This window comes from Mya arenaria, chromosome 7 (assembly GCF_026914265.1).
Source record: "Mya arenaria isolate MELC-2E11 chromosome 7, ASM2691426v1".
In the NCBI taxonomy this organism is placed as follows: Eukaryota; Metazoa; Mollusca; class Bivalvia; order Myida; family Myidae; genus Mya; species Mya arenaria.
The window spans coordinates 17,173,929-17,246,017 of NC_069128.1; the positions used below are offsets into that span (position 1 = coordinate 17,173,929).

The 72,089-nt window shown below is 35.4% G+C and overlaps 3 protein-coding genes across 3 annotated transcripts; 1 reads left to right on the forward strand and 2 right to left on the reverse strand.

Annotated features, from left to right (window-relative positions):
* Nucleotides 1-2,810: 2,810 nt before the first annotated feature.
* On the reverse strand, nucleotides 2,811-8,422 carry LOC128240893 (coiled-coil domain-containing protein 103-like). Its single transcript, XM_052957881.1, has 4 exons — nucleotides 8,299-8,422; nucleotides 6,055-6,241; nucleotides 5,480-5,621; nucleotides 2,811-4,751 (listed from the first exon to the last, which is right to left on the reverse strand). The coding sequence occupies exons 2-4, from the start codon at nucleotides 6,234-6,236 to the stop codon at nucleotides 4,359-4,361; spliced, it is 717 nt and encodes a 238-aa protein (XP_052813841.1). The 5' UTR covers nucleotides 6,237-6,241; nucleotides 8,299-8,422; the 3' UTR covers nucleotides 2,811-4,358.
* An 8,159-nt stretch (nucleotides 8,423-16,581) lies between these two features.
* LOC128240544 (uncharacterized) lies at nucleotides 16,582-60,298 on the forward strand. Its single transcript, XM_052957211.1, has 13 exons — nucleotides 16,582-16,715; nucleotides 16,931-17,152; nucleotides 26,917-27,005; nucleotides 35,992-36,136; nucleotides 37,465-37,700; nucleotides 41,332-41,496; nucleotides 43,537-43,644; nucleotides 48,247-48,367; nucleotides 49,007-49,183; nucleotides 49,904-49,958; nucleotides 51,177-52,065; nucleotides 53,372-54,603; nucleotides 54,905-60,298. Exons 2-13 carry the CDS (start codon nucleotides 17,110-17,112, stop codon nucleotides 55,014-55,016), a joined length of 3,372 nt encoding a protein of 1,123 aa, XP_052813171.1. The 5' UTR covers nucleotides 16,582-16,715; nucleotides 16,931-17,109; the 3' UTR covers nucleotides 55,017-60,298.
* A 3,855-nt stretch (nucleotides 60,299-64,153) lies between these two features.
* On the reverse strand, nucleotides 64,154-66,718 carry LOC128240862 (40S ribosomal protein S26-like). Its single transcript, XM_052957817.1, has 4 exons — nucleotides 66,683-66,718; nucleotides 65,874-66,051; nucleotides 65,104-65,237; nucleotides 64,154-64,281 (listed from the first exon to the last, which is right to left on the reverse strand). The coding sequence occupies exons 1-4, from the start codon at nucleotides 66,683-66,685 to the stop codon at nucleotides 64,207-64,209; spliced, it is 390 nt and encodes a 129-aa protein (XP_052813777.1). The 5' UTR covers nucleotides 66,686-66,718; the 3' UTR covers nucleotides 64,154-64,206.
* Between the last annotated feature and the right edge of the window lie 5,371 nt (nucleotides 66,719-72,089).

Sequence of the window (72,089 nt, forward strand, 5' to 3'; positions counted from 1 at the left end):
TATTACTCATTTACATTTCTCATAATTATCTTCTAAAATGCTCATATCAACTAATATTGATCATGCGTTAACAGTGTTAAACGGTTTTTCACACCTTATCAATTGCCTTTCAACTGTCATTGCAATTTTTACAACTTGCGAAAATTTTAATACCTAGCAATTTTTTGTTTATTTTGGAACACGCGTTCGGGAAAAAGTGTGAAATTATGACCTCGAGCGAGCCATAAGGTTTTGTGCATGATTTGTGTACTTGGGACTGAGAATATTGCTCGACTCCTCGACATAATTAGGTTTCGATGCAGCATAGGTATATTTTATATGAAAATAGATGGAAAAAAGTTCGGGACCAAACTCCGACCTCGAGGGAATGCTGGTTCTTGAACGACCGCTTGTTCGAACGACTGCAGATTTACTGTACGTTGAAATACGTCATTTAATTTATTGAACGTTTCCTTAATATCATGGTTTAAAATGGTAACGTCACCGGCAACGCCCATGATTGAAATTAATCTCTCAATATTATTGAACGTTTCCTTGATATCATGGTGTAAAATACTAACGTCACCCACAACCCCCAGGAATGAAATTCATCAGTAAATTTATTGAACGTTTTCCTTGATATTAAGGTATAAACTAGTAAGATCACCCACAATGCTCGGGAATGAAAATTTATTGAGCGTTTTCCTTGATATCATGGTGTAAAATAGTTACGTCACCCACAACCCCCAGGTTTGAAGTTAATCACTCGCACTCACTCAATGACATAGGTAGACCAGAAGCAATGTTCAGGCTCGGTTTGCTAGAGGGTGTTTCCCCCAATGCTTTTTATTTTGCAGGATGCACTTAAATCCATTTTCCACTATATATTGGGATGAAAAAAAAATGCCACAAGTAAAGACTGGCTAATATTCTTACCACAAGCATATACCACCTAATGCTTATGGGGTTTTTTTTAATGCACTTTTGGACTTTATAAAAATAGACCCAGGTCTTTAGTGCGTAATGGGAGCTATGCCAGTAGCACTGAAGTGCTCTTGTGTAATGTAGATAACAAGTGTGCTGTGTCTATTTCATCTTGAATATAAGCTCTACAGATTTTCAAAAAATAAATAACTGTTTACACCCTGGTGTGGGCATAAATAAGCTTGCAAAAACTGAACTGTTGGCCACAATTTACTACTGGTAACTCAGATATGGTTCACATAAAACTTGGTACACATGTTGCCAAAGAAAATACGCACATGTACAGCAAAGTGTGTTACTCTGATTTTGATCAACTTAAAGCTGCACTCTCACAGATTTACCATTTTTACAACTTTTTTATATTGTGTCTTGGAAAGGGCAAATTTTTGCGTAAATATCTGCAAACCAATGATATAAGATTGCTGACAAAAAATCAGATCATAGATTTTCATATTTCTGTTGGAAAATTAATGTTTTATGGCTTAAACTGTTACTAACGGTTTAAGAAAATGCATAAAACATCAATTGATAAACTTGAATATAAAAATCTGTGATCTGAATTTTTGTCAGCAGTCTTAAATAACTGGTTTCCATGGATTTTCGCAAAAAATGGCTCGTTCCATGACAAAAAATAAAAAAGTTGTCAAAACATTCAATCTGTGAGTGACTTATTAGCATACATGTATTGGCATACTCTTGCAGTTTCAGTATACGGAATCACATGATAGCTCAATGTGGCGGATACCTGGTCTGGAGGTAACGCAATTGCCTGTCAATCCAGGGGTTGCAGGTACAATTCCCTGCCACACCAATTAAACATATACTAATCATTTTCTGGGAGGGACTTTAAATGGGGGTCATGTATGACAGTGCTATACAATGGTGCATGTTAAAGAACCAGGGTAGCTCTAACCAGGGTTACATTCTGTCTGTGCCATGTGCCTTTAAAACGACTAACAAACCTGGAGCACTCACCTATTGGGCAAGGCCAGAGTGCAAGTATAAATAAGCTTGCCACCACCATCTGCATGTTTAACACATTAATACTCAGAGATGTAAACAAACTGGTCAGTGACATGTTCTCTTTAACATGAAATGCATGGGAAAATTCTCCTAGCCTTCCATTCATGTGAAATGTTCCAGAAATGAGTTATCCTTGCTCATAACTTCAAATCAAGGGAATTTGATGTGATCTTGTATGATTGTCATGACTGTTTTGGCATGGATAACATTGTTAAAATACAATTATTAGATAGACCAGAACAGATTTCAAATATTTTGATGTGAGGAATACTAAGTACAAGTCTTGTACCATGACAGCTTTTACCCTTTAGTATATATCTTTGACCCCTAAGCGTGACCTTGAAATTAAACTATATTAGTCAACTTGACCCCTTAGGGTAAACCTCTTTCACCCTGGTCAAATTGACCCTTAAGAATGAATCTCTTTCACCCTAAAGCGATCTTGAATTTAAAACATACTTCAACACACTTTAAAAAGTGTTTCTCTTTGCCCCTAAGTGTGACCTAGAACTTTGAATGTATTGGTCAACATGACCCCTTAGGGTGTCCTTCTCTGACCCATTAGTGTGACCTTGAACTTTTATATATATGATAAACTTGATTACAAGTATGTTGTCTTTGACCCTTGACATTTTATATATTAATTATGCATGCAATTTACTTGACGCATGTTACATTTGTATTTTGAAACCTTTTCAAATATGTTACACTGAAAGACACAAACAACAGCAGCTGCTGTCCAAGGACAATATTTATTCAGCTTGATAATAGGTTACGTTGACACAATGCTGGTTGTCATCGAACTATTCAATTGACCAAAAAAGGGATTATATTTCGCTGTTGAATAAAAGTACATGGTTGAATATATTATATTAAACATTCAATGGATTAAGTTGACCATCTCTGACTAACAACTTCCAATAAGTGACCTGGCAAAAAGGCTCCCTTTTGGGTAATGTATACATTCTGCATTGTTTCCATACATGATAGTAGTTAAAATATAACACATATCCATGATTTTATTATATGCTATGAACTAGCTATAAGCCTATAAAAAGTTTAAAATAAACAATCTAGAATCATGTAATTTTGACTTTGAATTCATTGTTATATTTTCCAAACATAACCCCTTCAGCTAAGAAACCAAGCCATGCGCTTAAAGGGACTTGCTCATAAAATGCACTTTTTATGGAACATTTTTTAAATATGTATGAAATCATGTGTGTCAAAGCATCAGGAGTGTTAAAACTAAGAAACTGACAGCTGGAACCCTTCAATGAATTTTGATATATGCCCAAAAATTATCTTTGAAGTGCATGATTTCCAAAACCATACATAACGGAATTTAGCAAAAGGCTGTAGGTGATTGGTTGATTGACATTATCATGTGATGCTTTGAAGGAATTAAATAAATGATATAATATCCAATAAGATATATACCAGTCCCTGCAGCTGAGTGGTTACGCCATCATTTTTTTTTTCTTGACTGTACAAGATTGGGTTTCTTCTGCAATTTTGGTATCATAGAGTATACTAATAAAAATAGTTAAATAAAAGTTTAATGGTCTACCAGTAGCGTAAGGTTAGGGTATAAATGTCCGAGTGGATAAACATCACTTGTAGATAAATTGACAACTACAATAAAATATTTTCACCATACTTTTACTTCATAAGGACACATAATGGCGCAGTGACGAGGGGTTAATTCATTAACAACTTTGAGGATAACAAGTCAAAATAGTGAAAGAAAGGCAATTTAGTTAATATTATAGGGTAGTTTACACATCTTTTATATCAATTACAGTTTATACATAAATCTGATCATTCAAACATTAACTATATAAGACAAACTTCAGCATGTGTTCAGTAAATATGTTTAATGCGAACGTTTTGCTGTTTGGTTCTCTGCTTGCAGTGTTTGTCTTATGTGGCAACAGGGATACAAAACAAAACAGTTTGCTTACATTTGGTAACGTTAGCCTTTAATGAACGCATGGCTGGTTAAATGCAGCTCACGGTGGGAAACGAGTGTGCTAACCGAACAACCCTGAGTCCTTAGTGAGAACTTGACCAATGATTGAAGTAATATTATAATACATGTACCGTAGATAAATGAGTTTTCATACCATTTCAATGAAATGCATAAATAAACCAGTGTTATGTTGCAAAAGACGAACTTAATAATATTTATTGGCATGTACATGTATTGCTTTGAAAATATGCATATCTGTTAACAGCAATTATCAGTTGCACATTAAACCACTTTAAGTTATGTACCTTATATGTCTTAAGAATTCAATACAAAAACTATAAGAACAAATCAAACATGCAATCACATGCAAATTGCAATTTTAATTATTGTCGTAGATATATCACTGTTTTATTTCATATTTCGTTTGGAGATCTGTCAAAACTTCACTTTCAAAGTTTTCTACATCTGAGGCCATATTTTTCAATTTCACAACCAAACTGTTCAAATACCCTTTCTCCTTTGAACTTAAAAACTGCACAGTCAACGAAAACCTGTTGGTTTCACACAATTCTTGCAGAATATTAATCACATTCTTGAAATCCTCATTTTTCAGCTCACAATCTAAGCAGTTTGCAAATTCACCAAGGAGTCCAAAGCCAATCTCAGGTTTGAAAATCTTTCGTAATTGTTCCCCGCCAAGCTCGATCAGGTAGTCGTACTGTTGTGTTGTATCTTTGTTGAATCGACGCCACTCACGAATAAAGGCTTGTCCAGACGTTGGGTACTCTTTACCCTGCAAGTACCAACACATTATTTTTTTACTTTAATGTTATCTAAGTTCAATCATCTTAAAGCTGCACTCTCACTGCTTGACAGTTTAAATTTGCCTTTAAATGAGCAAATATCTGGAAACCAGTGTAGATATAAGATAATAGGTGCTGGAAAGATCAGATCTCAGTTAATTATGATAAGTTAATGCATAAGTAAAACATCAATTTTTGAACGTTATTATTAATGCTTTAAGTAAAAACATCTGCAGTTTGAATCTGTTCAATTGTATGTTATATAATATGACTGAATTAAAGGCATTGATGCCAAGATTAGCTGATTCTGGGACAAATGTTTTACAAAGTGTCAAAACTGACAATCTGTGAGAGTGCAGCTTTAAATGGTTCCCTTGTCTTTGGAAAATTAAATTCTATTACAATTTATAATATTAACCTGAAATTGTCAAAATAACCTTTTTCTTAGCTTCACTAATTTGAGGTGACAGAAGTCGAAAAAAGCGAACAACCGCCAAGCTCTGTACTTGTAAAATACTTTAAGAGCTGTCCCAAATTCCTGATTTTATATAGCAGGACTAAATATTTTGCAATAAGAATTCAGGCTTGTTCATCCAAAACTTTAATTTCAATGCCTGTTACATAATAAACATTGAAAATGGTACAGTAATCACAAAATGACAGAATAAAAGCCCTCATTCACGTAAAATCAAACTGTAAAATCAAACCGTAGACAAACCTTGGGTATATCCTCAGTGGCTTTCTTATTGCCGTCTTCCTGTCTTTTATTGGCTTGTGAGTTCCATGGTTGTATGAACTTGATGTCTGTTAGTTTATCTTCTTTCTCAAGGGGTTTAAGGTGGGAGGCCTTGACTATGTCCCTGAAGAATAAAACTGGTTTTAGGTTGTCTGTTGCTGTTATTTGTAGGTTTTTTTTATGGTTATGGCATACAATAAGTGTCATCAGAGGCATGATGAAACACAAAATTTGATATGTTACTTGACGATGTTTCCCTAAAGTAGAAATAATTATTTTAAGGTTTCTATTCAACATGCAACACTCCCATGGTGTTTTGTCATGGCCTTGTTTTACTCCAATAACATAAAAGGATATTTCTTTAAACAATTACATTTGACATAACTTTGATTCATTAATAAAATATTGGACTCAGTCCGACTGATTAACCACTAACTCCTTCACACTGTTGTTTATTCTATGTCTTAATATTGATCTGAATGATTCTAAAATAAATTCTTAATAATGATATCTGAGAAGCAACAAATGAGGATTATTTGAAACGTGAAATCGCATACCTAAACTCATCATAGGTTGCAACTTTCTGGTGCACTGCACGGAACTTGGCATCATTTTCTCGCCAATATCTTGCTTCACCCTCGACGGCATTTTCCAGCTCTTGTTCCAGCCTCTTAAAGTTAATGGCTTTGTCGTCATCGTGTGATATCATTGTTGCTTCTCCTTTATTAGTGGCAGACATTTTTTCTGGAATAACAGTACATGTAGAGATCATAAGAGAAGTAACTTAGTAAAATAAATAAGAATATTATTAGGGCTCATCCAACACAGAAATTTTAGAGAGAAGTGAGATCGGGGGAGGGTGTGGGAAGTCCCTGAAGTTGGAAAAATTTGAGATTTTAAATGTCAAATGGTGGGTTCTGGTGTGTCCTGGACAACTTTTCTATGCATTCAAATAGGTGTTGTTCTTGTTTTAAAATGGTCATACTGGTTGTTTTTAGTTGGTATTAATTTGTTGTAATTATCTTTAAAAAAATAAAACAGTGCAAGTTTCAAACATTTTATTTCATGCAAACCTATCATGCTCACATAAATATATCAGAATTAAATACTGCAAAAATAAATCAAATAAGCTAATTAATACAAACAGAACTAGCTTATATCAAACAACATGACACCAATTGTAAAAACGAAACAAAACTAGTCAATATATCATCAGTGAAACTACTCCTTGGGGAGCTCCCACTTGGCCAGGTTGTAGGCAGTCTTAAGGAGCTTGACCCCAAGCTCGTCATCCTTGGGACAGTTGGGCCAGTACAATTTTCTTCTTGGGCTCCTCGGACCGCAGAACTGTGTTCTCTAAGGCGGCCTTGTGCTGATTGTCTGCAAATACACAAAATATTTCATATAAAAAGTTTGTACCGACTGAAATTACTTTGATAATTTTAATTTTTGAATGATTTCTTATTTGGACTGTCGATCATGTCATCGCTTTCAACATCGTCAGCATTACGTTTCAGTTCTGGGAAATCCCGCAGAAGCCACGTAGAAAGCATCATTACTATTGAACAGAACGCAAAATATCTCATATATAGAATATTGATGTTAACCGATCGAAGAATTAATAATAATGAAAGCATTTCTGAAATAAAAACAACAAACCTGGAAGTGTGATTCGCACTTGCCCTTCTTCTCGCTAACTTCACGGTAATCACACCCAGTTAAGTTCATTTGTCATCAGTGCACATCGTTTCAACCTTTATTTTCATCAAGTATAAATCCTATTTAGCACTAATTGACATTTACAAACAACGGCAAGTGTAAATATGAATCCCTTACAATTTTATTACATCGATGACATAGTGCATGTACACAAATTCAATGGTGCAAACACGTGCCTCGATTGAATAAAACAAGCGTTCTCATTGGCCGAAGTAAATGGAGCAAACTTACTAAGTTTAACACGGTTGGCTGTTTGTCAATCGCACTGACAGATGGGAGGTGAAGTCGCTCTGTTATGACAAGCGGTAGTTTTAAACGATGTCGGGTGTATTTGAGAGCGATATCGTTTATTGATTGATTGAAAAAGTCGGCGAAGTTGACTTCGCTTTGATCTTAGAAAATAGCGAAGTCGCCACAGGCAGGGCGACTTAATCGCCTAAGTCGGCTGGTAGGATGAGCCCTGATTATAGGGCCATCCTTAAAAAAGGATTTGTTTGTTTCCAGTGGCCAGACCGAATCACTGAACATCGTTCTCTTGTTTGATATTCCAGCATAGCTCAGTCATTTATAAAAAAGATCTGATCCACAGACCCACTAAAATGTTGAGGTCCATTACCACCGCAGACATGTACATTTGGTAAAAGTTGGCAAAGCTAATCAAAATAAATTTGGATTTTTTCTTTTTGAAATGGTCAATAATGTATAAAATATGCAGAAAATTTGTATTGCCATTTTTAATATTTCTGGTGGAAAAAGAAGCCGTGGTTTTAAAAGAAGGGATTTTTTTCTGAAAATAACCCAATAATGTATTGTGATAACAAATGTGTTGTGGTAAATCATACGAAGGATAGTTTAATTAATTGGCCTTCATATTGAACACAAATAAAACGCAAGGATGAAAGTTTTAGAGAGCATAGGATAACATTTAGTTTACTATTTCAAATACTTAAAAAATTAAACATTAAAATTATAATTTCCCTGCCCCACCCACTTTCCTAGGCTGAATAGCGTCCATATCAACGGACGTCTACATGCTAATAAAATACATTTCACCCTATCTAATGCAAGAAAATAATTCATACATTAATTTGGTACCAACTCGTGTTGTTTGTCGATTCAAAAACAAATAAAATGTGACTTTAAATCGCCTTTTTTACTGAAACTGTTGAAACATGTTATTTTGACCGGAAGTTTACTATATTTTTTTTCTCGAATTATTCTTTCGATCGTCATACAAAAATTAGGCTAAATACAACCCTTTTAGCTTGGTAAGCAGCTTTGAGAGAAGAATGGTTAAGAATTTTATTATTTGTGAGAAATAAGTGGAATTATGACAGACAGAGAAGTGAAAGAATTGTAGCAAGAGGAAAAGGGTTAAAATAAAATGTGTAGGGTAATCGTAAGAAGAGTATGGTAATCATGAAGGGATTGCAGTATGTCCTTTTTAAGAAAGATAAGTAGTGATGCAGGGATATGATAATTATAGGCGAAGAAGTTCGATAATAGCAGGGGGGAGGGATAATTGCAGGAGGAGAATTCGGGTAATTGTAATAGGATGAGAAGGGTAATTTTAGAAGAATAGGTAGGATCCTTGTGGAAAGAGTTGAAAGGTAAATGTGGAAGGGGAAGAAGGGTACTCACGTGAAAAGGAAGAGTAGGTTTAATGTAGAAGGAGGAGAAGGTTGTTTGTAGGAGAATGAAAAGTAGATGTATATGGATGATTCGGGTTATTGTAGAAGAATGCGTACGTTTATCGTACAAGTAGGAGTGGAGATTATGTTGAATGACGAGAAGGATTATTCTAGACGTAGGAATAGGGTGTTTGTTGAAGGAGGCGTAGGTTTAATGTAGTAGGCGTAGGGTAATTATAGGAGTAGGAGATGGGTAAGGTGTAGAGGAACGAATAGGGTAAGTGTATGGTGATGCGTAGGGTAGGGTTATTAAACAAGGAGGAGTAGGGTACTTGTATGATGAGCAGAAGTTTAACTGTAGCAGGAGGAGGAGGAGGAGTAGGGTACTTGAAAAAGGCGGAGGATAATGATGATTGAAGAAGGAGGAGAAGGGTGATTGTAGATGGAGCAGCAATGTTTTTGTAGAAGATTATAAAAGGAGGGGTGGGGTGATTGTAGAAGGATAAATAGGTTGGTTGTAGACGGAGGATTAGGGTGATATTAGAAGGAGGAGTAAGACGGTTTGCATTCAAGTAGGATGGGGGTGGGGGTAGGGTGATTTTAGAAGTAAGAATAGGGTCGTTGTAGACTGAGGAGCAGGGTCATTGTAGACGGAAGGGTAGAGTGGTTGTAGACAGAAGGGCAGGGTCATTGTAGACGGAGGGGTAGAGTGGTTGTAGACAGAGGAGCAGGGTCATTGTAGAAGGAGGGTAGAGAGGTTATAGCCAGGGGAGCAGGGTCATTGTAGACGGAGGGGTAGAGTGGTTGTAGACAAAGGAGCAGGGTCATTGTAGACGGAGGGATAGAGTGGTTGTAGACAAAGGAGCAGGGTCATTGTAGACGGAGGGTTAGAGTGGTTGTAGACAAAGGAGCAGGGTCATTGTAGACGGAAGGGTAGAGTGGTTGTAGACAGCAAGGCAGGGTCATTGTAGACGGAGGGGTAGAGTGGTTGTAGACAGAGGAGCAGGGTCATTGTAGACGGAGGGGTAGAGTGGTTGTTGCCAGAGGAGCAGGGTCATTGTAGAAGAAGGGGTAGAGTGGTTGTAGACGTAGTGGCAGGGTCAATGTAGAAGGAGGGGTAGAGTGGCTGTAGACAGAGAGCAGGGTCATTGTAGAAGGAGGGGTAGAGTGGTTGTAGACATAGGAGCAGGGTCATTGTAGAAGGAGGGGTAGAGTGGTTGTAGACGTAGTGGCAGGGTCATTGTAGAAGGAGGGGTAGAGTGGCTGTAGACAGAGAGCAGGGTCATTGTAGAAGGAGGGGTAGAGTGGTTGTAGACAGAGGAACAGGGTCATTGTAGAAGGAGGGGTAGAGTGGTTGTAGCCAGAGGAGCAGGTTCATTGTAGAAGGAGGGGTAGAGTGGTTGTAGACTGAGGAGCAGGGTCGTTGTGGAAGGAGGGGTAGAGTGGTTGAAGACAGAGGAGCAGGGTCATTGTAGACGGAGGGGTAGAGTGGTTGTAGACAAAGGAGCATGGCCGTTATTGTAGACGGAGGGGTAGAGTGGTTGTAGACAAAGGAGCAGGGTCATTGTAGAAGGAGGGGTAGAGGGGTTGTAGACAGAGGAGCAGGGTCATTGTAGAAGGAGGGGTAGAGTTATTGTAGACAGAGGATCAGTGTCATTGTAGACGGAGGGGTACAGTGGTTGTAGACAGAGGAGCAGGATCGTTGTAGAAGGGGGGGGGGGGTGAAGAGTGGTTGTAGACTGAGGAGCAGGGTCAGTGAAGAAGGAGGAGTAGAGGGGTTGTAGACTGAGGAGCAGGGTCGTTGTAGAAGGGGGGGTAGAGTGGTTGTAGACAGAGGAGCAGGGTCATTGTAGACGGAGGGGTAGAGTGGTTGTAGACTGAGAAGCAGGGTCGTTGTAGAAGGGGGGGGGGGGTAGAGTGGTTGTAGACGAAGGAGCAGGGTCATTGTAGACGGAGGGGTAGATTGGTTGTAGACTGAGGAGCAGGGTCGTTGTAGAAGGAGGGGTAGAGTGGTTGTAGACAATGGAGCAGGGTCATTGTAGAAGGGGGGTTAAGTGGTTGTAGACTGAGGAGCAGGGTCATTGTAGACGGAGGGGTAGAGTGGTTGTAGACAAAGGAGCAGGGTCATTATTGTAGACGGAGGGGTAGAGTGGTTGTAGACAGAGGAGCAGGGTCATTGTAGACGGAGGGGTAGAGTGGTTGTAGACAGAGGAGCAGGGTCATTGTAGAAGGAGGGGTAGAGTGGTTGTAGACAGAGGAGCAGGGTCATTGTAGACGGAGGGGTAGAGTGGTTGTAGACAGAGGAGCAGGGTCATTGTAAAAGGAGGGGTAGAGTGGTTGTAGACAGAGGAGCAGAGTCATTGTAAAAGGAGGGGTAGAGTGATTGTAGACAGAGGAGCAGGTTCATTATAGACGGAGGGGTATAGTGGTTGTAGACAGAGGAGCAGGGTCGTTGTAGAAGGGGGGGGGGGGGGTAAAGTGTGTAGACTGAGGAGCAGGGTCAGTTAAGAAGGAGGGGTAAAGGGGTTGTAGACAGAGGAGCAGGGTCGTTTTAGAAGGGGGGGGGGGGGTAGAGTGGTTGTAGACAGAGGAGCAGGGTCATTGTAGACGGAGGGTTAGAGTGGTTGTAGACTGAGAAGCAGGGTCGTTGTAGAAGGGGGGAGGTAGAGTGGTTATAGACGAGGGAGCAGGGTCATTGTAGACGGAGGGGTAGAGTGGTTGTAGACTGAGGAGCAGGGTCGTTGTAGAAGGAGGGGTAGAGTGGTTGTTGACAAAGGAGCAGGTCATTGTAGAAGGGGGGGGGGGGGGGGGTAAAGTGGTTGTAGACTGAGGAGCAGGGTCATTGTAGAAGGAGGGGTAGAGTGGTTGTAGACTGAGGAGCAGGGTCAGTGAAGAAGGAGGGGTAGAGGGGTTGTAGATAGCGGAGCAGGGTCAGTGAAGAAGGAGGGGTAGAGGGGTTGTAGACAGCGGAGCAGGGTCGTTGTAGACGGAGGGGTAGAGGGGTTGTAGACTGAGGAGCAGGGTCGTTGTAGAAGGGGGGGGGGTAGAGTGGTTGCAGACTGAGGAGCAGGGTCGTTGTAGAAGGAGGGGTAGAGTGGTGGTAGACAGAGGAGCAGGGTCATTGTAGAAGGAGGGGTAGAGTAGTTGTAGACAGAGGAGCAGGGTCATTGTAGACGGAGGGGTAGAGTGGTTGTAGACAGAGGAGCAGGGTCATTTGTAGACGGAGGGGTAGAGTGGTTGTAGGCAGAGGAGCAGGGTCATTGTAGACGGAGTGATATAGAGTGATTGTAGACAGAGGAGCAGGGTCATTGTAGACGGAGTGATATAGAGTGATTGTAGACAGAGGAGCAGGGTCGTTGTAGACGGAGGGGTAGAGTGGTTGTAGACAGAGGAACAGGGTCGTTGTAGACGGAGGGGTAGAGTGGTTGTAGACAGAGGAGCAGGTTCGTTGTAGACAGTGGGGTAGAGTGGCTGTAGACAGAGGAGCAGGGTCTTTGTAGACGGAGGGGTAGAGTGGTTGTAGACAGAGGAGCAGGGTCATTGTAGAAGGAGGGGTAGAGTGGTTGTATACTGAGGAGCAGGGTCATTGTAGACGGAGGGGTAGAGTGGTTGTAGACAGAGGAGCAGGGTCATTGTAGAAGGAGGGGTAGAGTGGTTGTAGACAGAGGAGCAGTGTCATTGTAGAAGGTGGGGTAGAGTGGTTGTAGACAGAGGAGCAGGGTCATTGTAGAAGAAGGGGTAGAGTGGTTGTAGACAGAGGAGCAGGGTCATTGTAGAAGGAGGGGTAGAATGGTTGTAGACCCAGGAGCAGGGTCGTTGTAGAAGGAGGGGCAGAGTGGTTTAAGACAGAGGAGCAGTGTCATTGTAGAAGGAGGGGTAGATTGGTTGTAGACAGAGGAGCAGGGTCGTTGTAGAAGGAGGGGTAGAGTGGTTGAAGACAGAGGAGCAGGGTCATTGTAGAAGGAGGGGTAGAGTGGTTGTAGACAAAGAAGCAGGGTCGTTGTAGAAGGAGGGGTAGAGTGGTTGTAGACAGAGGAGCAGGGTCGTTGTAGAAGGAGGGGTAGAGTGTTGTAGACAGAGGAGCAGGGTCAGTTAAGATTGAAGAATAGAGTGATTGTAGAAGGGGACGGGTAATTGTAGGAGGAGTAGGAGGGTTATTGTAGGAGAAAGTTTAGGTTAATTGTAGAAGGAGGAGTAGGTTAATTGTAGAAGGAGGAGTAGGGTAATTGTAGAAGGGGAAGTAAGATAATGATTGTTGGAGACGGTAATTGTAGAAGGAGGAGTAGGGTAATTGTAGAAGGGGAAGTAAGATAATGATTGTAGGAGACGGGAATTGTAGAAAGAGGAGTAGGGTAATTGTAGAAGGGGAAGTAAGATAATGATTGTAGGAGACGGTAATTGTAGAAGGAGGAGTAGGGTAATTGTAGAAGGGGAAGTAAGATATTGATTGTAGGAGACGGGAATTGTAGAAGGAGGAGTAGGGTAATTGTAGAAGGGGAAGTAAGATATTGATTGTAGGAGACGGGAATTGTAGAAGGAGGAGTAGGGTAATTGTAGAAGGGGAAGTAAGATAATGATTGTAGGAGACGGGAATTGTAGAAGGGGGAGTAGGGTAATTGTATAAGGGGAAGTAAGATAATGATTGTAGGAGACGGGAATTGTAGAAGGGGGAGTAGGGTAATTGTATAAGGGGAAGTAAGATAATGATTGTAGGAGACCGGCATTGTAGAAGGAGGAGTAGGGTAATTGTAGAAGGGGAAGTAAGATATTGATTGTAGGAGACGGGAATTGTAGAAGGAGGAGTAGGGTAATTGTAGAAGGGGAAGTAAGATATTGATTGTAGGAGACGGGAATTGTAGAAGGAGGAGTAGGGTAATTGTATAAGGGGAAGTAAGATAATGATTGTAGGAGACGGGAATTGTAGAAGGGGGAGTAGGGTAATTGTAGAAGGAGGAGTAGGGTAATTGTATAAGGGGAAGTAAGATAATGATTGTAGGAGACGGGAATTGTAGAAGGGGGAGTAGGGTAATTGTAGAAGGAGGAGTAGGGTAATTGTAGAAGGGGGAGTAAGATAATGATTGTAGGAGACGGGAATTGTAGGAGGATGTGTATGATACTTGTGGAAAGAAAAGACAGGCAAAGAAAATAATCGTGTCAAATAGTGTGGCTAACTCTATGTGGAGTAGCTGAAAAGGGGAGAAAATCACTATTTCATCGTTAATTTATACTTGGGACAGAGTTATTTATTTTTCAATATCATCAACGCCATGAACGTTACAAATAAAGCACTTACAAACTATAATGGCTATGCATGTATTTATATCTCACCTCCACTGGAACCGGATTTTCAAACTCAAACATTTTTTTAAAAATAAAAAAAAAATCTTATAATTCCTCACTAAAAATTATCTGAAAATCCGGTGCCAGTGCTCACCTCTGACATAAACTGGTTTAGAGTCTTCACATGGAGGGGTGTATAGTCCATACACCCTTTAGAAATTCTATACCCAACAAACGAGAAAAACAAAATGTTCGCTACATGTACATGGCATAATTTTTATACTGTTAAAGTTTAAACGTCAAAAATAAAGGTGATTTACTTTTCTATGTATTTTAATAGGGAAACAAAAACTGTAGAGTATAAGTCTAGCAGAGAACACTGTCAGTATGTATTACTAATTAAAGCTACTCGGTGAAATATATAATCATTTCATTGTTAGTAGCTAGGGTGTATGGAATATTCACTCTCGGTGCTTTCATATTACGCTCGATGCTATGAAACCGCTGTTGGTAAATTTCCCATACACCACCAGCTGCTAACAGTGCAGCTAATTATAGTCAGTAGTACTCAGCTATTGTGTGAAAGTCAACATCTGTGTAAAATAATATATATTCACTATATCATGCGTGTGTGCGTGCGTGCCTGTGCGTATGTGGGTTCGTGCGTGCCTGTACCTGCGTGTGTGCGTGCGTGCGTACCCTTCTCCTCTCTGTTAATCTCCCCCACTAATCCTGGCCGAATACTGCTTTTATTTTTGAGCGAGCTCTGAATACTAACTACTTAAAGTGATACTCTTATTTAAAATCAATACATACACATGTATAACAAACATCAATTTTGAGTGATAAACCTTTAACTACTTACTAAATTATGCAATTAAGGAAACTATTAATTACTGAAAACAATATTGTAACCGTGTTTTTAACAGCAGAAAAAGCAAAAATATTAAATGATTGGTGAGTGCTAAAAGATTTACTGTGATCTACTATAGTCTCTTAATGTAGAAATACCGTGTTTTATGCACATTTCTTTCAAATTAAAACTGATATTCTTCATAAGAACCATTGTTTTCGACATGTATTCATCCTTTAAGGCCTATTAAAACAATATTATTAATTGTGGTAAATCTTATTTGGCAGTAAGAGTGCATCTTTAAGTTTCCAACCCAATACTGATACTGATTCGTAATTCAAACAGGTTTAAGGGGAGTATTTAGGACTCATTAGAACGGGGTGAACGCAAACTGGCAGGCCATTTCTATTTCTGACCGAAACCGTTTCTAAGTCGATATTTGTAATCACAGACGTTATAATTTCGAGTGAAGTATCTTACTATACATAAGCCGGTATAATAACCTAATAAAATTTTAAATATAAACTTTTATTTTTATTAGTTTTATTGAATACACAAACTTTTATGTGGCAATATTTATATATAATAAATTGTATACGTTTCACTTCAAAACCCTTAGAAAATCGGTCTTAGTTAAGAAATTACTAAGGAAGTTTTCGAAAACGGACTCGGGGCACTATTCATAAAACATCTTAAGTCAATTCCTAACTCGAGTCTTTTTTAAAAAATAAGGTCAAATTAAAAGAAGTGTGCATTATGTTGTTTTTCTTTTTACACAGAAGAGTTTATTTTCAACCAAGACAAACCAAATAAAGTATTTCAGATAGCATGAAGTATTTATGTCATGTGATCAATGGCCGAAAACTTAACTTAGGAATTGACTTAATTTAGAAAGTGGCTTAAGTTGTTGGATGAATACCGTCCCTGGTGTCGTCTCCCTTCATCACTCCAAGATTTGAGGATCTGAATAGATTTAATATTTATCTACAGAATATCTATAAAAATCAACCCTGAAAAAATGTATACGTGGTACGATGTTTTAACGGAAAATAGTATGTCCCGTGGCTTTCGTGCAGAACGCGCGCGCCAATCTTCCCACGCACTCTCATGAATTACCGTACTGTATCGTAGCAATATGAACAACACTCAGCAGAATTTAAGTACGGCAAATTGGACGGTATTTGACTATGTTTTGTTTTTGTTTCAAATAATCCGATCAAGTCGGTTTAAACCGTATATCACGTTTACATACTAATCCTATTATGATTGTTAGCCCTATTTAGAGCATGTTACCATAAATAGTTGTTTACTTCGTACAGCACATATTTTCCCTAGACATATGTCGTTATACAAGGTCGATTTTGATTGGTTGGGCCTATTGACCTATATTCGATAAATCACATATAAAACAACGTTCTAGCCAGTTGTATTAAATTGGGACATTCATGTTTTGACCAAAAATGATAATTAATACGGCTACTTTTTTACAAAATGCGTTGACAGTTAAGATTCAATACACAAACAACTTTTCAACAGCCAATCAAAATCGAGCTATCAACGAGCAAATTTAGGTCAGACTCGTCAGATAAATGGGTCACTCTGTCAGCGAAAGTTCACTGCAGTGTGGTTGGTTATCCTCAGAGTCGCCAAATGGAGGCAAATAATTTATGATTTGTGGCATATTTTCCAGCAAAAATGGTGTACTATTGAAGGAAATAGTTAACTCTTAACACAGGTATGTAATGAAAATCCAAAGTTGCTATTTATACATTTCATTGACGTAGTCGGAGAGTTAATTGAGTAGTTCAGAACAAAAACATTTACCGGCATATTTGTCGTGGTAAACAACATGGTCATCAGTAATTAGGTTAGTGTTTTATGAGTTAATTACATAAATCAAACAATTTGGATCTACTTTCTATTAATCTTATTTGATGGATGTATTTTCAGTTATGAAATAAACAATTTTGAAGGATATTAAAATTCATGGTTGGATTTCCTTGGACTTGATCATCAACAAATTTCAAGGTCAGGGTTACTACACGGATTACTCAACATTGTGGGCTTGGAGGTAGCGAACAGACAGACAGACGAAGGGAAAGGCCGTCCCATCATCCTGTAACCTGGTCATGTCTGTAATTATGGGCAAAGAAGCCAGTTTAGATGGATTGGGTAAGTCCCTTGTTATTGTTTTATTTGTTTATATACTGTATGACTAAAAACATTGGTACCAGTAGCGTGGCGCCCTTCTTTTCAACATGTTAAAAATAAACTATAATGAAACCAAGTTTTATGATGTCTATTATTATGGGATCTGGTTACAGGTTAGTCCAAATAATTGTACGTTGACGGATTTTTTTAAAGATTTTTGATATGGCAAATCCTTCCCGTACAAATTGTTTAGTATCAAAAGTGGGTAGTTATTCCGATCGGGATTCCGGGTTAAAGCATATTGCGTCTATAAATTATCATAAAAACAAGAAATATTACCAGATAATATTATTTTATATTAGTTCCGTACACAAAAAATAAATATCCAACGAATAATTATGAGTTTGGCGGTGTTTTTTTTCATTTCATTCTGTCAAAACATAACAATATATACATGAAGGGCACCTGCAAGGCTTTAGGGCACAGTTTTTAAACAATCGGAACATTTCGGCCATGGCCGAGTGGTTACGATTGTATTTACGAGGTCTATCTCGAAGCTTGTCAGAGTTGGCCGAGTTATTACGATTGGGTCGAGTTGTTCCGCTTGGCATAATTGTTGTCTGTGTCAGTCAACTTTCGTTTTATTGGAAAGGTAAATAATGTGTTTTAATGCATTAAATGCTTATTTTGTGCAAAAAAACCTTTTCACTTACATGGTTAAATATGAAGATAAACCTTTATGGTCAATTTCAGCCATAAAATACTTCACTAAATACAATTTCAATATTTTTCAAAACACCCCCGGTTTTTGCACAAACCCGTTTAGACGTTAGGGATTGAAAGAATCCCGTTTAACACGTCTATTATTTTAGACTAGGGATCTGGTTAGTCTGACTTTAATTTTGTTTATCAATTAGAATTCAATTATTAAAGAACTGGTTACTATCTAAATAAATCTGCCTATTTTTCAGTGCACAATATTACAATGGTTAAGCTATAAGATGTTAACAGTTATCAAGACAATTTCCCAGCTGTAGTCATAAGTGTATGTTTAGAGTTCTAATATATATGTAGATCAAGAACAGCTACTTCTATTTTTTATTTAATATTTATTAACACATTGTTGCAATTTGCATGTATAGGGCCGGTTTTAAATAAAATAGCCTTATTATTTATTCAGTCTGCCTTAGCAATACTTAAGTGGTCATTCATGATGTATACTATAGTTTAAAGAGCTTGTGTTGATTACATGAATAGAACAGAACATGTGTTATGTTTATTGTAATATAGATGAACTGTATATGTTCAAGTTAAAAATAAATGTTCTGTTTAGTTCTGTTCTGTTGATTACATGTATCACTGTTTTGATTTAAACTGTATTCAATCTAGGAACAGGTTTATCACTATCTCAGTTATTTGTTTTTTGCGACTATTTTTGCGATTATTATACATGTCCATGAGAGCTTTTATGGATCATCTCCACCCTTGCATTATGATGACCAACGAAATATTTTCACAAATTATGAGTTAAAACCTTTCTTCGTAGAATGAAATGCTTATGATATTGAAATATTTCCTTTCGTTTGATTAAAACTTATACTATGGATATAAAAACATACAAATTTTGATTTTCTGGCATTTATAATCTACATGTATCATTGCTTTAATTAAACAGAAATCCTAACATTTTCTGTCATATGTATATATGTGTTGTTCAAGTTCTTCATCGCCCAATTCAATGTGCCCTTCCTTACGTTAGCACCCTGTGATGTGTCCTTTTTCTGTAGCTCCCTGCCCTTTTTAAAACCTGGCTAAAACTCAACTTTCTTGATGTACAGGGGGAAACAACATAAATTTTGAGTAAAACTAATTCATATACAACATATATTTAAGATTTAAAAGATTTATTTATTTTTAGAATTTTTAGTTTGAACTCATCCGAGCAATACTTGATTCAATTAACATACATGCATGTAATTAAAGTGTGGACCCTATTTTTTATTGCCCTGCAGACATTTGTTTGGTGTTTATATTTTTTTTTCCTTTTGCGATACCTTTTTTTTAATAGGTTTTGTGCACGGGAAAGCCACATAAATGTACCCGACAAAATCACATGGGTTTGTAGTGTGATCATAATATGAGACGCATATTATGTATGTCACAAACCTATCTTCCATATATTGGTAGGCTGTGAAATTAAAAAAACAAATACACTATTATTTGTTTTACGCTTAACACTTCAATTGTTTGAGAATAATAAAATATATATCTTATTATATGGTGAATATAATTGTCAACATTTGGATGTACATATACATGAACTGTCAACCTAGTATTTGCCTCATTGACAGGTCGACAGTTTGACAAATGACAAGTCCATTGCAGTGTTTTCAATAGATTTAGAAGAAATTTTACCAGCTAAAGCATATGGGCTTATAAGCAATTCTTTTAGGTGTTTTGTTTACGATTTTGCACTGTACTGCTTGCTCTTTTGACTGCCGAAAATGCTTCGTGCTGCCCAATCTTAAAGGCTCCCAGTCAAATTTCCTGTGCTGCCCAATCTTAAAGGCACCCAGTCAAATTTCCTGTGCTGCCCAATCTTAAAGGCACCCAGTCAAATTTCCTGTGCTGCCCAATCTTAAAGGCACCCAGTCAAATTTCCTGTGCTGCCCAATCTTAAAGGCACCCAGTCAAATTTCCTGTGCTGCCCAATCTTAAAGGCTCCCAATCAAATTTCCTGTGCTGCCCAATCTTAAAGGCACCCAGTCAAATTTCCTGTGCTGCCCAATCTTAAAGGCTTCCAATCAAATTTCCTGTGCTGCCCAATCTTAAAGGCACCCAGTCAAATTTCCTGTGCTGCCCAATCTTAAAGGCTCCCAATCAAATTTCCTGTGCTGCCCAATCTTAAAGGCTCCCAATTGATCAAATTTCCTGAAACCACTACAACAAAAACAACAAATCAATTTAAAAATTATGTGTTACTAATATGCCAGGGTAGGCTTGTACAAGATGACATGTTAGGTATACTGGGATGCTTTTTTAGGAGGGTGCTCATCGTGTTGCTTTATGGTCAAGCTCTTTTTAAAACTTAGTCAGTCCTGAAAGAAACACTACATAAATATACATTTCACACAGACAGTAATGATTTTTATTTAAAAAAATAAATAACTATTGACTGTTTAAATCGGAAAATTATAATCTTATTTAAAAAAAATGTTCTTACAATGCAGATGGTAAGTAACATGTGTTTATGTGTTATACTGTCGGAACATGTGTTGTATAGATAAATTTGCCTTTTTGCTCTACAATGTAAAATATATAGTCTGGCGTGATGAGAGAGAGGCTGCTGCTGCGTGGGGATATAGTGATGAAATTTTAAAAGGGACTTTCCCACACATTATTGAAGACAAGACCCAAGTGGGGGTATTTGCCACAGTCCTGTGACAGCTCTTTTCAACCATTATGTGTAGTTGTGAAAAAAACATACACATTAAGTTTACATAATTTATAACAAATCTTATGTCTTTATCAAAATATTTGGCATATGAAAAAAATGGAAAACTTTTGCTCTGCCTACTTGTAACCATTTTGAATTAGGCATAGATGTAATCAAAGTATTCACTTGCCAACATCACAATGGTACATTTAAAATGTAACCTTTTTTCGACTAATTTTTTTAGCTCTACTGGCTAATTTCAACCACTAGTTATGATCATTTATGAGTTAAACACTATACTGCACTAAAATAAAAAATAAAAATCTGCATCATTATATATTGTGCGCCTTTAATAAGAAAAGACCCATACCATGGACCTCTTACATGATAAGTCAGGACACCTTTATCATGTAGCACTAGCTGGATCTCTTGTTTGCATATAGGGCAGAAGTCAAAAAGCAGTATCATGTTTACATGAACAAAGTTGTCACTGCCGATACTAGTGCTCGACATTTCAAACATTCATGACTTATTTTGGTTCAAGTGATTGTTGAGAAATCATGCAACAACAACTTCAAAGGTTGCCATAAACAGTTGCAGCTTGGGAAATCTTTAAAGGGACTCCCTCATACAAGTCTTAAAGCTCAGATATTGAAACATGAAAATTGTTTGAATCTGTGAACTTAATGCTTGTTTCAATGATTGTGAATCAATGGTTAACAACGTTATTAATGACATCTTATAACTTTTTAACGTGAAATAGTTGTCAATGATTATAATGTTCAAACATTTTAATAAAAATAAAACAAGTACAGCTGAAACAGTTGTCTCAAATCCTGCAGGTCACATTGTAAATTTTAACAAAGTTCTGAAATCCGGCCGCTACCAAAAGTTCAAATTCTCTCTTCTAATTATTTCAAAATAGAGCAGAAGAAGTTCTTATTTTGTCAAAAAGCATTCATTACGCTGTTGTAATATCATTGTTCATTGGTTTAGATTTACAAAATTCAGTTAAAGAACTTGACAGTTTTTGCTTAATATGTGTCCATTATAGCTGCACTCTCACAGATTGACAGTTCTGACTTTTCTTTATTTTTTTGTCTTTGAATCAGCTGATTTTGGCATTTTATCGGTTTCCAGACATTGACCCAATACTGGCCCAGTTGTCAAAACGTTCAATCTGTGAGAGTGTATGTGAGTTTAATGACATCCATCGAAATAGTAACAAGCATAGTTGGAATTGAATACATGACTTACCATCAAATTTAGCAGATTTTAAAATGATTACGGAACAGGGTAAAATGTTCCTTATTCAGGAAGGAGGGTTTTAAAAACCTTGCTCTTCTATTAGGACATTTACGGTATTGCTAGTTATGAACAAATAGGAGTAAAGGACCGTGTACTTACCTAACTGGTGGCCCTGCAGTTTCAAAATGCGTTGGTTTTGTTTTCGCACAGATAATAGTGGGGAATGGGCCTTACGTAGGATGTCCCCCGGGTGCGGGGGCATTTGGCGGGGGTTTAACCAGCAGTTTTACCTGGGATTGGCTGGACTGACTTGTCATAGTCCACTCTATTCTCCAGAACTGGGGGGTCCGTGGTTACAATTGACAGATGCATTAACTTGTTTGAAAATCAGGCAAGCAGCTGTGTCCTTATTTTTTAGATTATCTTGTTTGAAAATCATAGGCAAGAAGCTGTGGGCTTTGATCAATTAAAAGATAAATGAACAAATTAATCACGGCTTTAGACATGTTTTTATGAATGATGGATGGAGTTCTATGATTTATGAGGCTGTCTTTATTTCATGTAAAATCAGGGCTATTAGCCTTTAAAGGGATTGTAAACCAGATTGGCACGAAAAAAAGTTTTTTTCTGTAACGAATCTCAGGACAATTATCTAATAGGATGTGTTACGCTTTGATATCATAATTGTAAAAAAGGTACCAAAATGTACAGGGCTCTCACTAGGCTGAAATTTTTGGGAGAAGTGCTTCAGTCAATTTAGGGAGAAGTGGGGAGACTTTAGGGAGAAGTGATACTTTTCGTAACACCTGATACAAAAACTATGCCATACCACACACCCAAGTTTACATTCACATTCAAGTTAATTGCTATAACTATATAAAATGTTCACAAATAATGTATCATTTTTGGCTCAGCAAAAGTGTATTTGTCAATGTCACATAGTTTATCTCCAAATTACATCTAAAATGAATCAAACACCAAGACAGCTAAGGATTTGAAACAATCAAAATGACCTTCTAAATTAACTGTCAATATAGTAGGGGGACGCAATTGTACTTTTCCTGTTAAAAATGTATTTTTGCGAAAATTAACATGCCTCATCTCTACATTTTTTTTTAAGAACAGACTTAATCCACTCACCTGCAGAGACAACTAACAGTACAGGGTTTTTGACATTAAATTGTCAGGTCTTTTCTAAATTTTAGTTCTGAAATCTCAATCGGTGGGCCTGTCCAGCATATTCTTCAGACTACAAATTCCTCGTTAACACTTTGAAAGTTGTCTTGAATCAAACTTGAGACTACCATCTGAAGAATTTTCTTCCAGAAAATTGTCTCAAGAAGGAGAGATAATTGACATTCAAAAACATGGCAGAGTTATGTAACTTTTAAAAATATTCTAATTTACAATAAGGGTAAGAAGGGTGATTTTATTTGTTCACATTTTATATGAAAAAGCATGTTGAAAATATTTGTCATCTATTTCTGATTAATTTATCACCAAAAGTCTTTTTTTATGTGAGATAGAAGAAATTTTAGCAATTGGTTTTTGTCCGACTGGGCTGAGTGGGCTAGTCAGTGGCTTACATGATTCAGATTTAAAAATAATTTTTACTCCTTTCTTAGAATAGCAAGTAATGCCTTTTGTGCTTTCCAAGAAAAAATCAACACTCTGTGGAGAGAGTGCCATTCCTTTTCTATGTTGTTTACGTCACACGTCAGACATTTTCTTTATTTAGTTTTCTTTGAGTATACATGTTGTTGCTGAATGTTAATAGTTATTGTGAATAAGGGAATACAAATTGATGACATTTTCTGCTTTAGTTTTGTCACATTATACAGTTAATCTAAGAGAAAAAAATAGTATGAATTATTTTTAGATGGTCTGTTTTGCAATTAATAAACCTAATGGTATTTTGATAACTTTGGTGTTGTCATGGCTGGGCAATGGAAGTGTTAGAAACAAGATACAAGAATCTTTATTTAAAGTTGGGTATATAATAACCAGAAACATTAGCTCAATAAGCTATTTTCGGACATGAAAAGTGTTGTTGTATCATATGAAGTCTCATGATGACCATAAATTAAAACCATTAAAAGATGTTATTGTATTTTCAATTTCAAAAAATCAGGTTGGCTCGCTGTTCTGAGGATCAAAGAAAGAAAGTGGTCCGCTAAGAATGACATGTCTAAGGTTTTGTGTCACGGGAATGGTGTTGTTTTCGTGATAAATATGCAAGCAACTTACAATTTTTTTAATAATTTTAATAAATTTCATAAGCATATTTGTGACATTAATGTGTCACATTTTGATTTCCCATTTTTAATTTGTCGCCTTATATGGTCATATTTTTCAGAAGTCCAGATTATATGGAAACATTATTTATATAAAAAAGAAAAATTCTACGGAATGGTTTTAGGCTTAAGGGAGGAAGAAGGCCTTTAATGTTAATGAATGTTGCCGCTATTTAACATGTCCAAGATATGAAGCATTAAAGTGTTGAATTATTATTTTCACTCTTACAATTGCTCCGAACTTTTAATTTATGAGCCGTCTAGGAATACAGTCAATAATTAGTTATAAATAAGTAATAGTTATTTCACCCACAACCAGAGTTATTGAAATAATACATGAGCTCCTCCGCATGAGTGTATAAATTTGATTACAAGGTAAGTTGGTGATTTTTCTGATCTGTGCCATGTTGTCAAGGACAACGTTCAATAACTAGCATGCAGTATAAGTGAATAGCAATGTAATTTATCTGCATGCTAGTTACTGAATGGTTTTGCTTTGTCTTTTTGTTACTAGGCCAAAAAATGGTTTGGTTACAGTGATTTTTGGTGCAATTTACTGGTTTCTAAAGGCTGTTTCCCCTTGCAAAAAACTGTCCATTTTCCCCAAAATTTTATAATTTTTTCCCAATTTGATAAATGCATATTACGTAAATGAATGAAAAAGCAATGAATTTCTTGAAATGTAAACAAACTCTTGACAAGACTAAATACTCTTTCACAGCATAATGAATGTATAAAAAAGTTAAAACATGTATATTTGCCATTATATTAGTTGTTTTGGCATGATTTTGTATTTTTCCCAAAGTCTATTGTTTTCCCAATTTGCAAGGCACAGGCGGTAAAAAATAATTCCAAAAATAATCACTGGGTTAGAGTTTCATCCTTTTCAAAAACAAGTAGGGTAGTTAAGGCTTTGTTATTGTTAACCAGGTTTTCCCAGAAGAACTTATTTTTAGTCCTTGTTCGGGAGTAGCAGGCGAGCGGCGTCAAACTTACCTATGAAACTGAATAACTTTAGTTAAGGTTGACATATCTTGACCAAACTTTACTGTATAGGAAGACATTATGAAGACCTCTATCGGGATTGCATTTGGGACCCCTAGGGTCAAGGTGAAGGTCACTGTTACTCAAAATAGTACAAAAACAGTTGAAACTGAATTACTTTAGTTAGGGTTGACATTTGTTGACCAAATTTGGTATTAAGGAAGATACTGTACAGGCTTTTTTTTAACATTCCTGGTCTATAATTCATATCAAGTACTCACAAAGATGTCTCATGTTTTTCTGACTGGCTATGGAAATCTGGCTTGCGCTACAGAAATCTCAAAGTCTATAGCCCCATTGGCTACCAGGGTAAAATTAAAGGTTTATTTCGCACACTGTATCATATATTCTTGGATTTTATACTATTTCAAATTGTAGAGGATTGCATGGACAATTAACATTAGTATTTATAAGCCTATAATTATGGCGTTTAAGCTAATGGAAAAGCAGAATGAGGTATATCCTTCGAGGGCCGACCTCGTTGCAGGGGACATGATTGTGACAGTAGGCCAGTTATTGGATGAGTTCAGTTCTAGGACAGGATCAATAATTGTTCTGATGACATTTGCTGTTGTTCTATATCTTGTCTCAGAAAATATGATCTCTTTGAAAAACTGATCTCTTGGTGTCTGAAATTCCAGGACACATCAGCAATATTTCCCTGACTCTTTGTCTCTCCATTGCTGTGTCATATGGGGGAATTCGATACATGTACTTTTCATGATGAATTTAACATTTGATCAGTTTCTGAGAAGATAAAGGTTGCGGCTAGCTGAATGGTGCTATTTATAGACAAAGTGTGAAGATGGCTTCAGTTTCTTGGAATAATTTAAACTAGAAATAATGTTGTTTTTCTTCTCTCTGTATAATCGAAGCTTTAAATACAAAACCAGCCCATTAATTGTATCATAAATTGTAATGACTTTTTCACACTTTTTTGAGTTTAAGAATAATGGAATTGCTTCTATGTATGTCAAAAATATCTTTCAGTGAAAGTGTTGATTTTTAATATAAAGATTTTAATGTTTTTCTTATATTTCAGTAAACATTTTTTTGTGTGAAATGAATCATGAAGATATTTATACCATACCAAGGATTTTTTTTCTGTCAATTAATTTTATGGCGTTTTTATAATTTAAATGGTAAATGTCATTTTCAACAGAATAAATTTCTACCATTGTTTGTCTCCCAATGTAAATCTATGGTTCTTTTTGTATTGAATAATTTTTGCACCAAATCATAGCCAAGGGCTAAAAATTATGCTTTATTAGGGAATAATTGCTCCACTTTTTCTATGCTCTTGGTTTATTTCAGATTTTGACAAAGTTGTAAACAAGCCTATAAATTAACCTTTAATTTTATTCATATGTATAATAAATATTTAATATTTAACTATTTATATATGTTTTCAGTGTTTCATGGAGAGAGTATATTGTCCTATATTGATGAATAACCACTATTGGGCCGATTGTTCGAATTTTGTTAACGTCAACAAATTGATAAACATCTTTATTTTTTATGTGAAAAAGTTATTAAGAGGTGCTCACATATTAAAAAAATCCAAAGTACATCTGAATCAATTGTCTGAAATCTCGTTAAAAGTCCAGTCAACAAGTGTATCCATTAAACTTCCAGAGCAGCAACGAGTTGAAAGTTAACAACGATGACGTTAACAATGATTAAATTTAATGAAGTTCTAACAGTCTGCCCATTGTCGACTAATAAAAGAATGTTTATAAGTATTTTATTTATTTAAATTCCAGAATTCGACGGAGACACTGTGTTGTGCCGAGTGTGCGGTGATAAAGCGAGCGGGTTCCATTACGGAGTACATGCATGTGAAGGATGCAAGGTATATTTAACTGAAGTTAACTCTAGCACCAGCAGTGCACTGCTTGTGGTGTGCGTCTAGCATGGATGAATAAAGCATATCCAAATAAACAGTAGGTCTCAAAGAACAATACAGGTCATTTGACTTTATTTACCAGCTATTTTTGTCTGAGTTATCACCCCTTTTCAACTTAGAATTTGCCAAAACATTTAGAATTTAAAGGACTTATGTTACACATGTATAAAGTATACCACAGGTTTAACTTAGGTTACACTCAACCAATTTTTAATGGAGCTATAGCCCCTTTTCAAAGTAACAGTAAACCATTCTTGTGTCTAGGCAGCATGTGGGGGTATTCCTCATGTCTCTGACAGCATGAGTTTGGCATGATCTTAATCATCTCAAAATAGCGACTTGAATACCTCCCTTATTTTCTGAATCAAAGATACAATGATAAAAAACAGGTTAAAGTTAAAGCTGCACTCTCACAGATTGACCATTTTAACAATTTTTTATTTTTTGTCTTGGAAAGAGCAAATTTTTGCATAAATATCTTCAAACAAATGATATAAGATTACTGACAAAAAATCAGATCATAGATTTTCATATTTCCGTTCGAAAATTAATGTTTTATGCCTTAAACCATTACTAGTGGTTTAAGAAAAATGCGTAAAACATCATTTTTAGAACTGACATAAAAAATCTGCGATGGTTTCCATGGATTTTTGCAAAAATTGGCTCGTTCCAAAACAAAAAATAAAAAAGTTGTCAAAACATTCAATCTGTGAGAGTGCAGCTTTAAACAATCACTATATTTTTTGAACAAGTTTAATTTAGTCGGGGGTTATTCCAAGCTCACTATTTTTGTTTCAGTAAAACTTGTGTAATTCTCTTAATATTTTGAAAAGTTTTATGACCTTTAAAGAAATTCATTTAATTATTATCACAATAAATTATTTTTTATTTGGTAAAATAAGTTTTATTAAGTATTTTGGCATAATAAAATAAGAGACATAAGCTCATTAAGCTTAATCGTTTTTTAGAAATTAAGCCCAAAGCAATTTCAAGGTGGTATCAGTAAAACGATCACCAGATAAGTCCATATGCCAGAATAGTCTCAAGGTTTTATTATATAAACGATGTTGACAATTACATGCATGTCAAGGTCCTGGTACAAAACTTATCATATTCCTAAGTGTATAGGTCATAAGTTTTGGATAAAAATTGCAAACAACCCAATTATATATTGTTTATAGTTCTAAAAGATGAACTACTGATACAAAATACCACGTAATAATGGATGGACTGAAACAAGGTCATTCATCAAATGATGTCTGTATGAGCAGGCTTTAAACTACAATGTTATGGAAGGGAGCTGCACCCTGTCCTTTTTTGGTAGCAACCACCTGCCTTCATGGAGACCAGCATGGACACCCTTATGCCTTTATAGAGTTAATTGGTTAACATAATCTTACATTTCTTTTGTTTTTACTTTAACTTGAAAGTATGATTATAGATTCATACAGCCTTGACATATTTGGTAATCTTAATATTGCTTCAATTAAGCACAAATCCTAACATTTTCTGTGAAATTTGTTATGTTCAAATTTATAACAGCCCATAAATGCAATGTGCCCTTTTCTCCATGAGCACCCTGGCCCGTTTTCTGCCACGCCCCGCTTTTAAAACCTGGTTAATACCCTAATGAAAAAACAAAATGAAAATATAGACTAAATTTGTCAACAACAAAAACTATGGCCTAATAATGTGTTCTCATGGATGACCTTAATGCTTACTGGAGCGGATAACATCATTACTTCACAGTTCTAGTTAGATGACAAGTTGAAACCTATTGGAAAACATATGTAATTATTTCCCTGATTATAGTCGTCTGATATCACTCCTGGTAAAGTTGGAACTGCATAGTACAAAATAATACTTGATGTACTTTTAGTTCATTGTGTCTATTAATGAGCCAAGTAATTCTTGCACTCTGTTTATCAGGTAATTGGCGTATGTGACAAGTAGATTTATTTATTGGGATGTGATGTCATTCTTATTGATCCATTAATATTCAAAGATAAATCTAAGTTGGTGATTAAATTCATAATCTAAAAATTAAGCAGACTTTTTTTAGCGGTTGCTGTTGCTTGTTTAGTTTGCAGTACAAAAACTATAACTATAAATAAAAAAAATGACAAAATGGGCTATTTCAGTTATAGGAGGAATAATTACTTTTTAGCAATGCTCATGATGGGATAAGGTTTTAAAAACAATAAGCTAAATAAATACAATAAGCTAAATAAATTTAATCAAAGTTAGGCCGTAATAATCAGTCCGTCTATTTTGTATGTGCTAGGTCACCTTTTAGGATTAAGGGAAAAACATTAACTTATAAAATACTTATATGGATGACCCTACATTTTGACCAGCAAATGCACTTTTTGTACTTACAACATATTAATGTCTTAAAAATTATGAATGCTTTCTCAAAAGCATGTTACAAAGTTTAATACATTAGGTAAACAATTTAATACCTAGATTTCATTATGATTTTAAATCGATATTATGGATTGCAACCTTAATCGGTTTACTTAAAGGCAAGCAGGCTCAAATCTGACCTTTATCTATAAATGTTGATCAGTTGGTCAATGCATGTTCTAAACTCTGGTAATCAGCCTATGTATTCCTAATATTGCTATGCAAGGGTTTTAGCTGAAAAGTCATAGGAGGGTGTTGCACTCTTGCCTTTTTGCACTAGCAACCTTAGCCTTCTGCCCTCATGGAGACGAGCATGTGCAGCCTTCATAGTACTGAATGCTTCGATAATCACATCGAGGTTGTCCGGTTAGCGCACTCGCTTCTCACCAAGGCAACCTGGGTTATCCCGGCATTGGTGCATGTGAGTTTGGTTAGTGGTCTCCAAGCCGGACAAGTGGGTTTTCTCCGGGTACTCCGGTTTCAACACAAGACCACACTCTCGCGCAACAGCGTGATGACGAGGGTGATTAATATTATAAGTTGCAATTATCTTGTTTCACAATCGTAGTAAAATTGAATAAGTTTAAACTTATCACATTTTACCTTTGTTTTGTTTAAAAGCTTATTATACCCCCACAAACGAAGTTTGAGGGGGTATATAGGAGTGAGCTAGTCGGTCTGTCGGTCGGTTTTCATGGTTTCTGGACGATAACTCATGAAAGACTAGACAGATTTGAAAAAATTTGGGTACACAGGTGTAACATCAGAAGATACAGGTCAAGTTCGATATTGGGCTGGTGGGGCCAAGGTCAAGGTCACTGTTACTAAAAATAGAAAAACAGTTTCCAGACGATAACTCATGAAAGGCTTGACAGATTTGAACAATTTTTGGTACACAGGTGTAACATCAGAAGATACAGGTCAAGTTCGATATTGGGGCTGGTGGGGCCAAGGTCAAGGTCACTGTTACTCAAAATAGAAAAACGGTTTCCGGACGATAACTCATGAAAGGCTAGACAGATTTGAACAATTTTTGGTACGCAGGTGTAACATCAGAAGATACAGGTCAAGTTCGATATTGGGGCTGGTGGGGCCAAGGTCAAGGTCACTGTTACTAAAAATAGAAAAACGGTTTCTGGACGATATCTCTTGTCAGCAGTGTAACTTCTAAATTACTCAACAGATTTAAATAAAACAATACATGCATGATAAAAGAATATGCAGTGTGCAGTAACCTTGGAGTTATGGCCTCTTTTCAAAGGAATGGTTTGCCATTCCTGTGTCCAGGCGGCATTTGGGGGTATTCGTCACTCCTGTGACAGCTCTAGTTTTATGATTATCACTATTAATACATAGAAATTTGATAAATTTGGCAGTTAAAACCTGAAGCTACTGTAACAGTTCTTCTCTTATTCACATTTCGAACACTTTATGTCAAATATACACATTATATAAGTTCTTCACAGCCTGAAAAAAATGTGCCCTTTTCACCCTAAGCAGTCCCTGTTCAATAAAACATGGCTAGATAGCAAAGTAGGTTAATTCATTACTGATTTAATTAAAGAACAAAAAAACAACAAAAAAACCTGCAATAACAGCATTGTTTTTGTTTTTTTACCAATTTAAGGCCAAATTTCAGCCCCATTCTCAATGCTTAGTCATACCTTTTTCCAAGATTTAAAAATGAAACTCCCAGTTTCTTAAACAAATTTAATTTTGTGTGTGGTATATAGAGTTAGTGTGTTCAGAAAACAACAAAATTAAACTTTTAAAAACAACAACAAACATTTGAAACATTCTGGTTTATTTCGGGGGAAATAGGTATTCCAAGTTCAAGTCAAAATAATGCATTTTCTGAAAAACAGAAACGCCCAGGATTCTTAAAATAAAGGGGAGAACACAATGAACAATATCTGTAGTGTTATTTTAGTGATCTATTTTCTATTCAAATAATCAGCAGTCCCTAAATTATATGGGGTCACAAGCATCTACATTTAACATTATAGCCAATGGCATTACAATGATAAAACGAAAAGCTTGTTTGTACATTTGGTACTTTAATGAAAAAATCAGCAGTTTGCCAAGCAAGATTGCTTATAAAGACCTTTTGTGCCAACTCTTAGCCTTATATACAGTGTATTTAAATAAAAAAAATTAAGTTGTACTTTAATAAGGCACTGTCATATTTTTACGTGGCTTTTGTACCAAATGGAAGACCAATTTCAAGCCATGCATGTTTTCAGGAAAAAAATGAGGCAAATATTAAACTAGATTGTGTGTCCCCTTAAAGCACTGATATTTTTTTCCAACTTTTAGAGATAACCGATTTTAAGAGAAGCAAAAACAACAATATTGTCCTTTTAACTCTAAAGCTCGCAGATTTTGCGACGTTCGTTTCAGAACAATCAACAACGCAGCAGTCAACCAGTGTACTTGAATAGCGAGCCAGGTTTTAAATAGAAATAATGTGGGCGCTTTTATTATTTCAAGGCTGTTCTGGTTCAAATTGTTAAGGTACTAAAATTTAATTTACAAATTTATGTTTCATGCGTAATAGGGAATTCTACATTATGGTTGTACATTTTTTTAAATTTATATAATATTAGTAGCCTATGGTAATATTTCATGTACCTTTGTTTTATTTAATAAAAACAATGTTATTGTCGCTGTGGGCAAAAAAGTGAATTTTAAAAATACAATGTATATAGTATGATAAAAATGTAAGTTATCAAGTTTGGCTTGAAACACTGAACAAAAAAATAATGGTTGTTGTTTATCATTGCTGACTACCAGTCTAAACCATTCCATTGTAATAATACATTGAAAGGGGAGTAACTCATGTCGTAACTGGTTTTATTTGGTTAAGTAGAAACTGTGTTCTCTGAACCTGGATATTTATTGCAGTATTGAAATCGTTATACCTAAACATGCTATTTTAAGTAAAGTAGAGAAGTTGTTGCTGCATCAGTTTACGCAGGGCTGGTTGGCTCAGATTAATAGTACAGTTGGTACATCAGGTAGAGGGCACAACAAATTGCGTACATACTGTTTGTTGAAAACTGAATTTGGTACAGAAAAGTACTGTAAAATAATCATGCCGCTGCAGCATAGGTCGGTACTGAGTAAATTTAGATGTGGTGTAGCTCCTCTACGAATTGAAACTGGCAGATATGAAAACTTACCGGTTGAAGCTAGAAAATGCCCTTTTTGTGATACTGTAGAAAACGAGTCTCATGTTATCCTTGAGTGTAGAGCATATGATGATTACCGTGTTACATTGTTTGCTAAGGCCGTTGAAACTGATGACTTATTTCTAACTATGAGTAATACTGAAAAGTTGAAATTTATACTCTGTAATTCTGCATTGCTACGACTTGCTTCCAAAACCTTAAATAGTCATTGCGTTCATGTATATACTTTTAAGTATGTAGATGTTTACTTATTGTACTTTGTGATATTCTAATAGGTCACACAAATGATATTGGTTTCTTGTTATTAAATGAACCTACTATATAATGGTCGGTAAATCCAATTTCACCTGCTTGTTTTAGTGTTTCTGGGAGCTAATCTGTCAGTATTAAGTTGGTTGTTTTACTTTTTTCTATGGGCTCTTAAAGCAAATCTTATGCTCATTGATGGAAGAAAATTGTTTGTGTGGCATATTAGTGTTTAATTTGTAAGTACAGTTGTTGTTTTTTATTTACCAGTCAGTATCAGTCACATATTTTATAACAAGTCTGTATTTTATTTTGTATTAATATGTTCTGTGTATTTGTCAAATAGTCTCCTGTAATTCTGTATGGAATGGCCATGTAATTATTTGTTTTATGTGTTGTATGTAACTTTTAGTATGTATATGGACGAGACTCTAATAAAGATATAAATAAATTGAAGCCAATATAAATAATTACCATGTCACATTTGGCTCAAGGTTGTTACATATACTTACATAAATAAATGGTTTCAAGTTACTGCTTGCATCACATAACCTTTATTTTGTGTTATTACGTAGAAACAATCTTTAATCTTTTTAGTGGTCTACATTGTATTGTGTAAACTACGTACCAAATGGGCTAGCCATGAAATATCTATCGCTTCACCCGATTTAAATCAATTTTAGCTGATTGTTGATTTACTAAAATAAATGAATAGAAAAACTTGAGAAATACTGCCTTCTCATTAGACAAAATGAAATGATGACCACTTATTTAGTGTTGGCATGAATGTCTCTGTTCTAGCCATTGCGCTGAAACCATTTACAGACTTTGAAGATCATTTTCGTCTAAGTTTTATGACAAAATGACAAAACCAGAATGAGATTTTCTTCATAAAGCTGAATAGGACGATGATCACGCTTACGAAGAAAATGGTTGTGTACAAAGCCTTAGAAAAAAAAAAATCTTATCAGCAATATTTTAGATGGATGGTGGAAAACATTAAGATCTCAAAAAGGCGTTGGTGTTAAAATTGACGTAATGACAAGCAATTAAATTTTAATGTCGCGCATTACTTAGAAACGATTAAAGATATTCACAGTTTTATTGTATGATTCAGCTTGGCATAAAAACTCAAATAACGTGTTTGTACAGCCAGCGACTTAACTTTTATGGTTGCATTTCTGAGATTGGTTTCTGCATCAGCATTAAAAAGTTAATTTAGCATTTGTCATAGCCTATATGTCGTCAACTTCCGCAGCATTTTCATTCACAAATTTTAACTTTTAGAAATCAAAATTATTTAAAGCTGCCCTCTCACAAATTGACAGTTTTGACCTTTTTTTTTGTCTGAGAATCAGCTCATTCTGGCATCAATGCCTTCCATTCAGTCATATAAGATAACTCACAATAGAACAGATCTCAATTGTTTGGTAAACTGTCATAAATTTTATTTTTCTTAAAGCATATAACACTTAAAGCAAAACATCAATTTTCAAATGTAAATGTAAATATGAATACTGTGGTCTGCTCTTTTGTCAGCAGTCATATCACTGGTTTCCAGAAATTTACAAAGAATCAGCTCATTCCAAGATAAAAAAAATGAAAGATTGTCAAAACAAATCAATCTGTTAAAGTTCAGCTTTAAATCATTGTGGTTGCACACCACTAATTCATTTTCCGACACAATTCAATGAAAACAGGCTAAACTTCAGTTTGGAAAAAAATGTCTTTTCCAGCAATTTTCACGTACATGACTGCCATACATTTCCTTAAAATTCAGTTAAAGCCCAATTGATTTAAACAATAAAAAAGGTATGTGCATTTCTTCTTAGAAAATTTGCTGACTGAAATATTGCACAGATGTTCATATTTCAACGAATTCATGTTGCTTTAAGATGTACAGATGTTCATGTTTTAAGGAAGTCATGATGCCCTAAAGTTTTGCACAGATGTTCATATTTCAACGAATTCATGATGCTTTAAAGTTTTGCACAGATGTTCATATTTCAAGGAATTCATGATGCTTTAAAGTTTTGCACAGATGTTCAAATTTCAACGAATTCATGATGCTTTAAAGTTTTGCACAGATGTTCATATTTCAAGGAATTCATGATGCATAAGGCCGGAAAACAAGTTCTGGTCCACCAAAAAATAGATTATAAAGGATTTTTTTCTGTCTGAGTTCAGGTATTGGACCAAATTTAAAGTATAACAAATATAAATTATGCCCGGTTAGCGCACTTGCTTCTCACCAAGGGATCCAGGTTCGATTCCAGCCTGGGCGCATGTGAGTTTGGTTAGTGGTCACCATGCCGGACAAGTGGGTTTTCTCCAGGTTCTCCGGTTTTCTCCACTCTCGCGCAACATCGTACCAACAAGAATGACTTAGTATAAGCTATCATAGCATCCTTCACAATTGTTGTAAAATATATAATGTTTAAAGAAAATTATCTGCATCACTCAGACTTAAACAAAATACCCATCTGAAGTAGCATTCTCAATTTTAAATATAGGGAGGACAGCCTGGACCACTTCCTGGTAGCATTTAGTTACATCTATATCATACCTTATCATTAAACTTGGTTCTCACTAAGATAATAGGCATAAGTTTTAGCTTGGGAGCGCCATAACTCTGGCTAATTATACCCCTTGAATGTGTAAGCAAAAACGAGAAGTAGAGGCATTCCCTTGCAGCGCTACTGTTCTGCCAAAACATACATTAAAAATACAACAAAACAACAAAAAGGGTTTTAACTGAAGAGTTATGGAAGGGTCACTGCTGCACCCGGTCCTTTTTAGGTAGCACCCTTCTGCCCTCATGGAGACCAGCAATGGACACCCTTTTGCTAGCATAGAATTAAATGATCAAGATTGTCAAATATTTTTTTTTGGTTTTGATTGAAACTCATTATAAGAACAGAAATACAAACACACCTATATAATTGGCAGTTTAAGCCTCATGACATATTTTGTCAAATTCATCATTTTCAAGCTCTTCACCGTCTGCCTGAATGTGCCCTTTTCTTCCTTAGCTTGCTGTCCATTTCAAACCCTGGCTAAAACCCTTAATGATTATACCTATTTTTCAGGGATTTTTCCGGCGCAGCATACAACAGAAGATTCAGTATCGGCCATGTTTAAAGAATCAACAATGCAACATCATGCGCGTGAACAGAAATCGTTGCCAGTACTGCCGTCTGAAGAAATGTATAGCTGTGGGCATGTCCAGAGATGGTATGTGACAAGGGTGTCTATATTAAGACACTTAAGTATTCATAATGAGATGTATAGTGATATTTTTGATGCAATTTCCTGCCTTCTAATGGCTGTTTCCTCTTGTGAAAAAATGTCCATTTTTCCCCCGAAAATTATCATTTTTTCCCAATTTGATAAATTCGGATTATGTTAATGAATATAAAAAGAGGTGAATTTTTTAAAAAATAAACAAAATCTGGACAAGACTTATTTTTTCACAGCAAAATTTATGCATAAAAAAGTGAAAACATAAATATTTGCCATTATATCAGCTATTTTGGCCTGATTTTGTAAAAGAAATTCTCAATTTGCAAGACACAGGCAGTAAAAATTATTCCCCAAAAATGACTAATATGTTAAGGCCTGTTCTCATAAAGGGCTTTAAAAATAGCATAATCATCAGGGGCATAGCTTGTTGTGCATATTTAGGTCGGTCCTCATGAATTATAAGACTGCTCACACTCAAGGAAACAATCATTATACGTTTACCCATGAAACTTCATAGGAATGTTGGTCCATTGGGAACATCTGCATGCGGAGGTTTGATTCACATTTCATTCATATAAATATTGATATATGAAAACACCAAAAGGTGCCGAAATTTGGGAGATAATTGGGCATATTTTAGGTAAAATGTGTTTTCAAAATAGATATTTAATGAATTATGAAATGTTTATGAAGTTATTAGTTAGTTTCATATGGGACAGCTCATAGATGGGTTAATGCTCTCAAACAGGAACTAAGATGAGTAAAGATCTTGCTTACCAAGGATGGCCTAAAAGTTTGGTAGACCATAACATCATAAATAACTTTAGAGCTAGCTTTTGTACAATTTGTGCAATTAACAATAAAACGACAAAGTTATTGTTACCAGTATATCATCGGTATTCTTTTGGAGCATAAAAGAAAGTTTATGCATAAGAACAGTTATGTTCTAATGGGTATTGCATTTGTTGGCAAGTGACAAAAACAGTTATTGACCATGAATATCCCAAATATAACTTAATAAAGATTTTTCACGAAGTGATGGGTGACGAAATCTTGTTTGACTTTCATGAGTCCCACAGACATCAAAAATAGACATCAAAATATTAGCTATCTATGCCTGATATGTCTGCAGGGTGGTAAAGTCAGATGAGCATTGACATAAGCTTGCAGTGCTCTTGTTTTTTAACCAGAAAATAGAACTCCCCTTTTCAGTCCCTTAGCTTGTATAAGAGCTCTATAGTTTGTTGTTTTTAATCAGAAAATATATAAAGCCTGTTTTGCCTTTCAGTCCTTTGATATTTTCATTTTTCTTCCTACAGCTGTGAGGTTTGGAAGAGTTCCGAAGAAAGAAAAGGCCAGAATTATCGAACAGATGCAAAAGAGCAATCTTCAGATGGTTGCTACGGCGATGACCTCTGTACTTTCCCAGCAGGACCTTGTACAAGCTGTCATTATGGCGCACCAACAGACGTGTGACCTTGGGCCTGAAAAGGTCAAGGTCATGAGAGAAATAGCGCTGCTACAGAATGACTATGTGGACTGTCCAGCTCATATGGTGAGAAAAAATGGATAACTTGAAGTGTTGTTTTTGTTGTTATTTTAAAGGTCCTTATAGCTCATTCTGTCACACCAGCAAACCGGGGGTCAAGGTCTGTCCATCCCTGAACATCAAGACAAGTATTCTTTTCTCAGTTCTTTTAATAGTATTTTTTTAGGCATTGACTTCAAACTTCATGCAGATATTATGTTTTGAGAAGATGAACTGTGTTTCAACTGTACAAAAGAAACATTAAGATGATTAACATGGTTGATGTGTTCTCACCGAAATAGGGCATTCAAGAAGCATACATCACTGCCACTGATACTTCTTATTAGAAGAAGGTGGTGGTGGGGGGGGGGGGGTAGTTATCTTATCCAGTGAGCTCTAGATTTTTTATGGTGACAAGTAGCTTTCACTTTGCTGACTTCATTCTTCATTACACAAATGCACATTAATATGACAACATAATACCCTTAAGTTTTTATGCCTCTTTCTTTACTTGGGACATGGGGGATATAGCTGTTTTTCCATTTCCCTTTTTTATTTAAAATGTGATCATACAATACATGAAACTTGTTGTGAAGATGGGGCCGAACCCATGTAATGTTGAAGCTGCAAATCAGTGAGTAAGTCAACTTACAAGGTTATGTATCAATAAATTCCTAGCAGGTGGTAGGACATGATAATAATAGTTAACGGTTCTGTCAAACAAGCATGACGAAAACAAAATACTGTGAAATCATTAATGTTCATGGGGCATTAATGTTCCTGGTTTTCGTGGGTTGGGTGATCCACGAATTCAAGATCCCACGAAATATAAACCCTTTATTCACTTTTTCAATTGCCTTGTTACGTACATACTCTAGTATATTCTTTACAGAGGTCGCAGTATACAGTGTTAAAACCTGTCTCACTGTATAACTTACGATCATTATTCTGTTAATATATTATAACTGCCTTTAACAAATAATTAACCAAATCAATTAAATGTGTTTTATGCAGCAAATGACAGTTATAAGCACGTTTTAAACGTGTGCTGTTAATAAAAATCTCCAAGTTTACAAGATGTGCGTGATGAGTGTCCATACTCGTTTTTTTTATTTAATAAAATAATTAATCGATTACTAGTATATTGAAGGTTACTAAGCACCGAACGTGACAATATACGCACCTTTTCGGTGTTTTCACAGTTTGCAAAATTCTTAATTGGCATTCAATGGCTTCCCCTATCTGTATTTATGATCAGGGTACATCTTCTTTTATTACCTTTATTCCCAATTAAATCGATAAGTGACATGGGTATATGCACTAATTGGCATGTCGTACCACATTAGTGAGTGTCATAAACCGAGTGACGTAAAGACGGAAATCACTGGCCAGCGCGTGGATATTATGCAGACGATCTAGGACGATCGCATCTTCGATTATTATTTTTTTCAAAAATGAAAATCCACGAATTCAAGTACCCACGAAATTGTTTTTTTTCGGCAAACCACGAAATTTCATGCCCACGAACATTAATGATTTCACAGTAAGTGAAAGAGTCAATGTAGGGGCAATAGGTAGGATAGTACTTGATAACGATTGGTGATCATAGCCCCAGTACTCAATTCCGCTCATTCATGTTATGTGGGACAACTTGGGACTTCATTCAAGGGATAAATCTGGTTCTCTACAGGCAAATTGACATGCAGAATTAGCTTAAAAAATCTATTCAGAATCAATTATTATGTGTTCCTCGATAACTCAGTTGGTAGTGTTACTGCCTGTTGGTCGCAACATATGTTGTTTGAAGGTTTTAAATTTCAGCAAAGTCTAAAACTGTTATCAATGCCATTTACTTAAAAAAAACCTTGATCGGTCAATTATACCATGGTACTTGTGTAGTATTAGTGGAGTATAACCTGGGTACCAAATATGAACTCCCTTTGAGCAAGACGGTTTAATATCCTTTCGCGTCGGTGATATATACTGGCATAAAAGTCATGTGACATACACCTTAGCCTTAGGTGGTGTTCCAAACACACAGGCCCAGTCCTCCGTCTGGTCGATGCCATCCTTTTCGCTGTTAGGTGTCACTGTAATAATAAATTTACTAGAAAGGTTGAATTACTGTCTTCGAAAGTGGACTTTTGAATGAAAGAGTCTGAATTCTTACACTGTTGTCCAGTATACTGGAGTTTTAACAAGCCATGCTGTGTGAATAATGGGCTTGTGCTAATTTCAACAACTGAAATAGACAAAATATACTGGTTACAACTAGCTAGGGAATAGTCTGGTTCTGGATGTATTTAATCTTCTTTGAATTGTTAGTAACAAATGGCACCAAAAATGTGTTCCATCTATTTATGTGCCTACATTACTTTACCATTAAATTAGAACGACGAACGTGACTAATTGAATGTATTAGGTTTATCCTGTTTTACCTAGTGAGGGAAAAGCCTCCGGCCATTTATGATTCCCGAAGTAGGTAAAATGACATGTGAATCAGATATTTATGGATTCCAAATATAGCTGACATTTTCTAGGAAGCCTATTAAGGGAAGCAGGGTAGCTGTACTTACTTGATACCGTGACTTTATTATCATAACAAGAAAATACTGTAACTTAGGTACAGATACAAAAATATAAGCGATACTTTAGTGCATTTGTAACTAGGGTATTATGGGCCACAAAGCTATTAATTTAAAAAAATTAAATATTTATAAAGGTATTAAAGTCGAATGGGTTAAACAGGAATATGCATTGAAAATGTCTTGGCATCAACCTATATTGTGCACTTTGAAGATTGTATTATTTCATTTTTTGGCTCATCTGTTTTCCAGGATTTTTTATGAAAAAAATATTGGTATTGTCATAGCATATGTGTTGTCATCGTTATTGTTGTCATGCAATTTTTTTAACCATGGCCAAAGCTCTTAAATATGAAACTTGGTAAACATGTTACAAGGGACAATATGCCTTGTTGAGCAAGGCGGGTAACTCTAGCTTTAGAAATTGTAAGTAATTCCCCTTTTATATTGAAAAATCATGAACAGACGAGGGTTGGCATTCCCTAACTGCACTCTTGTCTTGATAAGATACATTTAAATGGATCAGTATAACTGAATAATAGTTTCTTAATATTTGATCAGATGATAAATTAGGAACCAGCTATTTAGCAATAATTATATGATAATGCAAGCAATGTACATACCATTTTAAAAGCTTGTGTTTTTGACTGTAAAATTTGGTGATGTGTAACCTAAGAAAATAATACTAGGGTACAGTTTTATAGTATTGCATCAGTTGGAGTGATTTAAGCAAAATGCAAACAGATGCATGGTTTTACAGATGAATAACTCCAATTATTTGATGTTAAAGTAAACCAGGGAGGAAAAATGCATCCAAGTTTGGGCTCTGAACACAAGAATTGCACTGTAACCAATGAGCTAACCAATCAGCTCGTTCTTACCAACACATGCTTCAATGTTTTGATTGTGTAAACATGTCGAAGTTTGTACAAGTTGCATAAGTACAAGTTAAAACAATGAACTAAATCAGGACTGACAGATTTTTCTAAAATATATACACAGATTTCAGTGAAAAAATATGCATTATCCACTATAAAGATCTGTACATTAATTGTTTTCTTCTTTTTTGCCAGGCCTGCCCTCTGAATTTCAATGTCAGTAGCGATTCTACTGACAACCAAGATTGGACAGATTTCTCGGAATTCTTCGCCCCCGCCATCAAATCGGTCGTGGACTTTGCAAAATTGATTCCTGGTTTCCTACTTCTCAACCAAGATGACCAGATTGTACTGTTGAAGGTATGAAAAGTTCAATAAAAGTGCTTTCATTAGCTGGTGGCTTGTTTCATTAACAATCCCAGAAGCCATGTTATTGTATAATGAGTATCACTGATGAAACAGAGGCCCTAGTCAACAAACTTCTTTTTGTCTTAATGAAGGTTTCCCGCACTGCTATAGTTGCTGCATTATGGCTTCATCCCTTAACATCACCCAGTGTGACTTAAACCAAATTTTAAAGTTTAAAGAGAAACTTGAACTGGTAGGTGGGGTATGCCAAAAGAGTAATTTTTTACCCTAAATCAGACATGTTAACCTTTGGCAATGACAGAGAGGTAGATTTAGGTCTCAAAAGCGGTAGTTTGGGTTCAAAAGTGGTAAAATTTCTAATTCCTTTAATTTTCCTTTTAATCTTGATATTTGCTACTATATTTAGATTTTCGGAACATATGCATAAAATGTGTCAAGGTTGAGACTTGTCAAATGTCAGTGATTTTGATTGAGAAACAGAAGCAATATTACCTCTGACTTGTAAAAACAAATTAATATTTAGTTGAGCTGCTAAAAAATAAATCAGACTGCCAAAACAGATCAGAGTGAAAGTGCAGATGACTGCAGAACTGTATATGTCAAATTTCACGCCAAAATGTCGTAAAATTTTACACACTGTAAATAATTAATAACACCTTAGAAATGTTGTTTTCTTTAATGTTTTCAATGTTTTATAATGTCTTTGATATTTACAAAAATGCTGATTAGTAGTATGCCAATAAACAAAGAATGCTGTTTAGTGGTATTTTGTACCCTACTGGTAACTTAGCATCAGTCTCGGCCGAAGTGTGAAGTGATTTGACAAGTTGTTTATTGCACCATGTTCTTTAAATTTTACAGATTAATACGGTATTTTAGCATGGTTGATATAATTTTGAGATTTTTAAGAAGAGCTTTCAATAACGGTAGATTTCGACGGGAAAGCGATAGCGTTAGAAGGGTCTCTAAAGTGGTATATTTACCTACTGCTGGTAGAGTTCACATGTACGCCTAAATGCCTCGAGGCATGTGATGAAGGAGATCGAGAGTGGTCCCAAAGCTCAGACTATTGTATAGGGTTAATTGCCAATGTTAAATTTAAGAGTAGAATTTGGTTGTTTTGATTGGACTGTTATATTTATTGGCCAATCAACTGTATGGAATTATCATGTCTAAGAATAAGGAAATATTTAAGTTGAATATTGGTCCCAGTCTCCTGGAAAATCACTCGTGTCAAAAGGATCGTTAAATTTCCGAAAATGAGGAAGTCATTGGTAATTACTAAAAAAATATCCTTAATGTTTATTTTTTTTTTATTTTATGTGTTTAATTTCATGATTTCTTGAATTAAAAGTAATAGAAAGATTTACTTGCAAAAGAGTACAAACATTGTAATATGTAACAAATACAGCGTTTAGGTTAAAAAAAATATACAAATTCTAAGAAATATTAATTTAAAACAGCGCTTGTACAGTACATTAAAAACTTTTAATGAGATTGCCTCGTAAATTTTAGAACGTCGAAGAAGGCTCTTCTGAATTAAGAATTTATATGAATTGTAAATGCCATGAAGTGTCTGTTAACTACATTTCTCGTGATTAAGCACTGCACTTATTGAAGGCTGTTAGGCATTTTCATTGGCTGAGAACCTTGCCAATATTCATAAAACATTTTAAGTCATTTCTTAACTCAAGGTGATTTCCTTATATGTTAGTCATCCAATTTAAAGAAAAAAAATTAAGTGTTTTCAACACAAATGTATGTATATAGCATATATATGTTTAAGTGTTTTGTATGTCATTTATAACAAGTGTGATACTTAACTTAGGAAATGACCAAATATGTTTTATGAATGCTGGCCCTGGCTTTGGTTTCCTGTTTTGAAAATTAAAAAAATTGCCCTGGGTTGGTCTCAAACACTTGACCTTATTGATGTGTGGTGGACAAGGAAACAACTCTGAACTGTCTTATCATTGATTTGCTTTTACCATCTGAAATGTTTAATAGAAAAAAAATCAACATTTTTTTCAGGCTGCCACGTTCGAGGTAATGTTGGTCCGTATGGCGTGTTTGTTTGACATGGAATCAAACACAATGATGTTTGCGCACGGGAAGTTGTTTCGGCGGCAGACATCAGGGGTATGGTCTTTATTCTTTGTAGAAAACATCTAGTGAATGTCAAATTGCTTATGGAGTCAAATGATTGCCAAAATTGCTAATTCCTGAAGTCTAATGGCAAAATTGCTAATTTCTGGAGTCTAGTGATTGCCAAAATGCCTATTTCTTGAGTGTAACGATTGCCCAAATTGCTTACTTTCTGAGTCTAGTGATTGCCAAAATTGCTTACTTCTTGAGTCTAGTGATTGCCAAAATGCCTATATCTTGAGTTTAGTGATTGCCAAAATTGCTTACTTCTTGAGTTCAATGAAGCTTGCTCTTAACCCTGCAAAGCATCCATGCATATACAGTTTGAATTCAATTATGCATAAACTGATCAATTAAATAATATATTTACATTGCGCTTGCAAGAACGTTGCATCAATAAACCAATCCCTTCTCGTTTAGGAGTAGTGACTGACTGTTTCAAGTAGATGTTTGCTTCAGTGCAAACTGGCATAGTGTTTTGTTTGACTCATGGATGTTTATTAGATATATTGTACACAACCCATTTCTTCATGTTGTGACTTAGTTGTGTTGAAATAGATATTTATTATCTGTTAGAATTGAAGTGTTTATTGATGCACCTTTTGTTTGTTATAAAGGAGGACAGCATATTTCATCAAAGTTCTTCAAAGGCGTGGAGATGTTTACGATAGAATTTCATTTACGCATTCTGAAATGTTTACGCAAAAGTCGACATTTACGTGCTTGCATATTTACACTAATTTTCAAATCACCCCATTCTGTTACTAAATAAGTTCTCAAAATAGATTTCCCCCTCTGAGAATCAATTTTAGCAACATTTTCTAACTACGTAAATTCGTCAATTCATGTTTACAGATTTCTGATTCATGAAACTATTATGAAAGCACTCTAATCTTAAGGTGTTTCATCCATTATCAAGATGGCGAATCATTAACTTTTATTTTTCTCAGGGATGATAAAACTCAGGGATAATCCTGAAATAAGGATTAGGATTAGAGTTGTTGTTTTTTTACCACTTGGACTCTGAATTCATCCTCTTTCCCCAGCAGTATGTGTATTCCATGTGATAAATTGCATCATTAATGCTTCGTCAGAAGGCAATATTTTGATTTGTATGAAGTCTTTAAACAAAGATATCTTGACAATTTCACGGCCATTCTAATTGAAACATAGTGCAGTCTGGGCTTCATACATTAAGCCACGCCTTGGGCCATTTTCCAGAGTTTGATTGAGAGTTTAGTTTTTTAAAACCTTTGCACAAAACTGCCGCCTGATGTAGCACTGTCAAAACATTTTGAAATCAGGTTTGTCAAAGTGTCAATGGAAACCTATCATCTTTTCAAAGTCCAGTAATAATCATGTGGTATTCACAACACACAGCCCAATGATAAAACAAAATTTGAAAATAAAATCCAAAATTTTATTTTTAAAAATACAAAAGAAAAATCATTAAAAAAAAATTGTATTTTGTAATAAGAAAAATGACTTAATAATAAGTATATACATACTTTAAGCTAATGAAAAGATGACCCCATAAACCTTATTTTTTACTGGAAGTCTTTCTAAAACAATGTTAAACATATGGTTTTTTCCCCAAAGTTGAAAATAAAATACCCATTTTTTTCTTTAAATGTTATATGATTGAAAAGTTGATAAGAAATAAAATCTTAATCTCTTTCTTTATCTTCCCAGGAGCCAGCGGCTCCCAGTTTATTGTCTGAATCAATAATGTTAAAACCCTTTTTCAATCAGGTGAACAATATAGGGGATCTTGGCCCTCTTGTTTTTTTTAAGCATTCTTGTTCATTTCTAGACAAAAAAGGATTTCCTAAATTCTACCAATCAGAATGGCCCTGGCCACCTCTCCGAAATGGTAAGATTTTAATCTCGGACTTAACTTACATTTGTATGTGTTTTTTTTTATTGACATTTGCAATGAAAAATAGTATAATATATGAGGTAAATAATCATACCTGGTTTTGTGCTGAAAGATAGGAAAATTGGCTACTTACTATTTTTAATTGTACTGATATTGTATGTTTATGTAATCAAGAAGAACGCGGGTTAGCACACTCACTTCTCACCTAGGCAACCCAGGTTCGATTCCGGGCTTGGGTGCATGTGAGTTTGGCTTGTGGTCACCAAGCCGGACAAGTGGTTTTTCTCTGGGTGTTCTGGGTTCCTCCCCAACACAAGACCACATTCTCCCGTAAAATTGTGCCAACAAGAGTGATTAATATAATGTTGTAATAAATTGTTTCACAATCATTGTAAAATGAATAAGATCAATATATTTAAAAAGGCTTACTTTTAACGTAACAGTCAATAGGGCTATAAACCACAATATCTAGTGATGGAAAGTAATGCTTAATAATGGATGAAATACCTTAAAAACGAAATTATAAACTACATGGGTTTTATGTAAATTGTTTCCGTTTGTTCATTCATGAATTTATTGTGTTTTCTTTATAGATGATGATGTGTTTATTTCTTAATGCGGCATCATTAATTTTTAGATCCATTTTCACTTTTGCACTTCGATTTTCTATACAGTTGAATGTAACGTTGGCGTAAATAATTGCGTAAAATATTATCTTCTGTAAAGTCTGTACTTGAAACTTGAGCTCCTTTTCTGTTGCAAAGGAAGGCAGTTCCGGTAGTTCAGTGATAGATTGCCCTTCAGTAGTGGGAGGTCGCGGATTTAAAATCCAACCATGTCATGCCAAAGGCAATATAAAATGCTACTGTAGGGTTTTAGCCAGGTTTTAAAAAGGGCAGGGTGCTACAGAAAAAGGGATAGGGTGCTGATAAACACAAGGGCACATTATATAGGGCTTTGAATAATTAAAGGGACTGTAAACCAGATTGGCACCAAAAAAAGTTTTTTTCTGTAATGAATCTCAAGACTATTATTTAATAGAATGTGTTACGCTTTGATATCATAATTGTAAAACAAGTACCAAAATTTAAAAAAAAAAATGTGTCGGAGACCGGGTTCGAACCCGTGTCGCCAAAAATGCAGCCCGGTGTCGTATCCACTGTGCTACGAAGGCTTACTGTTAACGAGTGGTATATTTAAGCTATATACCTAACTTGGTAATATCATGTGATAACATCGTCTAGCCAATCATACATAAGGAATGAATTCTACCAGGTAGACATACCCAGTAATTTTTTTTAATGGAAATATATGAAATAACTGCTAAACTTAAAGAAATTGTACACATTAATACCAAGTTTATGTCAGTTTTTGACAATTTTCTTTTTTTTCTTGAAAATTGATCATCTGATACACAGTTGCTTTAAAGCATTATGAATTACAAAACAAAATCTTACAAATTTGAAGTAATATTTGATTTAACTTTCAAATTTGTAAAGTTTGTTTTTAAATCATACCCAGTTATCTTTTTTCAAGTTTTAATCAAAACAAAAAGAAATATTTTATTATCTTTAACATTTAATTCTTTGAAGGCAGGAGGGTGCACATTCTGGTCTCCATTAGGGAACTTGAAGTGTGCTTCCAAAAAGGCAAGGGTACAGCACCCTCCCATTACCCTCTTGCTATAACCCTGCTAATCAGTACATTGCATGACCGTTGTTTTTAGAACATATCACTAACTGGGAAAGTTGGAGAACTCTGTACTGGTTAAAGCCATGAAAGTAATGGCTCACGTGTATCAGTGTTTTACATTAGACACGTTTTACAATGAGCACGTTGACGAACCAAGGGGAATTTGAGATAAAAGCTGAGGTAATTAACCTGTCTATTCTGCGCTGTTGTCTCTTCAGCAACAATTAAAAGGACACATTTGGAATTAAGTATTTTCATTGGCTATCCTAGATTGTAAAATTGGAATAATATACAGGTTCATTGAACTAGATTATATATACATTTTTTAGGGTTTTAGACATGATTTAAAAAGGGCAGGGTGCAGCAGAAAAGGGACAGGGTGATATGGGTAAAAAAGGCACACTGAATCAGGTTATGAAGAACTTGAACAATATTTGTGTTCGATCTATTACCTTGTCTTCCATTGTTAGATTTTAAAATCATTTGGTAGAAGCAACCATTATAACATAATGATGTGTCGAGCTGATGACCTTGGTCCCTATCTTTAAGGTCAAGGTCACTGCGCGCATTAGAACTTTGCCAGATTTGCTAGATAAGCCTTTCTGGTGATAGTGATCCATGTCCAGTCCATCAGTTTGTCATTCATGGTGGAATATGGAAAAAACTTTTGCAGTAGTAACTAGCATAAGATATTCATGTGTCACATGCCACAACTATGTTCCGAGCTTAACATTGTCAGTTTCGCTAGATTATTTTACATACTTATTTCATATTATATCCATCACAAACTGATGTTGACTCCAGGGTAATGATTCATTATAATTTGCTAAGTAGAGTGAGAGTTATGATTCCTCAAACATCAGTTTTACACTTTGGCTGTACTGAAGGACAATTTTCCCAGAAGAATACATGAATAGGTTCAATTTTGTCGAGTTATTTACCTAGACCAACTGTTAAAAACAGAAAAGCTTTGAAGCAGTACTCTTATTGACCACTCGTTATGAAATTTGTTCGCTTTATTTCAGCTGTCAACAAGTGTGGGATTTCTGCTGGACTCCATGTTTGACTTTGCTGAACGGTTCAACAAACTGGCATTAACAGAAGACGAGATTGCGTTGTTCTCAGCGGTGGTCTTGCTCTCTCCAGGTAATATACTATCCCTGTCTTAACAAAGATGCACTCTTACTCCCACCTAAGATTTACCATTGTTTTAATTTACCGAAAAGGGTGAATAAATATCCAAAACAATCGTTCTTGTGAATGATAATGTGCTTAATTTGAAAGAAAGGTGCAGAAAACATGCCGGTATTTCTACCTTATGAGATGATAGTTGATCACTGTATATCTTTTAGCACTCACCAATCATCTAATATTTGTGTGTTTTCAGCCATTAAATACACGGTTTCAATCTTGTTATCAGTAATTAATATTTTCCATAAATGCACTATTTAGTAAGTAGTTAAAGGTTTATCACTTAAAAGCTATTTTAGTTATACACATGTAAGTATTGATTTAATACCAGTGGCACTAAAAATTTGAACTTTTTACCAGTTGGCATATTCTTTTTTAATTTCCTTTTGTAGAAAGTATTCTTTTAAAACAATTTTGATGCCAGCAAGGTAGTTATTTAACATGCTGGAAAAAGGTACACCTTGATTCATACACATGATGTTTCTTTTTCAAAATTCTAAAACACTTCTTTCAAATTTAAAATAAACAAAGGATTCCAAGTTTGGCTAGTACTGAAAAACATGAACAAGAATTTTCAATGACTTGTATTTGTAGATCGTCCTGGCTTACGTCAGACAGAGCAACTGGAGGCAATACAAAGCAAACTGACGGAATCTCTCCAGAATCTGATGAATACGCACCATACAGAGGATAACACGCTCTTCGCAAAACTTGTCATGAAAACACACGACCTGCGAACTCTCAACGCGTTGCATGCGGAAAAAACTGTTGGTGCGTAATTTATTTCAACCAAAATATATCACAAATGATAAAGAACAAATTTCAGGAGACCTTTAGCTGATGTTACAGGATCACAATTTTAACTAACACCTGAGAGATATTTAGAAATAAGGCTTGCCGATACTATGTGGTCAATAGGGTTTTAGCCAGATTTTACAAAGGACATGGTGCTGCAAAACAGGAAGGGGGGGGGGAGTGGGGGGTGCTAATCGAGAGAAGAGCACATGGCATCAGTTGAATTTCACAGAAAAGGTTAGGAATTGTGCTAAATAAAAGTAATGTTAAATTTCACTTGGGAAAAAATGTACTTAATGTCAAGTCTGTATTTATAAGCATTTGAGTCCATGAAGGCAGGAGGTTGCGCATCTTCATAAGGGCGGAATGGTGCTACCAAAAAATGATCAATGTGCAGTTTATTGATCGTTTAGCACACTCACTTTTAACCAAGGCTTCCTGTGTTCGATTCCTGGCTTGAGCACATGTGAATTTGGTATGTGGTTACAAAGCCAGGCAAATTGGTTTCCTCTGAGTACTCCTGTTTCTCTCGAAACATGTGACCACACCCTCGTGTAACATCATGACAATGAGAGTGATTAATATAATGTAATAACTTGTTTCACAATTGCATCAACTAAATTGTCTATATTAATACTGCTGCATTTATAAATTATAATGGACTCACTTAATAACGATCTATTATATATTTTCCAGGTCAGGGGGAGAAAGGAGAAGAAGGGGACTTACAGGATGGACAGGCCGATAACAGGTGGGTGTTAAACACATGCTAGGTTTTTAAAGCTGCACTCTCACAGAATGACCCATTTGACAACAATTTCATTTTTCTTAGTGTTAGTAACGCTTTTAGTCATAAACATCAATTTTTCGTACCCTGATATTAAAACAGCTATCTGATCTTTTATCAGTAGTCTTAAATCACAGTCTTTCAAACATTTATTTAATATTTTGCTCATTCTGAGAAAAAAAGTTGTTAAAACGGTCAATCAATGAGAGTGCAACTTATAAGGGAGAACTATTTTATTTCCTTTTTGATTAAGAGTTAAAAAGTAGAAAAGGGGACTAACAAGACAGATTGGCAGATAGAAGGTGGGATACCGTAATTGGGTTCTATTTAAGAGAAAATGGTTTATCTTACATATTCATCGAAATTTGTCTTTTCGACGTGCAAGCCAAAATTCATATACTACTACTTGGCATTATATTTTTTAACAAACCAAGAATTTGAGCAAGCCTGTAAAGCATTTTACCAGTGCAGGGATTGTGCTGATTTACTGCTTACGGTTTACGTGCAAATAGAAACGGACATAAAAACAAATCACAAGGGCCACATAACAACTATAAGTCTGAAATGCTAGAAATTAATCCATAATTGTTACAAGGCTTCCAGGAAGTATGGGAGTACAGTGGCGTTTTATGACTAATTTTATTTTTTCAACTCTTAACAAGTCAACTTGTACAGATATGTTTTAAATTAAGCTTATATTTTAAGAAATCTTAAAAACTATGATCTTTGCTTTGTTTATTTTATTGAAATATACTGAAGTAAATTCACAAAAAAAATTATGTTGTACTTAATCCGCATGCTACTTTTTTAAAGAAGGAATTGTATGATTGATGTCATTGTCCGGGTATGAACGCAGTTGGGCTGGTTAAAGTGTGTGGAGTCCAAGGAACTCCATGCATGCTTTTATCAGCCCAACTTTAACCAGAACAACTAAAAAAATACATGATAATTTACGATCCAAACATATTTGATGATATTGTTTTCAACGAAAAATATTTGCACTTGCCACAGGCCACTCATTTAAGAAATGAAAATCAAGGCATAAATATTGCACTGTAAAAGCTCTTAAAGATGGTTGATGTATTAATATTAGAATTAAGGAATTGAAAGAAACAAAGTAAAGAGTAGTTTAAAACTTAACTGTATTTATGTATAAGTTGACAATGTTCGTTAATTTATCAGGTCAGACGATTCTCCACCAGCCGCCGACTCCCTGTCGTCAGCAACCCACAATTCCTCGTGTTCGACGATGGACATGTCGTCATATGGAAGCAACAGCTCGCTCCTGTCCTCCCATTCCCGCTATTCCGAGGGTGCAACGGGACAGTCACCATCACAGGTTGTGTTGAAAACGCCTTACGGTACATTTTACCGCGAGGATACAGGGTATTATGGCATGATGCAAGAACAGCCTCGTCGCAGGTGTCATACGCTAGATCGGGACTCAATCTCCCGTCCTCGTCTTCACACCATCGACGAACGTTCAAGGAGGCGTTACACAATGGATAAGGAATATATTTCAAAGGTTGTTGGTCGTTTAAGTGACAGATTAGAACAACAGGGACATGTGAATAGCATGCCAGGATCAGTGAATAATTCTAACGCTTCGTCACCTGTTCCGATTTTAGAAGAGCAATATTCCTACAGAAACTTTATTCCCATTTCCACACCAGACTCGAGCGCATGCAGTTCACGTACGAGCCCATCATTTCATCCATTTGCTTCATCACCGAACTCGCCCCGTCCGAGATCAGATTCGCTTGGTCCTGATGATTTGGGTCCGATGCGACCAAGATGCGCTAGTTTCCATGTCAACTCTGAGAGTAATGGTTCACCTGGAGGACGGCCGTACCCAATGGACCGGGATTATTTGACGCCCGACGGACAGCACTTTAGAATGCCGCCAGAAATGCGCCGAGGCAGTGTGGGGGCATCGTATGGACTTCATGCCAAGAAAAAATCGCTTCTGGTTGATCGACATCCAGCGTATCTTGCACAAGCCGCTGATATGAACATGTTCCGTAAACTTGAGAAACAACGGTCACCCCTTGCAAACGAAGATACGAAAAAGGTAATAACTAAGTTTATTAACCAACTCACATGTTCTATTGTCAATTGTCATCTTTAAAAAAAATTGTTGTTTACTGAATGATAATTTAATCAGGAGAAACTATAGACATAAGTAATAAATGTTTAAAACAAAACAGAAATATATGCGTCAGGTAATTCTGTTTACAATGATACAATTAGGGAGGATCAAGTTTTGGCTTTCACTTTTAGATTTCTGCATATTTGTATTAATTTTTTTGTCATTTGCATTATGAATTGTAATAAATGCCATAGAATGGCTTTGAAAACAATTTCAGCAGAGGTATAAGCCCATTTACCCTGCTTCGGGCTGAATCACTCGTACTCAAAAGTCAATTTTCATGATTGGGACATTCATTTTGTGAACATCCCTATTATCATGGAAAATAAGTTTTCAAGACTAAAGCGACCTCAAGAACTTATATTCATGTAAAACGATCCATTGTCTTTGTTTTTATCTCGAAACCTGGAAAAATTAACAGGTTTCAAAACCAACTTGTATTATCCACAAGTCACTTAGTGTATACCCATTTTTTTAAGAATCTTTACCAAAAAAAATGTACTTTGGAAAAGGTGTTGATTATTTTGTTTGTTCTGAACTGAGTCACCACATGATACTTCAACACGATGCAGGTGTATGATTCAATAAACAACATCAACAACATGCTGAGTAAGGCAACAAAACAAAATTGAAGTTGAATACCAGTGTTTTTTTGGCCCAATTCCCCGACTGAAAAAGTATATATTTTCCCCCTAACCAGGTAAAAAATCCCTTTTTGTTTTTTCAAGGATCATTGACATCTAAACATTTAACAAATGAAGCAATACCGTGCAATAAATATATATCATAATATGTCAATAGATTTTTTTTAATAAAAGGTTTGAAAACAAATTAAACATTATATGAATCATAGAAGTATTTTTCCCCCTTTTGCAAAAACGACACTATTTTTTCCTCTAGCAAAGGGCCCCGCCACAATTCCCTTAAAAGAGAAAAACACATGAATAGTATTATTATACTGATTATCTGGTTCAACAGTTATACTGATTAATCTGTATATTTTTACATCAGAAGAAATTTGGCCCAAATGTGGAATAGTTGATTTGTTATATGTTCCGCACAGAACAAAATTATTTTTTGATCATATTTATGTCATTAATTCATTTCGCCTCAAACATTGATTTAGGGTTGTAGAAACTTGGTAGTTAAATATATATTGATAACTGTTTTGTGATAATCTGTATAAGGATTTTTTTTTTTAAATAATACAATCTCATGTTCACTTCAGATGCAGCAGCAGCCATTAAGCAGCGGTGGGAGCGCGTTCGAGCAGGTCCCGCGACTCTCTGTCCCGCTATCCTCAACATGGGGTCTGAATTTGCCCCGCCCTGAACATATGGAGCCTCCCAAAGTGTCCGTTACTGCTCCAACTGAGGAATTTAACCAGCAGAATGGGAATAACTCTGTTGTTAAAAGAGGATCAGAAATTTGTGTACAAGTTAGCTCCCCTAATGACTCTTCAATTAGCTCAGAGATGGAGGGACAAAATGTCAACTCGGATGAATTGTTTCATAAAAAGTTTGATAAGTTTAGGCATATGGCTGCACATTCCGATGAGATGACGAAAATGGAAGATCTGACAATTAACGATGACTCGATGGAAAGTGAGGAAATGGTAATTGACGAGACTTATTACGGTGATCAATTACATAATTCTTCACAGGCAGCATTTGACAAATCGAGGAAATCGGCCGGAGAGGCCCATCCACAGTTACTTGCCCAATTGAAATCTGGTCCGCAGTTTAAGCCCACTATTCACCCTGCTTTTCCATTGACGGCTGGTCCGACGTTTGGAGAGCATTCCCAGCTTAAACAACACAGTCTCAATACAAGTGCAATGGACGCTAGCATCATGAAAACAAGCAGCAATATCTCGCCAAATAGTGTAGTTCTGTCTGTTCCGCAGACACCATACCCGAGTCAAAGTTCACCGAATTCATCCCAGTCAGGTTCACTGATGAGTAACCACCCATGTTTACAAAACATTCTGTATCGTCCCCCGAACACTTCACCAAACACAAAGTCAGCTAACGAACAGTACTTTAATAATTCCAAGTCCCCAGGTGCTACACCAATAAAAACTGAAATGTCACGAAAATATCCCAGCTCAGATTGTCTAAGTGAGTTAGCTCCCTCAGAGAGTTCTGAGTCCTCTCAAACTCACCAAAGCATTCGAAATGGTCATGCCATGTCACCGCCTGGCATGTATGCCCCCATGTACACCCAAAGGCCGGGGCTAAATGGCTCCCAAGGCATGATGGGAAATCCCTACATGGCTTATCAGCATATGATGTTACAACACCAGCAGCAGCAACAACAACACCAGCAGCAACAACAACACCAGCAGCAACAACAACAGCAGCAACAGCAAGGTGCCGGTGTTAGAATGTCACAGTTTAATAAACACCTAGCAGGTATGCAACAAATGGTGTATGGCGGGAACCAACAACACTTGCGCAGGTATTGTGAAAGATTTATTTATTTGATTTGAATAATTTATAATTTACCTGTTAAATGAATACTCAGAATCTTTTTTTTTATTCAAGTAGCAATGGCAATATTAAAACAAGATGCAGGGTTTTTTTTCCTTTTTCAGCATATACTTTCTAAATTTTTGACCATTTTTCTCAAAGACTGTTGATATTTCTTCTATATTTTTTAAATACTAATGATGTTTGTTTTTAAGAAGCATCAGTAGTTTTAGAAATGCTTTTTTTTCAGTTTTCATGTTATCTAAATTTTCCCTGTATAAATTTTTCAGGAGCAGCGGTGGTGATCTGCCCTTGAATCTCACACAAGCACCTGCTGGTTACCAGGCAACAGGGGAGGGAACTGAGCTGAACAGGAAAATCAAAGAGGAAGTCATATCTTAACAGTGCTTTCCCCTGTTTTAGAAAAATTACAAACAGTGCTCTCCCTTTGTTTTTGAATCTCCATATATGTTACAGTGAAAAGATAGATGTGTTTTTCTGGATATTTTGTTTAATAATATCTATAAATTATTCTTATAGGGCATTCATGGGACAAATGCTCAACTGATAATACATTATATGTTGATTAACATTTTTCCTCCATCTTGCGCTTTATTGCCTTTAAGATCTATTGATAAATTTATGGGTTTTAAGTTAAAATATGAAATAACATTTCCGAAAGTTATGCTAGAAATGAACATAGACTGCTGATTAACTGATAAAAAGATTGGCATAAACTCAAAAAGATTTAAAGCATTGTACCTACATTAAAAGTTTATTTAAATTATTCCAAAAAAATCATATTATTGTATTCAAATTTACTGGAATGTCCAATATTTTAGAATCAGTGATGATCGTTAAGAGTCAAATAGAATATAATAATATTTAATGTTATAATATTATTGTTTTAATCTATTCTCATTCAGTAAGAGTGTACATAAAAATTTACTCTTGATTAAGGAGCTATATTAAGGAGATTTTGTTCACTTCAGAACAAAATGAAGTGATGGAATTTTGAAGTTCACTCCATAATGAGTATAAGATCATAAGAATATTTATCAGATTAATTAAATGTTGGTTGCATCGACATTAAAAGAATATTTCTATAAAAAAGATTACAGGGGATTCTCTCAGATTTTATGTTGGAGAAAATTAATGACCTTTGCTTTAATACAGTTATTTCAGACCAAAAACAAAACAGCAACTATCAGAATGATACTCACACCTTTAGACAGTGTTTGTATAAACATCAACCCTAATTATTTTAATAAGCAATAGCTTAATTAAATTGAGCATATTTTGGATTAAATGAGGCAAAACTCATAGGGCCATGATTACCACCAGTCTTATTTCAGTGTAACTGCCCTTCCTTATAAGTTTTGATGATGAAATAAGCTTAGTTCGATTACAATTCGGAACTAATTTATATCTATTTTCGTAAATTGAATAAAATTATGATAATTCTTTGTAGTTTGATAAAAGTGCTTTTCTGAGCCTGAGTCTAGACTTGGATTGGAGACTTTTTGTTATCATGGCCCCAACCTATAAAATATGAGAGGGTCCCTTTTAGCTAAATGCTTGTTATTCCCAACTGTGTTGAGTTTACGGAGATGTTGTTGTTGTTTTTTCCTGTAAATATTTTGCAATATAGACAACTGTTTTGGAATTGCCCATTGCTTGTCAAAATGGTCATTTCATGTATATAATAAAAGGACTGATAAGCCATTTGGCGTGCAATGGACAAAGTATCAGTGCTATTAATAATGTGACAAAAGTATTTGTTGGCAGTTAAATAAATGTAATTATTCCCATATTGATAGGGCAACTAAAAAACGACAATTTTTCGGTCTGGGCTGATTTTTACTTTGCCAGATATCAATGAAAATTGGATTTTAAAAGATATTTTTTCTTTATTATTTTGGAAATACAAGTACCTGTAATGAGGAGGTTTCATAATATATTTCTATTCTTTGATAGAAAATTCTGTAACAGGTATCAAATTGTCAAACATTGATATTAATCTTTTTCCTAGAAACTTCGTATTTCAAGCTTTTATTATGTGAATAACTCAAGTTCAAATGTTTTGAAAACATAGGAATTTTTTTTTAGTAAATTCATAAACTACAAAAGCCTATCCCTGAGATATGGAATTTGCTTCAAATTGAAGTGTGTTATCATTTTTTCCTATGCTCAGTTAGGCATCTTTATTTGTATTGTTATTAAATTTGTCCTCATATTTTCAATGAAAATATATTCTTGGGCTAACATCATTTCATTATTATGGGCTAACATCATTTCATTAAAAGAAATAAACACTTCAGCATAATTTCTGGAATAAGTCCCTTAAAACAGGATTATTAGTATAGTAATTTTCCCCTTTTAAACTGTCCTGAGAATTTTAAACGGAAATTAGCTTAATGGTTATCCAGATGAACATTAAAATGGAAGTTATTATTTATGAAATAAAATAATCAAAAAATATGCTCGTCAGGCTAAAGATTTTCTGAGCAGTTGGGTAAAAAAAAATGACAAAACTTTAAATATTGGTGTTGTTTTTCGACAAAATAAATGACAACAGGGTGAGGGTTGTCTAAATGATAAGATGTCAGCCTCTCGCCCAAGAGGTTTTTGTTTTGCACCCAGGGATACTTTTTCATGGCTTTTCAAAATGAATACCAGGGTCCAATTTCTCGAAACATTTTTGAAAAATCGTTAAAACAGGATTAAGCTAAGCTGACTATTTTTGTTTCAGTATACTTTCATTAATTCTCTCATTTTAAAAGCTTTTGGGATTATTACAAAATGGTATTTGAAATATAATCCTGATATACTACTTTTCGCTATATGCAGACGAGAGTAAAACAATGTATTACGATAATTAGTCTAAATAAAATAAGGGACTTGAGCCCGTTATGTTTGTGAAGTTTCGAGAAATTGGGGTCAGTACTCCGGTTTCTATTCAGGAGACGGACTTCCGAGAGATTCTATTAGCTATCAGCTTTTGTCACTTTCGAGCTAAAAAGAAATTACTTATTAGTATAAACTAAATTTACATACTAAATACATGAGATGAGTATTTTACTTTTTTAATGTTCTTAGGTTATTTTGGATGTACATTTGGATAAGATTTTTTAATTGATGTAAGAAATTTTACATTAATTATGTAATAACATAAATTATGTTATTAATGTCGGAACAATGCAAATATTGTTTCTTTACTTTGTTCTTGTACAAATATTTATTAAAGTCATATCATGGCTCATAAACTATTCCTTTTGTGTTTATATTAATTGATTATTTATTTTAGACCTTTATTCTGTACAGAATATGAACTTTTTTTGTTAATATCTTGAAGCGCTTTTAAAATGATATGGTTTGTATTATGTTGTTGACGATGGTGTTGAGAAATATTCCACATATTTTCATTTGTCATGAAATTACAGTGTGTGTTTCTGTTACAAATAATATTTACAGATTTTTGACACCATACAGTTACAATTTACATTATACATAAATCTTTTTTCACTGTTCCAAAAAGTTGGTTAAAATATGGTTTTAAGTAAATTATTTATTTAAATTCCTTGACTTAATGGCTAGGGATGAAATTATACTTCTTGGTGTTTGCAATTTTGAGTTGACCAATGACAATCGAGGATTTTTCAAATTTCTGTGAAGTGTTCAAAAGTTTTACATAAATCGATTCTGTCGAATGCATCAAAAAGTAATTTTATAGAATAATTATTTCTATCAGACTATTTCCCCCCCTACTTGTTAAACTAGTGTCAATAGTAGTCATATACTTTGCATTTTTGTGGCAGTCAACGTGGCTCGATGATTTTTCAAATTTCTGTTGACGCCTGCTCTATATTCTGACCCCAATTTCTCGAAAATTCTTAAGTCCCTTATAACAGGATTAAGCTAAACTCACTATTTTTGTTGTTCTATAATATGCGTTATATTTACTTCTTTAAAAAAAATTACAAATAATATAAGAAAAATCTGTATACATGCTTATTAAAAGAAACCGTTTTTCATTTATCAAAATCCATTATTTGTATGTATTTTGGCTATTTAAAATAAGCGACTTAAGTCTGAAAAGCTTAAGAAGTTTCGAGAAATTGGGGCCTGTAGATTGCCAAAATTACACTGGATGTTACTGTTTCTATTAAAAAAAGAATCTGATACCATTTGAACACATTTTGAATATTTTTTTGCAAACATGACCACTGTTAGAGAAACTTTTTTTTTCGCTGATTTTATCGCATATGCTGCTTCTGTACATAAATATCATGCTGTTAATTCTTTGTTAATGTGTTTATTTTATTTTTAAGTATAATATTTATTGAAAGGTTGTTTTGATTGCAAGCTTCTGTTGTGCTTTGTTTATTATTTATATTCGTATACATTGACTGTATACTGTAAACATTTGTATGAATTGGATTTCATCGCTTCTTGTTATGTTTAGTTTTATATGAATCCATGAAAAGAGTTTGCTGTAATTGTAGTAAATATACTTGCAGAATGAAGTTGCTGTGTTAAATAAAAAAAATATACCATATCCAAAATAATCCTTAAATAATCGAACGTTTATTAATGATTATTTATTTATGGAAGTTGTCAAATGTTATGAATAAATTCAGAATAAGATTTTGTACCAAATTGCATTAATAGATAAAATAATTATTTAAGATGTGTTTCAAGGTCACATTTTGATGAAAACCATGCAAAGTTACTACACTTTTTGCTTGTATATTATCATGGCACTTTATTTTTTTAATTCTGAAAACATACATTGCAAGTAATTATTACTATCTTACGAACTTTACATTTTAAGAGCTGATAAAAGTCTTTAATAAATGTTAAGAAATGTACAAGGTACAAGTATGACATGCAAAAATAAAACATTAGCTTACGGACCTATTTTACAACATATAAGGCATTATGACCACAATAGAATTTCATTAAGAATATATAATTCATTCTTATAACATTCTTTTGCAAAAAAGTAATCATGCATGTTCATGTTATATCATTTAGGTTGGAATTATTTTGTAAGTTAACATATGAATTCTATCACAATCAAGTCATCTCCTGTCAAGAAATTCGACAAAAAAACATCTGAGTGGTTGAGAAACCCAGAGATAACTGTTTTTGATCAAATGAAATTAATTTGCTATCTGAAAGATATTTTATCACATTTCTGGAACTACCGTAGGCTTTTTATCAAAAAATGTGATTCTTTTTTAATATGCATGGAGTGTATTTTCTGAATAAATGTTATCTACAGTATCATAGAATAGTTTGACCCTTTTAGATTTCAAACAATAAGAAAAATGTACAATAGCATTATCAAACACACGGTTACCGGTAATAACATGTACTTGCTGATTTTTTATTACGCTAAAGATGATCTTTATAAACTTAAGCTTCAAATTAAATTCTAAAATATTTGTATTGAAATATACATGGACATTTGAATATGTTAAAATGAATTACACTTGAAAATAGCTTGTATAGTGATTTGAAAATAGTAAAATCTTGTCTGCATTTCTGTAAATCATTGCAAAATCGTGTGACTTATCTCGTGTTTCATTGATTCAATATCATGCATTCAATATTGTCACAACACTTTGTCAAGGAGCATGAGCATACTATGTGGTATTAAAAAGAGAAATAAAAAATAATGGTTTGTTACTTTTGAGTACCAAATTTTACTACAGTCGAAACCTGTTGGCTCGAACTCACTTGACTGGAATTCCTTGTTGGCTCGAACTCACTTGACTGGAATTCCTTGTTGGCTCGAACTCACTTGACTGGAATTCCTTGTTGGCTCGAACTCACTTGGCTGGAATTCCTTGTTGGCTCGAATTGGATCATTTTCATTCATTAGAGGTTTGATAAGCAAAGCATCAACACTCGTGTGTACGAGAATGGGATTTGGATGTCAAGGACTGATTTCTTTATACTGAAGGTACGAGTTCTCGCTTGGCTTAAATTTTCTGAGGCTTGAAGTATAAACGCTGGTCCCTCGGAGTTTGAACCAAGGGGTCCAATATATATATAAAAAAAAAAATCTTCAGAATAATTATGATTAAAGTTATTGCCTGCCTACAATAATTGATCATATTAATGGCTATGGAATCAATTAGATCAGTTATCCTTTTATTTTCTTTGTACTTAATAACACTGAACTAAGAGCTTTTACAAATTTGTTCTCGCTATGTTTTCGCCAACGTATTATCTAGCCTGGCATACGGTAAAACCCTTGGCTTAAATGTGAACAATTAAAAGAAATCACGTGCATGTGAATTTTGTCAGTATTTACCTAAACAGCCTGGATTAGGTAATGTCACCAATGCATGATCAATTCTTCATAAAAAATAATTACCCTGTATCATACAAGTCCGAAATTTATCGATTTTTGATGATGACCAGTTACGATCAATGGACAAGTTTCATGATCCTAGACAATTAGTACTTTGATTAGCCCCAGTGCAGTGAAGTCATCATAATGGCATGTATGCAAAAGTACAACTACTTTATACCTAATCAGGCTGTATTCTTACATGACGATTCACAATGATGAGGTGGCATGTCACACACATGACCTTAAAGGTATGCTAGATATTCTTATCTTGCCCACGGGCGAAGATAAAATGCCTGTATGGAACTCATTTTACCACATTGTAATAACCTCCCTTGTTGAAGACTGTCGTCAGTAGCATCAAGGAAATCTTGTCTTATGGTAATATTTAGAACGCTAATTAATTATTTCTCGCTTCAATTGTCACCATAAAACAGTTTTCAGGCACCATTCAAGAAATAATGCTTCATTCTCCTTAGAACTATTTAAAAAGACCGATTTGACTGTTAACATTAACTTGATCACTGAGCGTATATCCATGACAACCACGTGCTATCGCATATCCATACGCAATGATTTTCACTAAGCAAAAAAGAGTTCCAGCAAAAAATACATGTTTACTTAATTTTGTTTAACTGAGGTGGGAGAAAAAGCATCTACCATAGCCGCTCGTATAAGATAGGTTCATCCCGACCCTCGCGCAGGGTGTTTTGCGGAAACTCGGTAAACCTCGTTTCCGCAAAACACCCTATGCTTGGGTCGGAATGAACCTATCTTACACTCTCGGCCATGGAAGATACTTATAATCCTTGTCCAGTCTGTATATTGACCATGCATTTTATGATTTTTTTCTTTTTTCTTGGTTCTTTTAATGTTATTATGCAATATTATCGCTTGTTTTAAGAGCATTTTCAACTACAGTTTCTCTATTAAAAATGAAACGTAGTTGTTCCTCAGACAACAATTGAGGCTACTGACCAACACAAACATAGCTACTTGTCCTGGTATGTGTACAAGCCCTTTGAGTAATGAGATGCGTTTTCAATGTTGTTAGTACACCACGTGACCAGTGTTTATTGTTGTGGACGCCATAACAAATCCTTTGCAGGTGGATGCTACGTTGATGTAGGAAAAAAGGTTTTACACAATGTCAGAGCAAATGGAACTATTATTCCAATTCATATCTCATTCCCCTTCTTCGTGGGATTGCAGTCTCACATTTATAGTGCCAACATCCTTACTTTTGTGAGTATCAAGTTCAATTTGTACAAGAACAATTCTTTGCAAATCATTGCACCTTTTCTGATAGATGCTGAACCATATCAAATATCGAACTATGTGATGACTAGAGCCATTAAACTGAACGATGCATGTGGTTTACCCAGTTATCACTTTTATAATCAATCCAACATCATCAACACCTTCAACATCTTAGTTGTATTTTCCTTTTTCTATGGAGTATTAATTTTTTGAGCAGCTTCATTGAATGATGTATGAAGTTCATGTACGATGTGCCATATGCAAATCCTATACATGTCTCCATGTAAGAACAATTGAAGTTTCCACGATTTACATGTGGAGACAATAACCGTGCTCTATTATATGGAAACAAATGTTATCTTGTAGTTCCACAATTTCAGGTTTTGCTGTTCGTCAAAAGGATCCGTTTCATTTCATGATCGATATGTATATGAGAATTGAGCAATAAAAATATAGATTACAAACTACTTGGATTAGAGCCATTTTTGTGTCAATGGTTGAAAACAGGGAAAATTCAAAACCCTAAAAAACAAGAATTAGATTGGAAACATATATTTTTGAAGTATTTTTGGCAAAAAAGGGCCGTAACTCCTAAATGACTAAAGCGATTTCCATGACTATCGAACTTGATCAAGATATTATGGTCACAAACATGTGTTTAAAGTTTGGTGAGGATTGGACAAACAGTTTTCAAGAATTAGATTGGAAACATATATTTTTGAAGTATTTTTGGCAAAAAAGGGCCGTAACTCCTAAATGACTAAAGCGATTTCCATGACTATCGAACTTGATCAAGATATTATGGTCACAAACATGCGTTTAAAGTTTGGTGAGGATTGGACAAACAGTTTTCAAGAATTAGATTGGAAACATATATTTTTGAAGTATTTTTGGCAAAAAAGGGCCGTAACTCCTAAATGACTAAAGCGATTTCCATGACTATTGAACTTGATCAAGATATTATGGTCACAAACATGTGTTTAAAGTTTGGTGAGGATTGGACAAACGGTTTTCAAGAATTAGATCGGAAACAATCTTCGGGACGTACGTACGTACAGACAGACAGACGTACGTACGGACAAGGGCAACCCTATATGCCGCCACTTTGGGGGGGCATAAAAATTTGAGTGGTCTATGAAAGCCCTGGTCGAGTGCTCCAGTCTTTCCCACCTCACTTTCTTCCTTAAAAATCCTTTTCCAACTCTTGTCACTTCCTTTTAATATCAAGAAACTTCCATTTCCTTTCGCCTTGTTTACAAATTGTTGCCTTCCATTCCAGGTTGTAAAAATTATCTCCCTCAGGTTATAAAGTACAATTATTTATATGAACCGTACAATACTACATGTAGCTCTCAACAACTCACCATGTAAAAATTTAAGTCGTCACTTTGAACACTCATTATCTAAAGAAAATTGCTGGAAATAGAGGAGCCATTATGATTTTTCAAACGGAATAGATTTGTTTAACATAGATGAAGTCTGGTAGTTATTTGCAAATAGAAGTTTCGATCAAAGCTCCAAGTCAATTGATAATTGGCCAAAAGCTCGTAGCGTGTAAGTGTGTAGTTTAAGCAATTCACTGACCAGAACTCTTGTTACTAGGGCATTTATCGAACCTGGCCTTGACAATTTGCCCATACATGTTGCCAAAATGTGATGAATGGACACTGGATTATGGGTGAATCCACAATACTGACAAGTTCTTTAATATGCCCACAATGGGTGTTTTAATAATTTGTTCATTCTTTTTAGCAAGATTAAACATTTCTTTTGACAAACAAAAGTACCACGTTTCATAAAAATACTTTCAGAGAAATACACATGTGCAAAATCCCTGTCACCAACCAAGACAATGCTACAACCATACCTAGGCTTTTTAAGCTAAATCTCAGACAAATAATAAACAAGACTTCAATCTTGGACAGTTTTTTTAATGTAAATTATACAATAAACAAGAGGTGGCTCGATCTAGCTAGAGCGGGCCGCTCCACCTCCGCCGCCGCCACCACCTCCCTGCTGCTGTCCTGGTCTGGGGGCTCCATCCTAAAATATACAAGTCGTGTTACAAACATCCTTAATTCCATTGATTGACACAATGTTACATAATGAAGGAATTTGCTCTTTTTGTTGGATTTTCTTGTTATAAAAGCATTATTCTGTAATTTGTAAACAATGAAATTCTAACAATAATTTGATCTGATACGAACAATTAAAATTAGGGATTTATATCTGTCAAACCTTCTTTATACCAATAAACCAATAATAATCAAACAAACCAAATATTTAATTGTAATAAATTGTTGAATTATTTTATAATTAAATAGCATGGGAGTAGTATATAAAACTGCTTATAAATGCAAAACCGCTGTCCAAAACGATGAATTGGGTAAAACCAAACAATGTATTCTGTTGAATTAAAGTGTTGAAATCATTGAATTTCAGTGTTGAATTCATATAGAACTTGAGCTTTCTTGAGCACAAACAATTGATTTTTGACATCACTTATATATAATCATTGTAGATTCTTCACAATTGTTTGGGAGTCAGTCTGCCAGATAACAGTTTGCATTTTAAGGCAGTCAAAACAGAAATATGAACAAAAGGCATATCAGGAGTGTTCACTCTCTACGCCAGAGGAATGGACTTCGCTGTACATTTGCTTATTCAATACAGTCACTAGCAACATTTTAACCATGCTACATTTCTTTAAATTATTGTTAATTTATGGCTAAGATTAAGTTTTTTGGCAAGCATACATCAACAATATAGAACGCTGTAGCTATACTAGAATTTCCTGTGCTTCCTTAGAAAAACAGTTGAACTAAAAACTCAATTTCAACAATTTCCATAAAACCCTATACTCACCCTGATTGGCCTAAATCTTATTGGTGGAGTTCTGTCTTTACGGGCTTCTCGTGACCTGTTACGTACAACCTTGGAGTGGATTGCGCAGGAGACACAGTATAGAAGTTTAGCATACAGCTTGGGCAGGGCATACACTGGAAGGAGAAAACGGCTATATAAAACTTATTTAACAAAACATCAAGACGGAAAAGTGACAGGAAGTGAAACATAAATTGATCATCAGTAAATTTACTGATAAAAAATATGATTTTCCTTAATTCACACCTTGAATTATTTTGTTTTTTACATTTGATGTTTGCACATTGGATTAACATGAGATTTATTGGTTAACTTCTTTTTTTACAAAGAATACTTTCAAAAAATTCCAAACTTCTCAATTCCCCAGTCATCAAAATGACACCAATTTTGGTATGTAAACTGAAATATGTTCTGTTCAAAGAAATGTAATTCCCCATTTGTGGATCAAACATTTCAATTACTGTTAAGTTAATGTACAGAAGGCAAATTTATATATGATTATTAAAACTGGCACTATCCTTGACCTGTTCTCTGTGATTATAAACCCCATCAATACTAATGCTAGGAGTGAGCGCTGATTACAAATGGTTAAAACAAAACAATTTTAACAATTAATATAAACCATGTTAGTGGGTATTTTATTACCTGTGGGCTTTCGACTTGTGTGGGAAACCCCATGCACTAAAGCACCTTTTTACAATATTGCCATCTACATTATACTCTTATCTTACAAAAATCCAACCAAGACCTACCATCATATACACTGGCGTCAGATATATCTCTAACAGCAGCAGCCTCCACAATGTTGCGGATGACAAACTTCTTGATGGCCTTATCCTTAGGGACACATCTCGCGCAGTTTGTGCACCTTACGGCCTGCACATGGCCACGGCCTTTTTTGTTGCGACCGTTATTCCGCCGCTTTTGAGTCTGAAATAACAAGCATGCATTACAACTTAACATTCAATTGTTAAAATTTGCTATAAGATGACAGTTGATATGCTCAATAGGATCCTTGACAACATCATGACATTAACTGCAGATACAAAAACTTTCAGCATAATTTTATATTTCACATATCTCAATTTAGAGTACTAAATCTCAAAAACCCATTAACATAACAAGTAGCTATTTTAATATTCGTTGCACATAAAGCGGCACATGCGTAAGCTTAGCATTTAAATCGAGTTTAATCATATTCGAGCAGGGTGTTTACATTTTTCGTAAAATGCGATGATTTCTTCACCATTTAGATATTAAATTACCCTTGCTGTTACGTGAAATTATTTTCATGGCATTTGTTGTTATCAATTCTGATTATGACTGAATAATACATTCTGGTGTCAGTGCAATTCCCCACCCACTCTATAACGTGAAGTTGTGGAACGCACGTGGGTTAATAAAATTAAAATTTTATTTCATATTGATTCTATTTTAGCGAATGTCAAACGTTAACATAAGAACGGGTTGACTGTTTCAAATACAGCCGAAGACAATTGCGCTTCTGCGTCAAAATTTCGAAAAAATAGAGAAATTTCTTCCAAGATTTACTACCACGCACCATACTCTAGGCGATCCAACCGGAAAAGGAAGTGCATTGATATTTTTGCAGTAAATAGGTCGAACCAAAAACACAAAACGGAATAAAAATAAAGCATCTATATCACGCATAAAAGAACCATTTGTTTTAAATATTATGACATACACTTCAATAAACCAATTTCAAAAGAGTGTTTCCATAGATATTTTGTGCTTGAAATATTATTTTATGTTGGAACTATTTTATGCGTGTTCAAACGATTACAAACTACTAATAGTACTGACTAAAACCGTAAACATATTCGCAGTGAGCTCCCCTACATATATAGCGAGATAGAGAATCCAATAGACCAGCGTTCAAAATTACTCTTTTTGCGAAAATCCCACAAACCGGTGGGAGTAAAACTGTCCTTTTGGTTACACAATTATGTTTCAGTCATACTTGGTGATGTGACGGGGCCAGGCCATAATGCATCCATTAAAGGGCGCGGGCAGACCTTTATAAACTCGACAAAAACCAAGTACACCCACTTTTAGAAGATCATCAACTATGAGAATTTGATAACAAACTTCAGCTTGAATGAAATACAATTACTCACTACACAGTACCAAAAATGGGCGGGGAAGGCTAAAACTAAAATGTTTCCAAAGAGTATGTACTGTATTATTTAATTTTGAAGAACAGTCTTTTGTATGAGAACACAATACATCATTTGAATCATGTTTTTGTGTAATAAAGAGTTGAGCAAATGTGACAAAAAAATATTACATCGGATTTGGCTCAAACAGAATGTGCATCTTTTTCGGAAAAGTCTGTCGACAATATCAACATGCTTTTGTGTAGAAAAACAACTTAACACAGTACGTGTTTTGTTGCTTTGTGGTGATTGTTTCTTTTTTAATATTTGCTTAAGATAGAGAAAGTGCGGGCTATTGGTGACTATATTGATAAATAGTTTTGTGTGATGTTTTTTTTAATGGCAATCTCGTTATGCCTTTTTTAAAAAGCGCATAACACACTGAATACATTCTACTGAATACATTTTAGTATCGCGGCATCACAAGCGTGTCCCGGGGTGGGGGTGCATTAGCCCCACCACCCATCTTTAATCGTCCAATTTTATTTTTAATTTAAAAAGGGGAAAATAGGAATTGAATACGCCAAAAATTGACCACTTAGTACTGAAAATTGTTTAAAAAAAATCTAGGAGAGTATCCCTTAACCCCCCTAACAACACTTTAAACCATATAAATTTCGGTTCTGAGGGAAGGGCGCAGGTCAAAATCTTACGCTCCTAAGTTACTCCCCCTCTAACGTCAAATCCTGTATCAGCCCCAGCGCATCATGTTATCGTGGACGGATCTTTTTTTTCGCTGGCGGACTTTAATATTTAAAATACCACGTTTCTCTATTTCAATCGATCAGTTGACATATATATGCAAAAAGTATGACATTGCCGTGGGAAATGGAAAAAAATAATATGTATACCCGTTGTCCGCATTTGTCCTGGTACGGGATCGCACGGCGCTAGAACCATCAACTCGATTTTTTTTAGCACGATCATTTAAATGCAAAATATAGTTTGCGATACAAATAAAAAACGGCAAGACAGCTCAGTTCATGTAGCGTTTCTAACAAATCGTCACCTTAATGCAATAATTCAATATCTTCTTCTTTTTCTATATTAAGGTATTGAGTTATTGCACTAAGGTGACGTAATGGTCTTAATATATTTCTAAACAAAAGAAACATAAGTTGTGGTATGCGAGGTACGCTTATTTTGTGACGACATAGCAGCAAACACATATGAAAAAAGACAAGCATGAACGTGCAACATTGACGTAGTATGACTAGAAAACAACATCAAATGGAGCTTCCTTCCTTCGTTCCTTCCTTTCTTCCTTCCTTCACTCTTTCCTTCAAGCGTTTCATTAATGTATGGTCAAGCTCCTGATTTCATCCACTTTCAATCACATGCATTCAGTTAACACCGAGCTCTAGAACGTGTGCGGTTTGCCACCATCTTGTTCAAACACACATATGAGATCTGCATCTGTGCATTTGCTAGTACATGTATATATTAATTTGCAATGAACAGGAAAAAACAACAAAACATAAAAAAATAAGATAATTCTGTTTTTGCATGCAGTTTTGTAAGCAGCCATGTTGATTGCACCCACTACTCTCCTCAAAGTCGGAAGTGTGTCGGAAGCTAAAGACGGTGTACTTCATTCCATTTATTTCGATAATTCTGTCGCCCTACCGAGCGTCCAGCTTATGACGTCATGTTTAACATTGGTGATAAACAGATAGCTTGACCTCTGGTCAACGACGCATTTTTGTATTACCAAGCTGATCATCACCATTTCCACAATCTGTCCAAAATTAAAGAGATGACTTTTAAAGGTCTTATCTCCAGACCCATGTCCACTGACTTCTAAGTCCAAGTGCACTTGTTCTCCTGATATACATGGGCCATCTCTCACATTCGGGATCTCGATAACCTTATGTTGAAAAAAGAGTATATGTGATTGGCTGTAACCTTTTTCGGTATTCACCTTTTAAAAAATCCATAACCAATCGATTGTGTTCCATTGAACTTCCCTAAAATGAATTGTAGACAAGAAAGGCGTGTTTGCTGATTGCTCTTTTATTGCGGACTTTATTTTTGGAAAATGATGTTTTTTTATAGTTCAGTGCAGAAAAAAATAGTTATTTTTATTATCTTCATTCATCATAAGTGAAACATTTCCACCAAGAGACCTCTTTAACTTATAAGATATTCAAGATTAAATGGTTCCTCTGGCCTAAATGCACTTAAATATTCTAATTTAGCACACTATTTCATTTGCCAAATACATGTGAATTAAAAATGCACAATACAGTTTGATACAACAAAAAGTGTTTTCTTTACTTTAATGCATTTGGTTTTAACACAACCTGGGACGTTTGAATCCACTTGTGGTCACGTAGCTATTGATTGAAAATCCATTTATTAAAGGGACTGTGTCACAGATTGGCACCCAAAAAAGTTTTTTTCTGTAACGAATCTCAGAACAATTATCTAATAGAATGTGTTACGCTTTGATATCATAATTGTAAAAAAGTACCAAAATGTAAAAAAAAAAATGTGTCGGTGACCGGGTTCGAACCCGCGTCGCCAAAATTGACGTCCAACGTCTTACTAACTGAGCTACTCTAGTCGGGTGACATAATTAAGCTATACACCTACCTCGGTAATATCACGTGATAACACCGACTAGCCAATCACGCATAAGGAATGAATTCTACCTGGTAGACATACCCAGTATTTTTTAATGGAAAAATACGAAATAACTAATGAACTTAAATAAATTGTAAACTATGTGGTACTTCAGTTAGTAAGTTTCAATGCATTGTACACATCGATGCTAAGTTTATGTCATTTTTCGACAATTTTGTTTTTTCCCGCTATTTTATCATCTGTGAGACAGCCCCTTTAAGGCTAATATGTTTTTAACTGTAAACACATCAGATGTTGTTGTTTTTAAAAAAAAAGTTAGTTACATCCTTTTGAGTGGGCTATTTTTTTTTAAATTTTTCCGCCACCTTTATGTAGTTTTCGAGGTATAATTAGATCAGTTCTTGAAGTATATTTTGTCTTTAGTCTATTTTATTTTATTTTATGGACACCAGTTAAAGCGTTACATACAAGTCCCTAATGTCCGCATGTAAAACATGCTATGTTATCAAATAGCATTACGTTATGTAAATAATAAACAAAACATGCAAACTACTAGTGTTTCCTTATAAAGACAACGTTCACAGTAGCGGAATGGACTTTGTTCGTGATATGCCGTATTATAAGTATAAGCGAAAACCAAAACAGTTTGAAACAATGATTAACGCCATGCCATTGGTGGAAATAGAACCGATTATCATTAAATGACCCAAATAAGGAAGAACATCTTTAAGTCAGCTGTGAAGAAATAGTGACCAGGATCGGTATATGTCATACTTGTAAGCAGTGGCGTAGCAGATATAGGGCGGTTCCAAGACATGGCGGGGTGTAGTCCCTGGGCTTTCAGTGACGTAACAGCTATAAGGCGTCCAAGACGTGACGGGTTGCAGCCCTTGACCTTTCCGTGACGTAGCAGCTTTCTGTTATCCAAAACATAGCGGGGATGTAGACCTGAGCTTTCAGTGACATAGCAGCTCTAGGGCATCAAAGACGTGGCGGGGTGTAGCGCCTGGGCTTAAATTGACGTACCAGCTATTGGGCATCCAAGACGTGGCGGGTGAAGCTCATGAGCTTTCATTGACGAAGCAGCTTTAGGGCGTCCACGACATGGCAGGGTGAAGCCCTTGATCTTCCAGTGTTACCAGCCCCTGAGCTTCAATTGAGGTAGCAGCTATTTGGAGTCCACACCGTGACGGGATGCAGCCCATTGGCTTTCATTGACGTAGAAGCTTAAGGGCGTCCAAGACGTGACGGGATGTAGAACATTCAGTATCGTAGCAGCTATAGGGCGTCCAAGACACTGCGCAGTGCAGCACCAGAACGTCCAGTGTCGTAGCAGGTATAGGGCGTCCAAGACATTGCGCAGTGCAGCCCCAGAACGTCCAGTGTCGTAGCAGCTATAGGGCGTCCAAGACATTGCGCAGTGCAGCCCCAGAGCGTCTGGTCGTAGCAGCTATAGGGCGTCCAAGACATTATCAGTTGCACTGCATCCTATGTTGTGGTTATAATTCATCTAAAATTAGCAACCACAACACTGTACCTTGGTGGTTATGAAACAAACAACATTATGTAAAATAAAAACATAATTGAAGAATATTGGGAATAGTTTTCTCAATAATATTTTGTTTTAACTTGAACTTCGATGCACATGTTAATGCATTTTAATTGTATGCTTGTTGAGTATGTATGAGGTAGGGATTTAACGACTGAGTTATTGAAAAGTGCTGCACCCTGTCCATTTTTGTTAGCACCCTTCTGCACTCATGGAAAGCAGGATCCCCCCCCCCCCCCCCCCGCCTTCATTGAACTAAATCTTAAGATAATCAGATTAGTCATGTCAGATTAGTTCTGATTAAAACCTAAACTATAAAAACATACATTTGTTTTACATTTTTGGAAGTTGAAACTTAATATTAATTTAATAAAACACCATCTCTAACAGACTATAGCCATGTTAAACATTGTGTGTCCATAATTCAGTACAATTCAATCATTTTTGCTTAACAATCTACTGTAACATTTTTCTACAAAATGACATATAAATCTTACTTAATACACCGAAATACCAAGTATACGTCCGACCACTTCGCCACAGCTGTCGTACATCTGGCTACGCCTCTGGTCATCGGCATGTAGACCGCTTTCAAATTTGGAACGTTTCGGCCTCAGTTGACAGCATATATAAGAGGGATTGCGTGCGGGAGCCAG

Coding starts and splice junctions, on each gene's coding strand:
- LOC128240893 (XM_052957881.1), bottom strand. CDS start 6,236: ATGTCTGCCACTAATAAAGGAGAAGCAACAATGATATCACACGATGAC. Junction 5,622..6,054: donor GCAACCTATGATGAGTTTAG/GTATGCGATTTC, acceptor TTTATTCTTCAG/GGACATAGTCAAGGCCTCCC. Junction 4,752..5,479: donor CCACTGAGGATATACCCAAG/GTTTGTCTACGG, acceptor TGGTACTTGCAG/GGTAAAGAGTACCCAACGTC.
- LOC128240544 (XM_052957211.1), top strand. CDS start 17,110: ATGTCTGTAATTATGGGCAAAGAAGCCAGTTTAGATGGATTGG. Junction 49,959..51,176: donor GATGGACAGGCCGATAACAG/GTGGGTGTTAAA, acceptor TTAATTTATCAG/GTCAGACGATTCTCCACCAG. Junction 54,604..54,904: donor AACCAACAACACTTGCGCAG/GTATTGTGAAAG, acceptor TAAATTTTTCAG/GAGCAGCGGTGGTGATCTGC.
- LOC128240862 (XM_052957817.1), bottom strand. Junction 65,238..65,873: donor TGACGCCAGTGTATATGATG/GTAGGTCTTGGT, acceptor TTCTCCTTCCAG/TGTATGCCCTGCCCAAGCTG. Junction 64,282..65,103: donor TAAGATTTAGGCCAATCAGG/GTGAGTATAGGG, acceptor TGTATATTTTAG/GATGGAGCCCCCAGACCAGG.